The following is a 72,089-nucleotide window of genomic DNA, read 5'->3' as shown; positions in this document are numbered from 1 at the left end:
CTCCAGGCAAGAATACTGGAGTGGGTTGCCCTTTCCTTCTCCAGGGGATCTTCCCGACCCAGGGATCAAACCCAGGTCTGCCGCATTAGAGGCAGATGCTTTGTCTGAGCTACCAGGGAAGCCCAGACTATGACACTATAATACATTGGAGCAAAAACTAAAAAATCTATATGAAGAAATATACTCAAAAATATTATAGAAAAATCAGAATGGAATTCTTAAAAAAATGTTCAAACAATCCATATGAATGTGAGAAAAAGAAAACAGAAATGGAAAAACAGAACAAACAGAAAACAAAAAATGCATGATGTTAACAGATTTAAGCCCTAATATATCAATACCAGGGCTTCCCTCTTGGCTTAGTGATAAAGAACCTGCCTGCTAATGCAGGAGATGCAGGTTTGATCCCTGGGTCAGGAAGATCCCCTGGAGAAGGAAATGGCAACCCACTCCAGTATTCTTGCCTGGGAAATCCCATGGACAGAGGAACCTGGCGGGAAATAGTCCATGGGGCTGCAAACAGTCAGACACAACTTCGCAACTAAACAACAACAATATCAATAATTACACTAAATGCAAATTCAAATGCGTCAATTAAATGACAGACAATAAGGGAAAAACAAAAAATTGAGCTGAATAAAAGTAAATATAGAACTAAATGAAAATGGAAATATTAATAAAAAAAGTATGAAGTACAGCTAAAGCAGTGCTGAGGGAAATTTATATCATTAAATGCTTATTAGAAAAGGAAGATAGGTCTCAACGAAATTACTCAAGATTCCAGTACTGGAGAAAAAGAACAAAATGAACCCAAAACAAAATAATAAAAATAAGAGCAGAAATGGGTTCAATGAAACTAACAAGATAAAACAATTGAGAAAACCATTTTAATAGAGGCTAGTTCTTTGAAAAGATCCATAAAATTGACAAATTTCTATCAAAACTGTGTAAGAAATAATGAGAGAAGAATAAATTACCAATATCAGAAATGAGACAGGAAATATCACTACAGATCCTGCAAATATCAAAAGGATAATAAAGGAAAACTGAACAAATATAAACTGACAACTTATACAAAATGGACCAATTCCTCAAAAAACAAAACTTCCATCCAATATGGAATAGTTAATTACATTGGCTAACTATTGAGTTCAGTTCAGTCACTCAGTCATGTCTGACTCTTTGCGACCCCATGAATCGCAGCATGCCAGGCCTCCCTGTCCATCACCAACTCCTGGAGTTCACCCAAACTCATGTGCATCGAGTCAGTGATGTCATCCAGCCATCTCATTCTCTGTCGTTCCCTTCTCCTCCTGCCCCCAATCCCTCCCAGCATCAGGGTCTTTTCCATTGAGTCAACTCTTCACATGAGGTGGCCAAAGTATTGGAGTTTCAGCCTTAGTACCAGTCCTTCATGAACACCCAGGACTAGTCTCCTTTAGGATAGACTGGTTGGATCTCCTTGCAGTCCAAGGGAATGTCAAGAGTCTTCTCCAACACCACAGTTCAAAAGCATCAATTTTTCAGTGCTCAGCTTTCTTCACAGTCCAACTCTCACATCCATACATGTCCACTGGAAAAACAATACCCTTGACTAGACGGCAAAGTAATGTCTCTGCTTTTCAATATGCTATCTAGATTGGTCGTAACTTTCCTTCCAAGGAGTAAACGTCTTTTAATTTCATGGCTGCAGTCACCATCTGCAGTAATTTTGGAGCCCCAAAAATAAAGTCTGACACTGTTTCCACTGTTTCCCCATCTATTTGCCATGAAGTGATGAGACCAGATGCCATGATCTTCGTTTTCTGAATGTTGAGCTTTAAGCCAACTTTTTCACTCTCCTCTTTTACTTTCATCAAGAGGCTTTTTACTTCCTCTTCACTTTCTGCCATAAGGGTGTTGTCATCTGCATATCTGAGGTTATTGATATTTCTCCCGGCAATCTTGATTCCAGCTTGTGCTTCCTCCAGCCCAGTGTTTCTCATGATGTACTCTGCATAGAAGTTAAATAAGCAGGGTGACAATATACAGCCTTGATGTACTTCCCTACTTTCTTCAATTTAAGTCTGAATTTGGTAATAAGGAGTTCATGATCTGAGCCACAGTCAGCTCCTGGTCTTGTTTTTGCTGACTGTATAGAGCTTCTCCATCTTGGGCTGCATAGAATATAATCAATCTGATTTCAGTGTTGACAATCTGGTGATGTGCATGTGTAGAGTCTTCTCTTGTGTTGTTGGAAGAGGGTGTTTGCTATGACTAGTTCGTTTTCTGGGCAGTACTCTATTAGTCTTTGCCTTTCTTCATTCCGTATTCCAAGGCCAAATAACTATTAAGGAAATAGAATTTGTAATGAAAAGACTCTCCATACAAAAATTTCCAGACCCAGATATTTGCAGTGGAGAATTTTACTTTTAAAGAAGAATTAACATCATAGTCTATAGATTATATTCTATAGATATTATAATATAAATAATTTAATTGTATTATAATATTATAAAATGTTATATTCTATAGACATATTCTATGGATATCTACATTATTTTTTCCAAAAAACAGAAGAGTATGGCTGAATTCCTTCTCTGTTCACCTGAAACTACCACAATATTATTAACTGGTTATATCCTAATACAAAATAAAAAGTTTAAAGTTTGGGAAAAAAAAAAGTAGGGGAAGGAGTGTTTCTTAATTCATTTTAGGAAGCTAGAATTACCCTGCTTCTAAAACTGGACAAAGATGGTGAAAAAAGAAGAAAGCTACTGATGAATGTCCCTTAAGAATATAGAAAGAATACAGATGCAAAAATTCTTAACAGTACATTGACAAGTTGTTGTTGTTCACTCACTCAGCTGTGCCCAACTCTTTGGGACCCCGTGGGCTGCAGCACACCAGGCTTCCCTGTCCTTCACTATCTCTGGGAGTCTGCTCAAATTCATGTCCATTGGGTCGATGATGCCATCCAACTGTCTCGTCCTCTGTCATCCCCTTCTCCTCCTCCCCTCAATCTTCCCCAGCATCAGGATCTTTTCCAATAAGTTGGCTCTTTGCATCAAGTAGCTAAAGGACTGGAGCTTCAGCATCCGTCCTTCCAATGAATATTCAAGGTTGCCTTCTTTTAGGATTGACTGGTTTGATCTCCTTGTTGTCCAAGGGGCTCTCAAGAGTTTTCTCCAGCACCACAGTCCAAAGGCATCAGTTCTTCAGTGCTCAGCCTTCTTTATGGTTCAACACTCACATCTGTACATGACTACTGGAAAAACCATAGATAGCTTTGACTATATGGACCTTTGTTGGCAAAGGGATGTCTCTGCTTTTTAATACACTGTCTAGGTTTGTCATAGCTTTTCTTCCAAGGAGCAAGCATCTTTTAATTTCCTGGCCGAAGCCCAAGTAGAAAAGAATTACATACCATTTCCAGGTTGCACCTATTCCAGGCGTGCAAAATTGTGTTCAGTATTTTAAAAAATCAAGCAGTATCCATCATGTCAACAAGATGAAGGAGAAAAATCTTATATCATCAAATGCAAAAAAGTCATTTGACAAAATTCAACACTCACTAAGGACAAAAATTCTCAGAAAAATAGGACTGGGGGTAATTTCCTCAACTTGTTAAAGAACATCTGTAAAGAAGCTTATAGCTAACGTTATACTCAATGGTGGAAGGCTGAATGCTTTCTTTCAAAGATCAAGGATAAGACAAAGATGTCTGCTGTCACTTGTCTCATTCAACATAGTGACTGAAGCTTTAACCAGTGCAGTGGGGCAAGAAAAAAGTATACATATCAAAAAGGAAGAAATAAAATTGTACCTATTTGCAGATGACATGATTTTCTATGTAGAGAATTTCAAGGAATCTATGAAAAAATATCTGCTAGAACTAATAAGTGAATTCAGCATGGTAGTAGGTACAAGATCAACATATAAAAATAAATTGTATTTCTATATACTAGCCATGAATGTGTGAGCACTAAATTAAAAATACTGTGCTATTTATAATCACTCAAAAACTGAAGGTACAAAACTTACGTAGTACTTGTATTCTAAAACTTATAAAATGCTGATGGAAGTAATCAGAGCAATTAACTATATGGAGTGACATACTATCTTTTTGGATTAGCAGACTCAACAAAAATAAAAATGTCATTCTCTATAAGTTGATATGCAGATTTAATGTATTCCCTATCAAAATCCTAGCAAGATGTTTTTGTAGATATAGACAAGATTATTCTAAAATTTTTACAGAAAAGCAGAAGGACCAGAATAGATAAAATGATTTTGATAAAGGCAAAATAAGTTGAAGAAATCAGTCTTCTTGATTTCAAGACATTGTTTAGATACAGTAATCAAGATTGTGCAGTATTGATGGAGGGATAAGCACAAAATCAATGGAACAGAATTGAGAACCTAGAAATAAATATTCACAAATGTGTCCAGCTTATTTTTGACTATGGTGGAAAATCAATTCAATGGAGGAAACTTACGTTATACAAAAATCACCTCAAAATGGATCATGGAGTTAAATAGAAAATGTAAAACTATAGAGCTTTAAGAAAAAAACACTTTAAGAGAAACATCTTTTGAATTTAAGATGAGATAAAAAGTTCTTAGACTTGATTTTAAACGTACAATCCATAAAAGGACAGTTTGAAAATTGGAATTAATCAAAATTGAAACCTTTTCCTCCATGGAAGACTCAGTTAATATGATGAACAGTCAAGTTTGAGGCTGGGAGAAAACAGTTACAAACCACATATCTAGAATATATATATATAATTAAGAGTTTTAAGAACTCTTAAAATGCAACAATTAAAACAAAATAATTGGAAAAATCTATGAAGAGGCATTTTACTAAAGAGAATATTCAGGTAAGTAAACACATGAAAAGATGCTCAGCATTATTAGCCATAGGGAAATGCAGGTTATAATCACAAAGAGGTATCACTTACATCTATCAGAATGACTAAAACTAAAAAAAAATAACACCACTAAATGCTAGTGAAGATGTAGAGAAGCTGCATAACTCATAACTTGCTGGAATGTGAAATGTCATAGCCTCTGTGGAAAACATTTTGGCAGTTTCTTAAGAGACAAAAACAAACTAAACATATAATGATCTGTGATCCAGCAATTACACTCCTGGATATTTATCCAAAAGAAATGAAAACTTACACTCACACAAAAACCTTTACATAAATATTTTTTAGCAGTTTTATTTGTAATACGAAAAATAAACTTTGAACAACCCACGTGGTTTAAATGGATTGATGGATAAACAGGTACATCCACTCCATGTAATACTATTCAACAGTAATTAGGAGTGAACCACTGATACCCGAGGGCTTCCCTGGTGGCTCAGACTGTGAAGAATCTGCCTGCAATGCGGACAACCTGGGTTCAGTCCCTGGGTTGGGAAGATCCCCTGGAGAAGAAAATGGCTACCCACTCCAGTATTCTAGCCTGGAGAATCCCCATGCACAGAGGAGCCTGGCAGGCTACAGCTCATAGGGTCACAAAGAACTGGACACAACTGAGCAACTAAGCACACACACACACACACACACACACACACACACACACACACTCTGATACATGCCACAGTGTGGATGATTCTCCAAAAAATACAGTGAGTGAAATAAGCCAATCTCAAAAGGTTACAAACTGTATAGTATTAATATCATTATGGTGTATTCTTGAAGTGACAAAATTATAGAAAGGGAGAGTAGCTTAGTGATTGTAAGGGGTTAAGAAAGGCAAAGGGATGAGAGGAAAGTGAGTGTGATTATTATGGGGCTATATGAGGGACCTTTGTGGTGATGGAATTGTGCTCTATTTACTGTCTTGATTGTATCAACATTAGTGTCTTGGTTCTGATATTATACAATAGTTATTCAAGATGTTAGCACTGGGGGAAATTGGGTAGGAGGTACATGGGTTATCTCTGTATTATGTCTTACAACTGCATGTGAATCTATAATTATCTTAAAGTAAAAAGTTTGGTTTAAAAATTAAACTGTTTTTAAGATTGAGTTAGTTGAGAGGCAATAGTAGAGAAGGGCATTCTAGGTAGATGAACAAATGGAACTGAAACTCAGCCAAATAAAGCTGGAGTGCAGGATGCGTGTTGGGTGGTGAATAAGACTGGAGTGGTCAGTCAAGGCCAAATTATAACAGACATCATTTAAAGAATCTGAAATTTCTGAAACTTACAAAGAATCTTTGAAGAATTTTAAGTAGGAGAGCATAGAGTCAGGATTTTGTTTACAGTGATGACTGGAGGATTAAGCAGTAGTTCCCAACCATTTTGGCACCAGGGATCAGTTTCATGGAAGACAGTTTTTCCATAAACTAGAGGGCGGGGGAATGGTTTCAGGATGATTCAAGTGCATACATTATTGTGCCCTTAAATTTCTATTATTATTACATCAGCTTCACCTCAGATTATCAGGCATTAGATCTCAGAGGTTAGGGATCCCTGGATTACAGGAAGTTGGATCAACAGAAAGGGGCAAGCAGGCTGGGAGAAATGTGGAATTAAAATTTTAGAGATATTGATGAGGTGTAAGAATAGGGATACTGAAGATGAAAAGTAAGAAAATGTGGGAAGATGAGATTTAGGGGTAGCTATAAGAAGAGGTGGCAAGAAAACACAAAAGAACTGTACAAAAAAAGATCTTCATGACCCAGATAATCACGATGGTGTCATCACTCACCTAGAGCCAGACATCCCGGAATGTGAAGTCAAGTGGGCCTTAGAAAGCATCACCATGAACAAAGCTAGTGGAGGTGATGGAATTCCAGTTGAGCTATTTCAAATCCTGAAAGATGATGCTGTGAAAGTGCTGCACTCAATATGTCAGCAAATTTGGAAAACTCAGCAGTGGCCACAGGACTGGAAAAGGTCAGTTTTCATTCCAATCCCAAAGAAAGGCAATGCCAAAGAATGCTCAAACTACCACACAATTGCACTCCTCTTCCACGCTAGTAAAGTAACGCTCAAAATTCTCCAAGCCAGGCTTCAGCAATATGTGAACCATAAACTTCCAGATGTTCAAGCTGGTTTTAGAAAAGCCAGAGGAACCAGAGATCAAATTGCCAACATCCTCTGGATCATGGAAAAAGCAAGAGAGTTCCAGAAAAACATCTATTTCTGCTTTATTGACTATGCCAAAGTCTTTGACTGTGTGGATCACAAGAAACTGTGGAAAATTCTGAAAGAGATGGGAATACCAGACCACCTGACCTGCCTCTTGAGAAACCTATATGCAGGTCAGGAAGCAACAATTAGAACTGGACATGGAAAAACAGACTGGTTCCAAACAGGAAAAGGAGTATGTCAAGGCTGTATATTGTCACCCTGCTTATTTAACTTATATGCAGAGTACATCATGAGAAACTCTGGGCTGGAGGAAGCACAAGCTGGAATCAAGATTGCTGGGAGAAATATCAATAACCTCAGATATGCAGATGACACCACCCTTATGGCAGAAAATAAAGAGGAACTAAAAAGTCTCTTGATGAAAGTGCAAAGGAGAGTGAAAAAGTTGGCTTAAAGCTCAACATTCAGAAAACGAAGATCATGGCATCTGGTCCCATCACTTCATGGGAAATAGATGGGGAAACAGTGGAAACAGTGTCAGACTTTATTTTTTGGGCTCCAAAATTACTGCAGATGGTGATTGCAGCCATGAAATTAAAAGACGCTTACTCCTTGGAAGGAAAGTTATGACCAACCTAGACAGCATATTGAAAAGCAGAGACACTATTTGCCAACAAAGGTCCATCTAGTCAAGGCTATGGTTTTTCCATTGGTCATGTATGGATGTGAGAGTTGGACTGTGAAGAAAGCTGAGCACTGAAAAATTGATGCTTTTGAACTGTGGTGTTGGAGAAGACTCTTGAGAGTCCCTTGGACTGCAAGCAGATCCAACCAGTCTATCCTAATGGAGACCAGTCCTGGGTGTTCATTGGAAGGACTGATGCTGAGGCTGAAACTCCAATACTTTGGCCACCTCATGTGAAGAGTTGACTCATTGGCAAAGACCCTCATGCTGGGAAGGATTGGGGGCAGGAGGAGAAGGGGATGACAGAGAATGAGATGGCTGGATGGCATCACCGACTCGATGCACATGAGTTTGGGTGAACTCCTGGACTTGGTGATAGACAGGGAGGCCTGGCATGCTGCAATTCATGGGGTCGCAAAGAGTCAGACACGACTGAGCGACTGAACTGAACTGAACTGATCAAGATTTTAGTCCAAGAAGTGGAAAGATTTTAGTAAATGGCAAAGAACTGGATTTGGAAGAAGAGTAAATTGCTGCAATAGAGTGGAACATTGAGGAACTGTGATGTCAGATATACTGTGCACATGAACATTAGATTCACCTGGGACCTAGAATGGCGACAGCACTAAAGAGTAGAAAGTGATAAGTATCATCCAGATGCTCTGTTCTGCTATGTGAATAGCACCTAGAAAGTCAACAACAAGGGAAACAGTGGGGGTTATAGCAGATGATATAACCCTCCGTGGAAGTAAATTTTGATAAAGGAGGAGGGGTGGGTGTCTGAAGGTGGCAATGTAAAGCAAGAAACGTATGACATGTGTCCCTTCTCTCTTTATGTGAGCAGTGAGACAGTGAGCAACCTAGGACTGGGAGGTGGGGACAAACAAGTAGATGGAGTGTTTGGGAGAAAGGTAGACATAATCAAGGATAGTTTATAAAGAGTGGGAATCCCGGAGATTAACTTGAGAAGGGCTGATTGATATGTCAATAATGGGAGGATGATTAGGTGTAAAGAGTGAGAATCCCAGACAGTGACATGAGAAGGGCTGATGGACATGTCAGTAATGGAAGGATAGTAGGTGGATATTGGGGGCGAGCACCTAGGAACTGAATAGCTGAACGGAGGTGAGCATAGAAGAAAGGACATGTGATCAGAGGGGTTTGCAAGTTGTGTAGTGGTGAAGGATGACGGTCAGTGACAGGCATGGGTGAATTAACTGGCCTCAAGATGCTGACTGGATTTCTGTCGTCAAACGTCCATTAGACTGGCAGAACCATTAGACCCTGGTGGTGTCTGAGACAGGATGACATTTGTTGTTTGTGTTCTGGTCAGTGGACTGTAGCCTCCAGAAAGCAATTGGTTTCTGCTTCAGAAAAGTCCAATCCAAAGGATGGGAAGTGCGGTTAGGCCAACACACGATTGGGAAAAATTTCCAGTGTCTAAAACACTTGGGCTTTGGTAGAGAAAGTTGATATGGTTAAGTTCAGGCTGGCCACTCTTGACCTTTGTGAAACCTGAAGCAAAAAGATGAATTGAGGCCCCCAGCCTGTTTTCCCCCTTGTCCTCTCAGTCCTGGTTTTGCTCTGCACCAGGTAGTGTCCTGGGGAACCCCCAGTCCACACATCTCATCTTTGTCCGTTAAATCCTGACAGCTGCCTTTGGCTGCTATTCTGGCCCCATTTGGGAGGAAACTGCTGGCCCAGTTCTTGCTCAGGAGATCTGTCTTGAGCAGTCCAGGCAGGCCCTGGAATGAGCCCATGGGTTTTCTCAGAGAATTCAAAGGTTCTGGGTACCTAGACTCTAGCCTAATGAGAGGGCATGGGCACCAGACTGTTGTGTCCCTGTGAACTCCTTGCCCTTTAAAAGAGGCACCGCCCCAAAGATGGTCAGAGAGGGGCCATCTGAATGACGGGTGCAGTGCTGGTGGGAACCCATTTTGCATGGGTCTAAGGGTGGCTGCTGCTGCTGCTGCTGCTAAGTCGCTTCAGTTGTGTCCGACTCTGTACAACCCCATAGACAGCAGCCCACCAGGCTCCCGTCCCTGGGAGTCTCCAGGCAAGAACACTGGAGTGGGTTGCCATTTCTTTCTCCAATGCATGAAAGTGAAAAGTGAAAGTGAAGTTGCTCAGTCGTGTCCGACTCTTAGCAGCCCCATGGACTGCAGCCCACCAGGCTCCTCTGTCCATGGGATTTTCCAGGCAAGAGTACTGGAGTGGGGTGCCATTGCTTTCTCCGTACAGCAGCTTAACCTACCCTAATTAGTGCTTTGGGTTTTCTGGGTTGATAATCCTATAATTTGATAGTAGTTTGTTTAATTTTGTAAGAAACTCCCAAACTGTCTTCTGAAATGACTGTACCATTTTGCATTTCCACCAACAGTGAACTAGAGCGCCTGTTGTTTCACATCCCCGTCAGCATTCGGCGTGTCAGTGTTTTAGATTTTGACCATTCTAATAGCTGTGTAGTGATATCTCACTGTTGTTCCCTAATTCCATTTTGATATTCTGCATTCCAGTTGAAAGCTATCTTTGCCTTGAGAATCTTTAAATGCCCTAGAATTACATATTCTACTTTCTCTACTGCCATGTACTAAGAAGCAGAATTATTGCCTATTGTATTATTTAAGGGTGAAAATGAATTAAAATTATGAGACTTAAGAAAAACCCAAGGGTAATCTGGTGGCTCATTTGGACATTTTGGAAACTGGTTACGTAGGTTTTGAGATCCTTTAGTATAAGAAAATACACATGAAGCAAAACCCAGGTAATAGTCAAGAGACTTTAATTGTAGGAAGAGTTGTATGATAGAAAAAATAATGGCCTTCCATAGATACCTACTTTAATCTCTAGAACTTGTGAATATATTACTGTTCATGGCAAGAGATTTTGTGGATATGATTAAATCAAGGATATCCGGGGAGCGAGATAGCCTAGACTATCCTTGTGGGTGCAGTGTAATCACACAGTCCTTGTAAAAGGGAGGCAGGTAGGACATATCAGACAGAAGATGTGAGGACAAGAGCAAGGTCAGGGAGAAAATAACACTACTGGCTTTGAAGGTGGAGGGAGGGGTCAGCAGCCAAGGAATACAGCTCACCTCTAGAAGCCAGAAAAAAGAATGGATATCCCACAGAGGACAGGGAATGAATGCAGCCCAGAAGGTTCCTTTTAGACTTTTGGCCACCAGAACTGTACGTGAGTAAATTTATATTATTTTAAACCACTAAGTTTGTGGTAATTTGTTACAGCCAGTAATGGGCGGTTTTTACCCACAACATTTCTGTCACCAAATGTGTGGGTTTTCTAAGCCAAGCAATTCTCCAATTTTCTGTGGACACCAACTGGGTGTCTCACAGTTCAATTCAGTTCAGTTCAGTTGCTCAGTCGTGTCCGACTCTTTGTGACCCCATGAATTGTAGCTCTCCAGACCTCCCTGTCCATCACCAACTCCCGGAGTTCACCCAAACTCATGTGCATTGAGTCAGTGATGCCATACAGCCATCTCATCCTCTGTTGTCCCCTTCTCCACCTGCCCCCAATCCCTCCCAGCATCAGGGTCTTTTCTAATGAGTCAACTCTTCGCATGAGGTGGCCAAAGTATTGGAGTTTCAGCCTCAGCATCAGTCCTTCCAGTGGACACCCAGGACTGGTCTCCTTCAGAATGGACTGGTTGGATCTCTTTGCAGTCCAAGGGACAAGAGTCTTCTCCAACACCACAGTTCAAAAGCATCAATTTTTCAGTGCTCAGCTTTCTTCACAGTCCAACTCTCACATCCATACATGACCAATGGAAAAACCATAGCCTTGACTAGACGGACCTTTGTTGGCAAATAGTGTCTCTGCTTTTCAATATGCTATCTAGGTTGGTCATAACTTTCCTTCCAAGGAGTAAGCGTCTTTTAATTTCATGGCTGCAATCGCCATCTGCAGTGATTTTAGAGTCTCCAAATATAGTCTGATACTGTTTTCACTGTTTCCCCATTTATTTCCCATGAAGTGATGAGACCAGATGCCATGATCTTCATTTTCTGAATGTTGAGCTTTAAGCCGACTTTTTCACTCTCCTCTTTCACTTTCATCAAGAGGCTTTTTAGTTCCTCTTCACTTTCTGCCATAAGGAAGGTGTCATCTGCATATCTGAGGTTATTGATATTTCTCCCGGCAATCTTGATTCCAGCTTGTGCTTCCTCCAGCCCAGAGTTTCTCATGATGTACTCTGCATATAAGTTAAATAAGCAGGGTGACAATATACAGCCTTGACATACTCCTTTTCCTGTTTGGAACCAGTCTGTTGTTCCATGTCCAGTTCTAACTGTTGCTTCCTGACTTGCATATAGGTTTCTCAAGAGGCAAGTCAGGTGGTCTGATATTCCCATCTCTTTCAGAATTTTCCACAGTTTCTTGTGATCCACACAGTCAAAGGCTTTGGCATAGTCAATAAAGCAGAAATAGATGTTTTTCTTGAGCTCTTTTGCTTTTGAATGATCCAGCAGATGTTGGCAATTTGATCTCTGGTTCCTCTGCCTTTTCTAAAACCAGCTTGAACATCAGGAAGTTCACGGTTCACATATTGCTGAAGCCTGGCTTGGAGAATTTTGAGCGTTACTTTACTAGCGTGGAAGAGGAGTGCAATTGTGTGGTAGTTTGAGCATTCTTTGGCATTGCCTTTCTTTGGGATTGGAATGAAAACTGACCCTTTCCAGTCCTGTGGCCACTGCTGAGTTTTCCAAATTTGCTGACATATTGAGTGCAGCACTTTCACAGCATCATCTTTCAGGATTTGAAATAGCTCAACTGGAATTCCATCACCTCCACTAGCTTTGTTCATAGTGATGCTTTCTAAGGCCCACTTGACTTCACATTCCAGGATGTCTGGCTCTAGGTGAGTGATCTGTGTCATGAAGATCTTTTTTGTACAGTTCTCTGTGTATTCTTGCCATGTCTTCTTAATATCTTCTGCATCTGTTAAGTCCATACCATTTCTGTCCTTTATCGAGCCCATCTTTGCATGAAATGTTCCCTTGATATATAATTTTCTTGAAGAGATTGCTAGTCTTTCCCATTCTGTTTTTTCCTCTGTTTCTTTGCATTGATCACTGAGGAAGGCTTTCTTATCTCTCCTTGGTATTCTTTGGAACTCTGCATTCAAATGGGAATATCTTTCCTTTTCTCTTTTGCTTTTCGCTTCTCTTCTTTTCACAGCTATTTGTAAGGCCTCCCCAGACAGCCATTTTGCTTGTTTGCATTTCTTTACAGTTTAGTTCAATTCTGACACTACTCAGAGTTAGCACAGACCCCACAGGGTAAGGGTTCACACCCACACGACTACTCCAACTCCAGACACCAGTCTCAAGTCTGAGCTACCAGCACTTCAGACAAGCTGACTATAAATTGTGGATTCCTGTGACCCCCTTGCCAGGTTGAATAATTTGATGGAATGGCTCACAGAACTCAAGAAAGCACTTTCCTACCACTATTATTTATTACAGGGGACGTTCTGACACATACAAATGAATAGCCAGATAAAGAGGTCCCCAGAGCAAGGTCTGGAAGGATCCTCAGCTCAGGATCTTCTGTTCCCATGCAGCTGACATGTGTCCCCTTCCTGGCACATGCATGTATTTACCATGTGCAGTAATCATTCTGGGTAGTGAAAGGCCTTAGACCTAGCTGAATCAGTGTTAAGAAAAATAGTGCAGTGAAAGTGATGGGATATCACTTCTGAGATTGGGTTAACAAGGATGTCAACTTCAGCTTCCTCCCTCTCCAACTCTCGCTCGCTCTGATGAAGTCAACTGTGTGTTATGGGCTGCGTTATGGAGAGGCACATGTGAAAAGAACTGAGGGCAGCCTCTCATCATTCAGTGAGAATCTAAGGCTCTCAATCTAGTACCTCACCAGGGACTGAATCCCACTTGGATGTTTCCTTCAGGTCTTAAGATGAGACCATAGCCCACAGCTTGATCATAGCCTCAAAGCATAGACTGTGGCAGATACCTAGTTAAGCTGTTCCCATATTCCACACTCACAGAAACTGTGAAGTAGTAACGTTTATTAAATGGCATTTAATTCATTATTAATTCATTATTAATATATTATTTAGTACATATTGTTTAATAAATAAATAAGCCCCCGAGTTTTGTTACATAGCAGTGGGGAATCAACATAAATAGATAAGAAGTGTTACATTTCTATGGCTGCGCTAACAAGTTACCACCAACTTGGTGGCTTAAAACAACTGAAATTTGTTCTCTCAAAATTCTGGAGGTCCAGAGTCAAAGTCTTTATCCCTGGGCTGAACTCAAGGTGTTAGTAGGGCTGCACTCTCTCTGGAGGCTCTAGAGGCGAATCCTTTCCTGCCTCTTCCGGCTTCTGACAGCTGCGGACATTCTTTGCCTTATGACCACATCACTCCAGTCTTCAAGGCCAGCACCTGTCAGTCTCTCTCCATCTTCATACTGGCTTCTCCTTGTCCCCACTCTGTAGGTGTGTATGTGTGTATGTGTGTATGTGAAATTTCTCTCTGCCTCCTTCTTATAAGGATACCTTTGATTGCATTTAGATAATCTAGATAAACTCCCCATCTCAAGATTTACCACAGAAGGATAATATTTACCGGTTCCAGGTTTTCAGATGTGGATATCTTTTGAGGGAATATTATTTAAAAATTTATTTATTTTAAATTGGAGGATGATTGCTTTACAATGTTGTGTTGGTTTCTGCCATACATCAACATGGATCAGCCATAGGTATACATATATCCCCTCCCTCTTGAAACTCCTTCTCACCTCCCACGCCATCCCACCCCTCTAGGTTGTCAGAGAACACCAGGTTGAACTCCCTGCATTATACAGCAACTGCCCATTAGCTATCTATTAATATTTTACATATGATAATTACATATTTCAATGCTACTTTCTCAATTTGTCTCACCCTTTCCTGCTTGGGGGAACATTTTTCAGCCTGCCACAATAGCTAACATTTTAAAACACTTATTTTGCTCTAGATAACTATGGTAAACACTTTACATGTATTTTCATCTATATGAATTATCACTACTCTTTATATACAAAGAAACTGAGTCTCAGAGAGTTTAGATGACTTGTCTCAGGTCACAGAGCCAGCGAGTGATGAAGCCAGAGTGAACCCATGCCATCTGGCCTCGGAGCTCATCTATCTGACTGCTGTGTTGTATTACCTGTCCATAGTTTCATAGGTATTTCTGTGTGCTCAGTTGCTATCATGTCTGACTCTTTGCGACTCTGTGGACAGTAGCCCACCAGACTCAGACTGTGTCCGGGATTTCCCAGGCAAGGATACTGGAGTGGGTTGCCATTTCTTTAACCTGAATAATTAGAAAAGGGTATATTCATTTCATGGCATATAATATGTTCAGTGAGTTCTTATTAATGGTGTATTTTGTGATATCCTTTTAATTCTCAAGTTAAAAGAATTTTAGTTATTTTGGAATTTTCAGCTATTTTTAAGGCAAGACACTTAAACTGGGAGGACCTTATCTAACATTTAGAATCAAGATCTTTTGCCTATAGAATATAGACCAAATAAATAGCCTTCCTTAGCGAATGGATCCCAGGTGGGGTCTATTCCTCTTTGGTAGCCACATTTACATAAACCCAGTCTCTGATGTGGCAGTTCTGAAGAGCTGGAATAGCCAAGCTGTACCCTACGTGCCAGGGAATTCCCTGGTGGCTCTGGTGGTAAAGACTCTGCCTGCCTACGCAGGAGACACGAGTTGTATTCTGGGTCAGGAAGATCCCCTGGAGAAGGAAATAGCAACAGTATTCTTGCCTGGAGAATCCCATGGACAGAGGGGCCTGCCAGGCTACAGTCCACGGGGTCTCAAGCACGATATGACTTATCGACCAAACAACAACAACAACAACCCTATGTGCCAGGCTTTAGGAGAACTGATTGCTCTGAGTGCTTAGAGGCACTTCTTCATAACCAGTTTTGGATGGATTTATTTTAGCTTTCTTGAGAAAAGTGCGTCTAGAGATGAAATCTAAATGAATGTAGAGAGAAGTGATTCTTGTGTTGATCAAAGTTCAGAATGAGAATGTGTAATGTATACCAAATTAGGTTCTGCTTAGCATTTACTATGCTATGCCTTTAACAATTTACTGATTTTTTGTGTGTGTATTTCTTGTTAGTCTAAAAATTCAAATCACACAGGCACTTTAGCTCTGTGTAGAGTTAAAGTTTAGGCTGTAACTCTTTTCTACAGAGCTCTTCTTGGAAGGAGATTCCACATTTAAGGAAGTAATGCTGTCAGAGGCTTTGAAGCTATTTCTTAAGCTTTTGTTTTTATTGCCACTGCACTAATGATGGCAGGGCCGTCCCTTCTCCTATGTGACATGCTTGAGCAGGTGTGCAGATGGTTAAAGGACTAGGCGGATGGGACTCAGGTGGCAGATGGTGATGCCTTGTCGTGGTTCCAACTACACTTTGAACATTCTGTCCCTCCTCCGACATGCATCACTTCAGGTGGTAACCTCATTTGGAGGTGAATTGTTCTTCGCTGTGTGTGTGTGTGTGTGTGTGTGGGGGGGGGTGTTCGAGTTGACCTCATACCTGGCACTGTTTAAAACGTATTGGCCTAGATTCTGCCCCAGAGATGATAGAGGCCTATTGGTGTTTACTGTGTTCTCTTTCATATTGATTTTTAGAATAGAACCTGAAGAGATCTAGTTTTACCGAGATTACCTAGTCATCGGCACTGTTCTATTTACCTTCATCTGGTTTTCTCTCCAAGGACAGATGCTTCATGAAAAAAAGGAGTTCCCGAGTCAAATTACGGAAGAAAGGGCAAATGCGGTTAGAAAATGTTGATTGCTTTCCTCCCCCCATCACCTCTGTGTTGATACCTACACCTTCTCTTCTGCACCTCTCTGAATATAGCCATGGTGGATGTTTCTGGCATGCTGATAGCTTCTCCCCTTAAGTCAGCTCTCCTCTTGGTCTTAAGTAATTTTTCAGCACTCTGGGAGCTTCCTTGGATTCCCTGCAGGTGGTACTCAGAAGCCATGGGAGTGTTCACATCCTCAGCCCTCCATCTTTGGGAAGTTGGACTTGATAAATGCCTAAAACCACCTCACCCTCTGCAGAATCATTCTGAAGCCACATCATAGTTTCTCAGAGAGTTTCCAGCAGAACTGAGCTCTAAACAGAGCAAATGCTCAGAGCAGTGACCTATTAACATAAGCTGCATGGTGTTTCCCATTTCCCTGTTTCATTTTTCTCTGTCTCATTTGTGTTTCCTATTTCTGTCTCTGACACAAACTACCTGTACTCAAGTTCTTATCTGAGAGTGTGCTTTTGGAAGACTGCATCTCTGGATAGTCCTGTGCATATCCAGTTTGAGAGTTTTTTGAGTAGAGAAATTTATTTAGTCCTGTTCCCTAAACTTGCCATTCCATAATTTTTTTTTTAACTCTAAAATTCTGTGTATCTAATTTTTTTTTCCCAATATCATTCCTGATTTTGGCTGCTGGAGATATCTGAGAGAGGTATTGCTTAATAGTGGCCCATGAAAGAACCCACAGATTCCTTTTTACAGCTTATTTTTGTCTTGAGTCCCCTTGGCAGAAGCCTCAAGGTCACAAGTCTGCAAGGGACCTTAGAGTCTATTTACCTCATTTTATCAATAGAGAAACTAAGACCTAGAGTGATGGGCTGTCATTTGGCTCGGTCATCTGCAATTTCATAGGACATGTGCAAATTATCCAGCCCAAAGTTTAGTAAACTGGCTTATGGGCAAAACTCAGCCTGCAGCCTGTTTTTGTACAGCCCAAGCCAAGAACAGTTATTACGTTTTTAAAGTAGTTGAAAAATTTTTGAAAATACTATTTCATGATAACGAAAATTAATATAAAATTCTAACTTCAATATCTATAAAGTTTTATTGAATATAGGCACACCCATTGGTTTATGTCACTAAACCAACAGCTGTTTTACTGCTACGATGGCAGAGATGAGTTGTTGTGACACAGATGGTCTAACCCACAAGCCTGAGATATTTACTGTCTGATTCTCTGCAGAAAAAGTTTGCCAGCTCCTGTTTTAGCTTCTCAGGACATGATGAAGAGAATTGCAGATGTCAGAGTGCACATAGGCATACATTTATAGAACGTGGTGGAAAGGTCAGAGGTATGAGTTGTGGGTGAGAATCCTGTTCTGTGCAGTGCTCTTAACAAGCCTTGTTGGATTTTGGACAAATGACAACACAGTTAAACATCAATTTCCTCATTTATGAAATGGAGGGACTAGACCGAAGAGTTCTTAAATTCCCTAATAATCTATTTTCTCTTAGTTTGTCTATTCCGGATCCATTAATCACTGTACTAGACTCACGGTCACAGTTGTTGACATCTCCCCTGTGACACAGCTTTCACAGGTGTGCAAAAATCATATTATAAACTTTCTAGTGAATCTCGAGTCCGTTCCCCAGCTACTTCCTTTATCTAAATCTCACACAAATCCAATAATTCTCCTGCCATATTGCCTAAGGCCAGGTACCAGGCAACTAGAGACCATCCCTATAGAGCAGAGGGCACCAATATGATGAAAACTAGCCAATTTTAGACCATTTCTCCCTTCCCTGCCTTGCCTTTCCCATAGAAAACACAATCAAGGCTCTAGGCCATGTTTTCCTCTCCTTTCTGCTTGTACCCGCTGGTGTTTCCCCAGGCGCCTCTCATTCCTGGGGAATTGTAACAGGAAACTCTTCTCAGTGACACGGACCTTTCTGTATCATTCCTCAGTCACCTTTATAAATTAAGACTTGTGCACAAATTGCTTAAGCACAAACAACTTATAATTCTGTGTGGTTATCTCAGAGTTTAATGTATATATAATTCTAGAACATGATTTGTTCCTGATATTCAGCCTAAGCCAGTGTTCCCTGATTGCAGCTCAGTGCCATTGCTCCTCATCCATGAGCTGTAGGAAAGTGAGCACGTAGGCTGCATCCTTGCCACACAGGGAGCCTTTGGCTATTTCTAAAGTTCATATGACTTATTGGTAAGTCTGTGGTTTGCTGCCTCGTAAATCAAAAGCTGAGATTAAGAAACACTTTCTCATCACATTATACGGTTTTTCATTTGTCTTTCCTCCTTACACTGCTCTGAGTCCTGGAAACACTACGCTTTCCTACTTAGCCCAGTATGAGCTGTGCTATATATTTTTTCCTGAGTGTTTACTTTAGCTATGTCAGGTATGATTGACTCTGTTTTTCCAGAAAATTGTCTGTCTTTTGGTAGCTCCTATCGCTGTTGGTATTGTCATCTTTCTTTCAGGGATTCTCTCTTCTGTGTCACCCTCAGAAAGCAAGGTCAGTTAGGACTTAGAGGAGTGTGTGGTGGCACAGATGAGTAAACCAGATCAGGTATGACACAATCGGGGTGATGGGGACTACGGTGACCAAATGGCCACGTGCTGTTGACTCAGCTCTTATTTCTCACCTTTGAGCAATTACTGTCACATGAGAATTCTGTCCAGTGGCGACAAAACTTTTCACTTTTTAAAGAGAAGTCCCAAATCTAGAATTTTAGATGGCATCTCTAGAATTTACAATACATGAAAATGAGAAGGAAAAAAAAAAAAAGTTTGAGTCAAATGAAATGCAACTCAAGTTGAATGGGCCTGTGAGCCATCGCTTTGCTATGTTTGATCTGTGATAAATGGGGAAATCCTTCCAGACTCATTCCAGACTCATTCTTGCTTCGACTAAGTCACTGGACCCAGAACCTATGACTGCTGAACTCTTAGCTTTTGTCAACACTTGTCTCATATGCCGTGAGATCCTAGGATCCAGCTCCTTGCTATTTCAAGGGTAAATCAGGCAATCTAATGACCTCATTCAAACGGACACTTTTGCTAGGATCTTTCCTTCCTTCTCCACTAAGATGTATATTTTATGAATGAAATTATAGGGTAATATTCTTGTAGCTCTTTTCTATAATTGAGGATTTTAAACATGTAAAAGGGTCAGAAGTCCATAGTCAGCCAGAGGGGGATAGATAGGCACAATGGTAAGTGGTACTTTGTGTTACCTCCCTGATCACAGGTATTAGCAAGCTGTCAGTGTCCAGGGCCAGGTCTGAAAATAATCTGGACTTGCATCGTTGTGCCTGTGGTTGCCATTGTTATCACTATCAGCATCAGGTATGGGCTGATTTAGAGAGGACCATTCACCAACTTGGGTCAGTTCTCCCTTAAAGGGTGCTTCTGCTGTTGATAGGCACTGTGCTTTTGAAGGTTGTTCGTGTATGCACCTAGTAACTGGCATCATATACGTTGCCTAAGTGCTATTTTGCATGCTTAATAAGATCCCCCTGAGCTTTTAAAACATTGAAGTGAAGATTTAGATTGCACAAATAGAAGAGGCAGCTGGTGAGACTTGGTCTTATGGCAGGTGGAGGGGATACTTTGAGGTTTAGAAGCCCAAACCAGACTTTCTGTTCTTCTCTGGCCATTTTTCTAGAAGGCACCCACATTAAACCCACCAAGTTTTATTCAGTGAAAGCAGTGAAATGTCTGCTGTTCCCATCTTCTTAGACTGCCAGCAGCACTTAACAAGAATCCAATGAGCGAGCGCCTTAGATGGCTAGTTGACCAGCTCTCTACCCCAGCTCCCTCTCAGGAATAATAAGGTTCTATGCCAGGATTGTACACATCCAACAGCTCAGCATGAGTCATTCTTTTGCCCCAGGGTCGGTTAAGATTGAATCAGTGAGTTGAGGAAAAAAAAACAGAACAGTGATTTGATTTCTTTTATTCCCCCTGGGAAGTAGGTTGAGGATAAGGATGAGGACAAACTCGTTTATTTTACATGCTTATTTGCAGGATTAATATATAGTCTTCTTCCACGAACAATGCTGTGAGCACTGTGTACAGCTCTGTCATTAATGAGAGGGAAGTGGGAACTGTTTCATTTCCTTTTGGGGTAATCCTTTTGAGGCTAGCACCACCGTGTGGATAAAGTGGATACAGACATCTTTGGCTTGCGTAACAGGCCAGCACTTTGCCTCTGGCAACAGGATTTTAGGATCTTCTCTCCCATTTCATCTCTTCTGAGTCATCGCAGAACAGCATAGTGATAGGGATATTTTTTGCAGCAGTGTTATACAGTGCTGGGCTCTCAGGAGTCTGTGCTTCCACAAAGTGACTGAACTTGCAGGAGGATGACAGGAAAGATTCACAGAGCAGATTCGTATCAGGGAGAGTGGGAATTAGACCCCTAGTTTGGGATTAGCCACTGGACTCTAAAGTGGATGGTGCCAATTTGGACTGTGTAAGAAACACCAGGGTCTGTTCTGAGGCAACTTTCTGACCTTTATTACCCAAGAGGGGCAGACTGAATCAGAGGAAAGGAGGAGACATAAAATTTGGTGGTGGGGTACAAAAAATTTTTACCAAACCACAGTGGTTTGCCTCCTGGTTGAGAACATGAAGTGCAGCTCCTCTCCTGACTCTTATGGTGGTAGAATGAAGAGGGGAGAAGAATATAGAGCAGTTCTACTGACTGTGGCTTTAAGTCCTGCAAGCAGGGTGGGAGTGGCTGGCAAAGAGAGGAGAAAGATTTGTACATCCATAGTGGCCTTTCCTGTGTGCTGGCACCAAGATCCCTGGAGAAGGGCAAGCCTGCTCCTCCCTGAGGGGTTTTCTTCATTTCCAAATTGACTTGTATGTGTATGTTGGGATTGGGGTCTAACAGATAAAGGTAGGGAAAGCAGTTGCTTATAAAGAACTAGCCCCATTTAACTCCTAATAGATCACCCTTCCAGTCTTTTTCTTTGTTTATTCTCCCAACTCCAAAGAGAAAAAGTTTTACTAACACTTAAAATGGGGAGTTGTGATTGTAGAAATTTCAGGGAGTCAAGAAAAAAATCAGGATATGCTAACATTCCTCTCTTCGATGAACTATTAAAGTGATAGGAAATGTATTGAACAGTCCTTGCCACCCACCAGTCACCATTGCCTTTATATATCCCCTTTGCATGTATGCACAGTTGTACAGTTGTGTCCAGCTCTTTGCCACCCCATGGACTGTAGCCCACCAGCCTCCTCTGTCCATAGCATTTCTCAGACAGGAATACTGGAGTGGGTTGCCATTTCCTACTCCAGAGGATCTTTGCATCCCAGGGATCGAACCTGAGTTTCTTGCATCTCCTGCATTGGCAGGTGGATTCTTTACCACTGAGCCACCTGGGAAACCCATATCTCTCTTTTACTCTTTTCCATAACTGGCCTGGCTCCTACACCTGTAAACATTAATATATCTGGGATTTCAGATTGAAACAGCTTCTTGTGGCTGAGTATGGATTAATGCCAGTCTGGTGGGGGCTTTCAAGGGACATGTTATGGAACTTTCCTCTGTAGAAAGCCATTTTTCAAACTTCAGTATGACCAGGAAGCTGGGTGGGCCAGCTGATATGTGAAGTGCAGACTCAGGTTCAGATTAAGATTAGAACAGAGATAAATTAATTAGAGAATAGAAAAATAGAGAAAAATCAATGAAATAAAAAGTTAGTTCTTTAGAAAGGTCAATAAAATTGACAAACTTTTAGTTAGATGACTGAAAAAAAAAAAGGAATCAGATAACTACTGATATTACCACTGATGCTACAGAAATAAAAAGTATTATAAGAGGATACTATTAACAATTGTATGTCAACAAATTGGATAGCCTGGATGAAATGGGCAAGTTCTAGAAACATAAAACCTAACAAGACTGAATCATAAAGAAATAAAAAACCTGTTCTTAGAACAGATCTTTAACAAGTAAGGAGACTGAATCAGTAATCAAAAATCTCCCAAAAAGGAAGAGGCCTGGACCTGATGGCTTCACTGTTGAATTTTAACAAATACTTGAAGAAGAATGAATGCTAATCCTTCTCAAACTTTTCCAAAAATTGAAGAGGAGGGAAAAGTCCTAACTCATTCTATGAGGCCAGTTTTTTTCTGATATCAAAAAGCCAGATATCAAATGGCATTATAAAAAAATGCCATTCATAACTTCATTGAAACCCCTAACAAAACCCCAGTGAATGATTTTCTTTTAAGAGTAAAAATATTTAAAGACTCATCCTGAAATTCATGTGGAATTTCAAGGTACAGTGAATAGCCAGAACAGTCTTGAAAAAGAATAACGTACTTGAAGGACTCAACTCAACTGAACATAGTTGAAGGACTCCTGATGTCAAGACTTACTACAAAGTTATGGTATTTAAAACAGTGTGGTACTGGCATGAAGACATGCATATATACCAATGTACCAGAATAGAGATTCCTGAAATAAACCCTTCCATATATACTCAAATGATTTGCAACATGGATGTTAAAACCATTCAGTGGGGAGAGTTCAGTCTTTTCAACAAGTGGTACTGTGAAAACTAGTTATCCACATGGAAAAGAAAGAAGGTGGACCTTTACCTAACACCATAAACAAAATTAAATCAAAATGGATCAAAGACCTAAACATAAAACTATTGAATTCGTAGAAGAAAACACGAAATTATAAAACTCTAAGAAGAAAACATGTGAGAAAATCTCCTTGATATTAATCTCTCTGGAGAGAGCCAAGAGGAAAGAGAGGTAGAAATTTCTTCTACAATCTAGATGTCACCAGGAGCCACCACTATCTTTGATGCTGGCTTAGATTGCTTTTCCTACCATCCTTCACATTTCCTGTTCTATGTTTTAGTTCTTTTTCTGAGGATTTCTGCACATGTTTTCTCCTACTTACTTCTTTATTCTATAACTTACGGCTGTTTCTTTATTTCTGATTCAGCATTGACTCAAACTGAAGAGATAACAGTTTCTTTTCTGCCAAAATTCACTTGTAAGGGTTAACAAAGGGCAACTTGTACAGGCAAATATTTATAACCATATCTGGCAGAGTTTACTGGCCAGTGAAGTAAGCATGTAAGAGCAAATATGGCAGTACCACTTATTAGAAAATGATCTAAAACTGAATATCAGCTTTTCTTCTCTTCTGATAGTCCCTTGGTCCATTTCCACCAGCTTGGATTTCAGTGTCTCATCATTTTGTTCAGCTTTCTCTCCGTCTTCTCTCAGATGTGACAAAAAGTTCGTGTATTTCATTATTTTGAAAAGCATTTCAGGTTTAGCACTTATCACTCCCTCACAATTCACACTTTGCATAACTCAGGGTTTATTAATGTACCCTGCTAAAAAAAGGTTCATGCATACCAAATGTCACCCTTTCTTCTTTCCACTTCCCCTGATAGGAGCAGGGAGAGAAATATGGCAGTTAATTTAGCCAGAGCTAAGAATTATGCTTTTACCTTAGAAAACAGGAGGGTACAGTTGATTTTTATTTTAAACAACAATTGCAGCAGCATCTTCATTATATTATTTCCTGACTATGAAGAGTTGGGAAATGCTAGTTTCCCAGAAGGGCCACTGAGAAATGCTCAAGAGATCTAGTTTTATCCTGATTCTGTCACTAACTAGTTATGTGATTTTCGGTAAAGTGCCTCACTGAGTCGGAATGACTAATTCCTAAATTCCTTGCCAATTTTATAAATCTGTAATTTGTCTGAGAGTCTCCAAAATTCTTCCATAAATGTAGCCATAGCTGGGATTCCCCACGTCACAGGTAGGTGAACATCCCACCATGCTGGACTATGCCTCAGCCTTTCATTGGCCAGCTATAAGGTCAATGTCTGCTGTTAGAAACAACAGAGGTATTGGAGGCCAAACTTTGGGTCCAGACACAGGCGCAGATTCTGGTTCTTTCAACTCAAAACTCTGGTGGTTCTGTTTGCTCTCAAAACTGGCTATTTGTAAACTAGGTAGGTTGTATTTAATACAGTGATGTTCATGAAATACTTAGGAAGGGGCCTTGTACATAATAAGTGTTTAATAACTGGAATTCATGATCATGAACATCATGTCTGTTATAAAGGGGCTGAGTAAATATCATGACAAAGTCTTTCTGAGTCTGTTGAGACATCTTAAGGCTTATGGTAGAATATTTCTCTTCTCAAGGGCAGAAGTTGCAGAAAAGTCTGGAAAGTGCTTGGAAGGGAAGGTATGTACCTTGAAGCCTCCTTTGGAGCATGTCACTGAGCACTTGTGTTTTGAGGGTTGAGTCTTCAGGACAACCTCCTGACCTCCAGATAGGTGGATTTCCTAAGAGTAGGCTGACTTCCCAGACTGTGGGGATCCCTGTGGAAGTAAGGCTGATGGTAGCAGAAACTGGAATCAGTCTTAATCCTCTAGGAACTTAACCTTGGAAGTATGTCTAGATACTTGAAAGGAACAAGAAAGGTACAAAGTATGAAAGGTACAAGATGTGCAGCTTTAGCTCTGGCACCAGGTCCTAAGCATGGTCACCCTTGACACTGAAAAATGAGATGTAACTGCATTAGCAAAATATACCATGTCAACAAGATTTTAGATTATATATATATATATATATAACCATACATCCTAGGCTTCCCTTGTAGCTTAGTGGTAAAGAATCTGCCTGCAATGCGGGAGACCTGGTTTCAATTCCTGGGTCAGGAAGATCCCATGGAGAAGGAAATGGCAACCCATTCCAGTATTCTTGCCTGGAGAATTCCATGGACAAAGGAATCTGGCAGGTTGCAAGAGTTGGGCATGACTGAGAGACTAAGCGCACAACTATACATCCTGGTTTGCTGAGACAGTCCTGTCTGATTTCTCTTGTCCTGACATAATTCTTGAGAGTGTCCTTTCCTATTATCAGATGTGTCTCCATTGAGATGATTAATTACTTATTCAACCTGTGTAGGACACATTTCCAACAGTGACATCGTGTGGCCTCAAGAAGCAATGACTGAACCAAAGAGTTAAAGTTCGTTCCCTGCTGGTATGGAAGTCAGTGACCCCTTTGTGCTCTTGGACTTCAGAGCTGTCAAGGCTCCTGATCATTTAGGAGGGTGGGGAAATTCAAGAGGAAGCTTGAGTATATCCTGTTAATAAGACATGTACATGGTTCAGCAATTAATTGGAAATGGGGGCTCCGTGGTAAAGAATCTGCCTGCAATGCATGAGACAGGAGTTTGATCCCGGGGTTGGGAGATCCCCTGGAGGAGGCTCACTCCCAATACTGGAGTGGCAACCCACTCCAGTATTCTTGCCTGGAAAAATCCCATGGACAGAGAAGTCTGGTGGGCTACAGTCCATAGGGTTGCAAAGAGTCAGACACGACTGAAGCTGCTGAGCACGACCTGACCATATTTAGGTTATCGACGTTTGTGAAGCAGCTAATATGCTATGCGCTATTTACTTTATAGCATCCTTGCTCACTTCAGCTTTGGAGATCTGGGTTTTCACATATTTATATGGAGCTCTTTGCAATAGTTTATCTCAAATTATGATCTTGAAAAGCTATAGTTTTTACTGTTAGGAAGACACATGAAGTGAGCTACAGCTTTGAGTTTAATTGCCAAAATTGTATGTTTATGTGTAAGGCTAAAACTAGTGATTACGTCAATGTCTGCTTTGGCCTCCAGTATGCCTCCAGTATCCTTTTCCCCTTCTCTGAAATTCAGTGCCCCCTTTCCTTTGGGGAACACATTCCATATAGCTTCCATGGGGCTGATTCCTTATCTCTTTCTTGTCCCCTTGCCTACCTTGTTTCTTTCAAGAGGCTAGACACATGGTTCATGGATTCGTGCTTGACTAATCAGAGTATTCCCATCCATTTGGCTATACTGATTGTGTGACAGGGGTAGACAATTGATCCCAACTAAGTTAGTTTATCTGGACTTTTCTGCTGGAGCTATTAGAAAAGGTGGTTTCATTCTGCTAAGGATGCAACTCTCGTAATATGAGGCTTAGGCTGTTGGTACCATCTTCTTGCTAAGATGGTGGCTTCTTGCTTCCCTGGTGGCTCAGAGGTTAAAGCGTCTGCCTGCAATGCAGGAGACCTGGGTTTGATCCCTGGGTAGGGAAGATCCTCTGGAGAAGGAGATGGCAACCCACTCCAGTATTCTTGCCTGGGGAATCCCATGGACAGAGGAGCCTGGTGGGCTGCAGTCCACAGGGTCACAAAGAGTCGGACACGACTGAGTGAGTTCACTTTCACTTTCTTGCTAAATAGAAAATGCGCATTCAATGAGGAGAGAGAGAGGTGAAGCTCCACTGACATTGCTTTCAGACTTTTGGATCCAGCCATGCCTGGAGTCCCAGATTTTCAGTTCCATGAGGCAATACTTTTTTGTGTGCTATCGATTAATACATTAACCTAAACTAAGGCAATTTTTAACCAAAGAGTTCTAATATAAGTAATGAACAATCTTCTGCTTTGCAGGGATCCAGTGTCTTAAATTTTTAAGATTCACCAGAAGAAGTGCTCAACTCTAATTTTGTTCAGCATCTTTGATATTATTCTAAGAATTGTCTACTCTGTTTATGCTCTGGTTCTATTTCACTTATCTATTTCACTTATAGCCACAGGAATCCATTGACAGAGCTCTTTACTGGACAAGGTTAATCTTGGAAAGACAGTGCAAGGTGGAATGGTAATGAAGTAGGCAAACCTCAAGGGAAAAACTTAAGAAAACCTCTTCCCTCCACAAGTTCTGCGTCTCCTAGTCATTCGCTCAGATGCTACTTGTCTTCTTTTGCTCAAGGATATTTCTTGGGATCAGTGGGGTAACATGTCCTCTGTCTCAAGTGTGAGACATGGAAAGAGGAAACATCTTAGCTTCCACAAGACGTTCCTGCTCAGTATCTTGGGCAATATGTTGACAAAGAGATCTGGATTTATAAAACTTAAATGGAACAACAAGTAGCCCAGCAGTCTGATGAAAAACAGCGTGGTGAAAAAGAAATATTGAAAAATCCTGGAAGGAGAAAGCCGAGAAACTGTTAACTAGAGGTTAGAAAACCTGGAACAAAACAGTCATACCTAAATGCATGTCTGATTCTTTGATATTCAAATGTCTCTACTCCTAACAACCCCTTTTAAAGGCAACCTCTTCCCATATGCTGGTCTTCCAGCTACTCTCCCATCACCATGTTTAATTATCTTTCAGCATTATCACTATTTAAAGGTATCTTGTTTTGTTTGTTTTTATTTTGGAAAATTGTTTTTGCTCCAATTTATGCTCTGTTAGCAGGGTGTGTTTCTGCAGCTCCACAGCCTCTTCAACATCTGGTATTGTCAGATTTTAAAGCTTTTGCCAGTCAAATGTGTATAAAGTAATATATCACTATGGTCTTAGCTTGCGTTTCCCTGATGAACGATGGAGCTGGACATTTGTCCATGTGTTTATGGTCTTAAGTGATTCCTCTTGCCCATTTATCTATTATGCTGTTTGGGCCTTTCTTATTAATTTGTAGGAAAACTTTGTATATTCTTGATATCAGTCGTTTGCCATTGTGTATATTTTGAATATTTTCCCTCTGGCTTATAACTTTCACCTACTCTAAGGTGTTGAAGAACAAAAGTTGTTTTTTTCAAAATTTATTTTTAATGAAGTCTAATTTATCAACCTTTCCTTTAATTAGAATGAATGCTTTTTGTATATTGTTTGAAAAGTCATTCTCTACCCCTTGGCCTAAAAGATACTATTTTCTATTAAATCTTTACAGTAGTTTAAAAATATGTCCACAAATTCTCTGTTACTCCTCCTTTAGAGAACTTCCTTTCCATGGGAATATGGAACAGACTTGAATGACTTGCTTCTAAAGAACAGCATATCATGGAAGTGACAGTGTGTGATTTCCTAGGCTATGTACTAAAAGCATTGACGCTTCCTTCTTACTTTTAGGAGGAAGCCAGCTGTGAGTTTGTGAGGACACACAGGCAGCCTGCTGGAGAGGTCCTTGTTATGAGGAACTGAGACCTCCTGCCAACAACCAGCTGTGTGAGTAAGCTCCTTTGGAAATAGATCCTCTGGCCTCAGCCAAGCCTTCTAATGACTGTAATTTCAGCCAACATCTTAACTGCATCCTCATAACAGATCCTGAACTAGAGCCACCCAGCTGAGTAGCTCACAGATTTCTGACGCACAGAAAATGTGAGTTGATAAAATGTTTGCTGTTTGCCGTCACTGAATCTGGGGGCAATTTGTTATGTAGCAATAGATGACTAATACTGTGTTTTATAAGCTTTTAAAAATTGATATTTGCATCTTTAATTATCTGGGCTTGATTTTTGTTATGCTGTATAGTAGTGATTCAATCTTATTTTTTCTCATTTAGATAACCATTTCTTCCCCCGCCATATTTATTGAGCAATCAGTCCTTTCTTTCCCCTCTGACATATAATCAATGCCATATATCAAGTTTCTGTATGTACACTGTTTCTGAGCTCTTTGTTCTATTCCATTGGTTGACTTTTCTATTCCTGTGGTAACATCACACCATCATAATTACTGCAGCTTCCTAGTAAGTCTTGACATCTCAAAGGACACGTTTCTCACTCCTTAACTCTCCTTTAAAATTGCCCAGGTCATTATTTGACCCTTTACTCTCCCATATATGCTATATTTTGTTATCACTTTATTCAATTTCATGAAAAATCTTTGGGGGAGTTTGATTAGAATTGAATTGATTTTATTCATTAGTTGGAGACCATTGATATATTTATGATATTAAGGCCTGCTATCCATGATCTTAGTGTTTTCTTCTTTCATTCATGTTACCTTTAATATTTCCTAATATGTTGCTGTAAATTTCCTTATGGTAGTCTTGATTTCTCTTTTAACTGATTGTTTTGCATTTGTGGTTTTAATATGATTGACATGAGCAAACCTCCCCTGTTTCCTTTGCTATATTACTCTCATCAAGGTGTGGCAGGCTACATTCTGCCCCAGGACAAATTCACTGTTCAACTCCACTCACCAGTCAAAACAGCCCTTCCCCTCCAGTTTTCTGAAGTTTTCCTGTAGCGTTAATCTTGGTGACAAGATCCATTCTAGTACAGGATCTTGGTCAAAATGAGAATCAAAAGCTGTTTACAATCTTCTTCCCACCACTCTCCTTGGATACCGTATTCATGAGAAGGGTCTGGGATGACATTTCTGGAAGGACATGCCTAGGGACAATCTCAGGAACCACCTTGCTTTCTTATCAGCACACATATACCAGTGTCCCAAGGGTGTGGATCAGGACAAGAGGAAAGACATTTAAAGTTTGATGTGATAAGGTAGATTTGCTGGACTTTAGGCTACTAACTTTTCTTTAGGCTACTAACTGTCTTTAAGGCAGACAATTTTTATCCTAGGAGTTCATGTGGGCAATTCCATGCTGGGCACTGGTTTCTGAATTATTGGTGAAGGTGGCCTAGGAGTTCTAGGGAAGATTCTTCTGGTTGTTCTGGGAACATGCATTTAGAGATACTGGAATATGTAATACTTCACTTATCTGGTATGAAGGAGTATCCCTCTTAAGCAAATTTTCCAGACAATTGGAGCTGGACTTTAAGCACCAATAATTTTATGTTAACCATTTTGATGGGACTCTTTCTAAATCACATGTCATACCACTTTAAATTTATCTTTCTCTATGCCTTCTTAAACATATTGAACATAATTTGACCTTTTCTTAAAAATGAAGGAGCTTCAATACTAATTTTACTTTGCAATTATGGTGATTCCCTAAGGGCTAATATCCACTCAGTTGTTTGAACTTTGAGTTCTTATTTGTATTAACAAGATATTTGAGCAGTTATTGTGTGCTGGATACAGTTAGTTGCTATCTCTTTTTCATAATCATTTTCTCTCCCTATTATCTGTTGTTAGGCAGTGGTATCCTTGCCTTCAGAAATTCTCTCCCTACTTTTGTTTTTCACATTAAGAGGTAGTATGCTGATGTAGCAAAGTTTGAGGGAGGCATATCTCATGCAATAGTGTAAAGACCCAACCATCATGCTTATGAACCACAGAAGGATCTCCCCATTTCTAATCTACTGATGTTACTGGAAAACCAGACACATCAAACTAGTTGAAAGTGTTAAAGGGAAAAAGGAGTAAGAAGAGACTTACCACATCTCTTCTAGGTAATGAGATTCCTGTTTCTAATTACTGCTAGGCCACTGGCTTCTAATACTGGAAAGTTGAGATTGGTAATCACCTTCAGACAAGGAAGTTCTAACATTGACTGAGAAATGCAGTCATTGTTGACTTGACTCTGTGTGTGTGTGGTTGTGTGGCTAGACTTTGTTCTCTGCTAGAGGAGCCAAGTAGAACTCTTAGTTTTCTGGGACGTTTACTCAATGATATTTACTTACCTTTTACAGAACCCTGCTTTCTTCTTTTGGAGAGAGTTATCCTAGGAGAAGAAAGGACAGTGATAAACAATATCTGGAGGCTATTATCACTGCCAAATAATATTCACTGAGCTGTTAATTAAATGTTATTTTAGATAAAATTTTACAGATTTTTTTTCATACACATAAGGAGAGGAAATTTTCAAAGCCAAATATATGTGTGTATATATGGATGTATGTATGTACGCTCAGTCCTTCAGTCATGTCTGATTCTTTGTGACCCCATGGACTGCAGCCTGCCAGTTTCTCTGTCCATGGGATTTTTCAGGCAAGGATACAGGAGTGGGTTGCCATTTCCTCCTCCAGGGGATCTTCCCGACTCAGGGATTGAATTCGTGTCTCCTGCATTGGCAGGCAGATTCTTTTCTGCTGAGCCACCTGGGAAACCCATATAAATATATACACATATGCATATATATGCAACTGCATCACCTTTTAATATTCTGATAGGAAAGAAAGAAGACAGAAAGGGAAGGTCATACAGCTAGTAAGTGGCAGGACCAGGCCTGGATCCCAGGTCCTCTGAGTCTACTTCCTGGGCTCTCTCAACTGTACCCTTACCTTTGGATTAGCCAGTGACCCTTTGAGAAGTTTGTAGGCTATACAAACCACACAAACTTATTCTAGAGATAAAACTTGAAAGCTATAAAAATGTAAAGATGAGGATAATATTCTGGATTTCTATGACATTTCTCTTCCAAATGTTTTCTCAGTTATTTTCCTTTTAACTTCCTTGTGAGATAAAAAGGAAGAGAAATTATGATCACATTTTAAAACTGTGGAAATGAGGCTTGCAGAACTGGAATTAGAAAGTAGCTTTCTGGGTTACAAATTTGATTCTATAGCTTGAGTGAAATGAAGTGGCATGCTAGCTGGTCACCTGCTCAGGTAGCCTCTCCACAGGGATTGCTCAAACCTTGTAGGTAATTGAACCATCTCATGGTACTCTCATAATCTTGATGAATACACCCTGTTGCTTCCCTGATAGGTGGCCACAAAGAATAATTAATGAGCCACTGGGATTAGATGATGGGACACACTGGGGAGAATGCCAAGCTTGGTTCTAGAGAGGTGGACTTCATTTATTTCAGGAGTTTCGCTTGCTGAATGGAATATATAAGCTTGAGACCAGAATAACCTGTTCAGAACAGTGAGAACTATAGTCATACAGTCTCATAAATTGTCAAACATCTGGAGGACTTCAAGGATAATAGTCAATTGTTGATATGTGCTTTTAAAGAAGAGATGACTTCTCCTTTCTATGGTTATAAAGACTGTACATCTCAACAATATAAAATTTCTGATGAATGTCAGCCTTGGTTCTAAAGGAAATATAAATTACAACTCAAGTCCAGTAAGATTTATCTATGTACTTGCTGCCATAAGACGCCAAGCAGGCCCAGAGGTCTGGTGCTCTATGTCCACATTGGTTTCCTTCAGACCTTTGCCTATGTGCTCTAACATCATGATGTTAAAGACGTGCAAACATGGAAGCTGTATCATAAAGAAGCAACTGCTTCCTATGTTTTAACTCAGAGGCCAGCTCTGGTTAGATGGTGATAGATGTCCTTGGCATTCTGTGCAGTGAAAGCTTCAGGACCATGCTGGGATCATCAGGAAAGAGTGCTGTGATGGGTGCAGAGCAGTGGTGTATATATTGGCCTTTTCTCCATAGAGTGCGCCTTCAGCTACTGTTCCTTCTTGCTTCCACTCTGAGCTTTCTCTGCTCTTGGACTGGTTTCTTTGAGAACACATCATTTGCATGGCTGTAGGAGGGAAAACCTGGAAAATCCCATGGATGGGGGAGCCTGATGGGCTGCAGTCCATGGGGTCGCAAAGAGTCGAACACGACTGAGCGACTTCACTTTCACTTTTCACTTTCATGCATTGGAGAAGGAAATGGCAACCCACTCCAGTGTTCTTGCCCAGAGAATCCCAGGGATGGGGGAGCCTGGTGGGCTGCCGTCTATGGGGTCGCACAGAGTCGGACACGACTGAAACGACTTAGCAGCAGCAGCAGCAGCAGGAGGGAAAACAGTTGTTCCCAGTGTCCTCTTGGTTTAAGGTTGAAATGCTTTGAAATTACATCTAGTACTGTTCTTGGGAAATGCATATGGGAAGATTGATAGATGTTTGGTGGCTTATAGTAATTTTGGAAACTCCTTTGAAAGGCAGTGATGCTGAAGAAGCTGAAGATGGAGTGGGTACTTACCTTGTTATTTTGGCTGTTATACTCTTTGCTTGTGGAGTTCATGCACATAACTTTTGACCTAGCGGGTAAAAGAACCAAGACAGAGATTGGATAAAGTGCACATGGAGATTCATACTATATGGTGGTTATTTTAAAATAGTTTTATATTCTAACGCTATGTTGTCCACTATTGTAGCCATTTGCTACATGCAGCTATTTAAATTCATTAAAAAATAATTTCCTCAGTCATATTACCTGTTTTTCAAGTACTCAGTAAATGGCTTAGTGGATACTTAACAGATAGCATATAAATTTTTGTTGAATAGTCTTGGTTTAGAAACTTAGCTTAGCAGTCAAGCCATACCTAGTACTCAGGAAGGATTTTGGGAGACTTGAAGGTGTCCTTTAAGGGTGAGAGCCTCCAGGTCCCGGTGCCTTGGACACCAGGCCACCGTGTGTGCCTGCTTAGTTAGAGGCTTTATGCAGTTTGGGTCTCTTTCTCTTCATCCTAAGATTCCAAAATATTTAATAAATAGAGATACTTCTTGATTGAATTAAGATTTAACTTCTAAAGAGGGTCAAGAAATTGAAGTGAAGTTTTTGATTTAAATTAAAGAATTTGAGTGTCTCCCAGGTAGCTCAGTGCTTAAGAATCTGCCTGCCAATGCAGGAGACATAGGTTTAATCCTTGGGCTGGGAAGATTCCTGGAGGAGGAAATGGAAATCCACTTCAGCATTTCTGCCTGGGAAATCCCATGAACAGAGGAACTGGGAGGGCTACAGTCTATAGAATCTCAAAAGAATCGGACACAGAGTTGAACTCTTCTGACAAACTTAAGGAGTCTTTTTTTTGGGGGGGGGGGCTTTTCTTTTATTTAATATAGTATATAGTATAATAGTATACAGTTTGAGTTTCATAATATGATAGCCTTAGCAGGTGTCTGAAGGTTAGTGTCATGCCTATCCCATATGGTTTAATTTCTGTATATTTGGGATAAGTGAGGATGGTATTATTATAAGGCCTTTTCTGTGAAATATTTGTGACCACTAGTCCTTCTTAAGGCACATGTTCCTGGCCTTAATATAAACCCAAATAATTGGTAATATGATAAAGTTAGGAAGGGAAATGCATTTCTAGAGTCTTTTAAGAAAGCTGGGAAAAGGACCTGCATTTTAAATTTGGTTTATTATATTGTGTATACACTTGAAAATGGTGCTGTTTGAAAAAGTTGTGTATTTATACAATAACAGTATATGAATTCATTTATCTTGCCTTAAAAAAAAAATACAGTTGGTGTAGTATAGGTGGAGGTGACCTGATCACTATGGAGGGGAAAGATATGTGGTGTCAGCACTCTTGCAATTCCAAACTGGAATTAGAGATGTTTGCTCTGACCCAGGCTGAGATGGAGTTACCACTAAAACCAGGATGTTCCTTTGTTTGCCAAAGCTCACACTTCTCTCTCAAGGAACCGAGTTTCTAGTTCTTCTTCTATTTTCTTCAAAGTTTCCTGGTACTTCTTCAAAGAGAAATAAAGGAAAGCACAGTTACTAATTAAAGCCCTGTGCTTTTCCTAATCATAACAAACACACATTATTACATTATAACATAAATGTTTGATATTCCCACTGCCACTTTTCCTCCTTCCTAGCCTTCACTCCACCATGACTGATCTCTCACTACATTTCACCATTGGACAGGCCCCTGGGAACAATTGGGATTATAAATAGGAAAAGTGCTCACCATTAAGTTAAAGGCACTAGGGGCTGGGAGACCAGGGAAGTAAAAGAATGATATTGGTGGTAGAGTGTCAAAGACTGTAAAGTCCCTTTGGAGTGACACCTTGAAGAGTTAAAATTATTCCAGATGGTCTTCTCTGAAAAACCTATTTCCATTTCACTGTGTACCTGAACAAACCCTTTACTGTCTCTTTACTGAGAGGCTGTACCTTTATGCAGAGAGCTTGATCTTCACAGAGCTGGGCCACGAATGCATAGTCTTCTATTACCTGGGAAGCAAAATTTATTAGTCTTAAATTTTCTCAGGGAATTTATATAAGAACAATAGTATACTTGTTTCCTCCTGTGTACAAGACCCTAAATGTAGGCTTCTGTTTTTTCTAAATATGTCTTTTGTACATATAAACTCATTTTCTGAGGATATACTTTATAGTCCCATGGGGATTATTTGGGGACAGTTGGGAGAAGAATAGATACTAATGTGTGGAAAATAGACATTATGGAATGTATCCTGTAGAAATGTTAAATAGTAGGTAACCTAGAATACTGTATTCATCTTCCTTTCCTTCTTATCATCCTGATCCCATGTAGTTTTGGAAGAAGAACGTTATTATAACTCAATCATTTGAAGAATGTGTTAGATTGTTGGACCAAGAATCACATTTCCCTTCTTTTGGGAGAAGTAACGTTGAAGTTTGTGGTTACCTTGGCCAGCTCCTTCTCTTGGTCCGCACAGGAGGCTTCCAGTTGTTGTAACTTAACCTATAGACAGGAAAGGAGGCTGGTAACTCAGCAAGGCAAAACCAGAATTTCATTCTGAAATGCTATCACAAAGTTTATCTCACAGGTGGTTGAAGTGCGTCAGGCACATTTCAGATGTCTCTTTGTTGGAGAGCAGTCAAACCATGCTGTGCAGCTGCCTGGTGAATACACTGAGCATTCATCCGTGCTCCCTTCACCCTTAAACTTCAATTCTTAGCTTCCTTCTTCCTTAGCTATTTTTCTTAGAAAATGTCACTATCCCTTTTGCATTTATATATTCATTACTCACTGCTTTCTTTCTCCCTGTATTTCTCTTTTCCTTCCTTGAATATTTGATGAAAGCCATTTTATATCGGCCACTCTACTGGAATGACAGGGAAAGGGCAAAGGGAGGACTGAGGATACAGTGATGAGCAGGACTGACAGGCTGTCGGCCTCACAGAGTTGGCATTCTAGGTGGGGGCACAACAAATAAGTCAACCTGATAACGATAAGTGCTGTGAAAGAAACAAATCACAGAAGTGTGCTGAGAGTGAGTGATGGAGTAAGAGCTATTATAGGTGGTTTGTGAAGGCCTCTCTGATGATACTTGAAGTCTAAATGATAAATATTAGCCAAATGGAGATCTGGAGGAAATATGTTCCATGCAGAGTTTACAACACGGGCCAAGAGTGTGAACTTTGGTGTGGATGAGGAAGTTACGTGGTTGTCCATAGCGTCACAAAGAGTCAGACACAACTGAAGCGACTTAGCACACAATATAATCACCTTCAGTTCAGTTCAGTTCAGTCGCTCAGTCATGTCCGACTCTTTGTGACCCCGTGAATCGTAGCATGCCAGGCCTCCCTGTCCATCACCATCTCCCAGAGTTCACTCAAACTCATGTCCATCAAGTCTGTAATGCCATCCAACCATCTCATCCTCTGTTGTCCCCTTCTCCTCCTGCCCCCAATCCCTCCCAGCATCAGAGTCTTTTCCAATGAGTCAACTCTTTGCATGAGGTGGCCAAAGTACTGGAGTTTCAGCTTTAGCATCATTCCTTCCAAAGAACACCCAGGACTGATCTCCTTTAGAATGGACTGGTTGGATCTCCTTGCAGTCCAAGGGACTCTCTAGAGTCTTCTCCAACACCACAGTTCAAAATCACCTTACTTAGCAGGTAAAACTCACTAGATACTTGTATGACCAATTTAGTGATTTCTTTTTCTAGACTGGATCCATGACAGGATATGTAAATTTCCCAGCATACGGTAGATTTATAGATCCTAGCTCTGTCTCTCGGAGAAGGCAATGGCAACTCACTCCAGTACTCTTGCCTGGAAAATCCCATGGACGGAGGAGCCTGGTGGGCTGCAGTCCATGAGGTCTCTAAACAACTGAGTGACTTCACTTTTACTTTTCACTTTCATGCATTGGAGAAGGAAATGGCAACCCACTCTAGTATTCTTGCCTGGAGAATCCCAGGGACAGAGGAGCCTAGTGGGCTGCCATCTATAGGGTTGCATAGAGTCGGACATGACTGAAGCGACTTAGCAGCAGCAGCAGCAGCAGCTCTGTCTCTATGAATTCATACACATACCTTAGCCAATTTTCAAACTGAGGTTGGGAGGGACTGATTAAATTGCCCTTCATATACCACACTAAGTACTGGGGCCAGGATTTAAATTAGGGACTTCAGCTGCCTCCAGTGTTACATATGTATTTGTGTTTCTGCTCTTCCTCGTGGAAGAAAGAACAAAATATATGGTTTCAGAGCAAAATTCCTGACTAAGAGCAGAGGAAAATTCAGCATCCAATGGCCCAGGCTTATGCCTGACATGGGTAAAACTACAAAGAATTTATCTCAACTTTGACAGTTGTTTCAATTTGAAGGCTTGTTTCCTGTTCACATAGTCCAAACCCATTCCAGATTGCTTTTCCATTTACCTTTGACTCTTCTGGGGTTCCCTTTAGATTGTCTTGTTCACACTTTGTTGCTTTTTGAGATTTCCTTGTAAGCTACAGTTTCAAGTAAAAAAATTTGATTACAAGTAAAAAAATACATCCAAAAAAAAAAAAAAAAGACAAAGATATTCTCTGGTGTGTGTGAGCTGGTAATTTGGCCTTGATAAAAGCTGTCAGGAGATGTATCCATTGTTGGATACTTGGTACCCCTGAAAACATTTTTATTCTGCCTCCAATTTCTTCCCACTAGTCTTGGTCATCAAAGCTAGATCTGCTCAAGACAGGGGTACTTTTCCAAACTCCAAGCTGGGTTACTCAGGGCTGCAGACCTGGGTCAGAAAGCATGATAAACATAGGAAGCCCACTGTATTCTGAGCAGGAGTTAAGATAAAGGGAATGTCTAGATGAAGAAAAGGGAATCCTTAAGAATTAAGTATTTTTAAAAGTCTCTGTTGAAAGTAAAATTAATTCTCACTACAAAGTTGCCAGCCAATCACTTCCAAAATGTCTGTTGGAATCCTTTTCCTTATAACGCAATGAAGAACCCATTGTATCACTGAATATCCTGAATACCCCACCCATTTCTTTCATCTAATACTTGCAGGGAAGATCTGTGGAATTTATTTACGTTATCGGGCTAAGTCTCAGGAGAGCAGTTACCACCCCAGCACAGGCTGGCCTGACATGTGGAACCCCCTGCGATCACTTTTGCTCCCTTGCCTCTCTGATGACTGCGCATGCAGCAGGAACACTGGGGACACAAGAGCCCTATCCCACCTTTTTTTCAAGTTCTGCTATGCTGTGGACCAGGCTCTCATTCTTCCTTTCCTGTTGAGAGAAAGAAGCAGAGTGTAAGTGGCCATGTGCACATCATCATCTTTTTTCTTTTTTTTCAGTTGATTTTTCTCCATTTCACTCCAGTGATTTTTTCTGCAGGAACTCTATCTTACTGCATAATGTCAGGTTAGGTATCTGTGGTTTGATCTCAATACATACATGCCAACTTACTGGGGACAGAGATGCCCACATGCAGGGCTTTCCAGTACTAAATATTACCAAAGAAACCCTAACCTCCACACATTCCTTTCCATACATGGTCACATCCTGCCACAACTTTTGAGTTGACTACACAGGGTATGTAAAAAGGAGAGACTATTTCATTCTTTGGAAGGACTAATGGTGAAACGGAAGCTCCAATACTGTGGCCACCTGATGTTAAGAACTGACTCACTGGAAAAGACCCTGATGCTGGGAAAGATTAAGGGGCGACAGAGGATGTGATGGTTGCGTGGCATCACCAACTCAGTGGACATGAGTTTGAGCAAACTCCTGGAGATAGTGAAGGACAGGGAAGCCTGGTATGCTGCAGTTCATGGAGTCAAAAAGAATCAGACATGACTGAGCAACTCTTATCTGATGGTTGATGAGAGACAGGATGATGAATGTAACCGGTCAATAGCACTTCCCAGCTTCTTGCTTACCAGTCTGGCAGTTTCTTCTTCCACCTCCTGCAAGGCTCTTTCCCTTTCCATCGTGGTGCTGTTCTCCTTTTCCCACTCCTCATCCTCTGCCAGGTCTCTGGTCTGAGTGATCTCATTTTCCAACCTGGACGACACAAGCACGCACTGTGAGGAACTCAGTTTCAGAACTGATAAGACACATAGATCAGTTTCAAGGGTACCTCTGTGACCATAAATATGAATCTCAAGTTGGAAACCCTTCTTTCCTGGATTCTTTGACTCAGAATCACTTTCACGGCAGGAAAAGTAAGATTCCTCTAATTCCCAAGTCAAATACCTCAATGTTCTTTCAACTCAGGTAAATATCACCCAATTTTTTAGGAATCTCCTTGAAACTTGCTGTAGTTCAGGTTTGGGCTGTAGAGAAATGCCAAAGAATGAAGGAGAACCTTTGCTGTACAAGATTTAGATGTCTAGAACAACCTGGAAAATTCAGTTTTGTCTCTTCTTTCCCATCCCATCCTCTGGACTGAGTACTTTCCACATGGAACCCCAACACTCACCTCTGAATCTCATCTTCTTTCTTGTGGATTTTGACGAGAAGGTCCTGATTCGCTTCATCTATTCTCTGCATATCCCTTTCGAGGTCCATATTCAAACTGTTAATGTTCTTCTTTGACTGGGCCAACCTTAAGATTTCCACTTTCTCTGACCTATAGACTCAGTCCCCAAAATGAACAAGGGCCAGTTATTTTAAGGTCAGTAATCTTTGGACTAAAGGGCCTATCTGAAAGGCATTAAATTCATTAACCTGGCTGTTTCTGGGAACATAGTTTTCCATTTTCATTCTTAGGAAATTATATTTTTTAATCATGCTCTACAGTTTGTTTCAGTAAGTCTCAACTTGGTTGGCAAGGGAGGTTTTTCTCGGCTTTCTCAGCCAAAGTGCTTGATATACTAGTGCATCTCTATTTTGGTTCCAGGAGAAGTCTTACTTCCTTAAACAGCTCTCTGCACTGGTTTCTCAGACAAATTGTTCACAGAATCTGCTCATGCCATCCACTTTTATTGAGTACTTTTATCCAGGTAGCTGGCACATTCCTAATGATTGGGCCCGGCTTCATGCAGAGGCACAAGTGATTTCCACTGGCAGGGAGGGCTTTAGTCTTTCCCTTCCTTCTTATCTCAAAACTTCTGTTCCAGTGCCTGCTACCAAGCTTGAAAATGTACCATGACAATCACTCCATTAAGTTAACAGATGTGATCCATGCATATGCTTTCAAGAATGCAAGCATCTTTTTGAAGTAAATTTGAATAAATGAAAGGTTCACACTAGAGTGGTCTAGAAAGGGTACCTGGCACATGGGAAGCTCTCAGTAAACTTTTCTTTTTCTTGTATCAGTTAAGTAGTTTGCTTTTTAAATAATTAGCCACAAACAAGTTAGTGAGGCAGAGAGATTTTTGAGTAAGAATGAGGGATGATTTTGGAAAAGGAAGTCCTACCTTGGAAGGACTTAATAATAGCTATCACCTAGAAGGGAAAGTTTATAAACACTATCCCTTCAGGAGGGCCAAGTGCTTGGGGTGGAATGCAGTGGGGGATGGATAGATAGTAGATGGAGAGAGAGGAAGACTAGGACATGAAGGAATACATCAACAGCAGCCCTTCTTCATACCTTGGTCCTTGGATGGCTTTGCATAATTATGATTACTTACTCATAATCTAGTTGATCTTCCTTTTGTTCTTCCATTGTCGATTTCCCTAAAATATCACAGAGATGCATCTAATGAATTGGGGAAATGGATCCATTTATGAAATAGAGTAACTAGCCTAGAGCCACCAAGTACAGAAACAAAATTAACTGGTTTCTCCCCACCAACTTCACATTTTGGCTATGACAAAGTTCAGCCTTTTGGTTTTCTGCTCATGATCTGATTATGCCTCAGTAAGGATGCAGTGAGAATACAGTATATACTAGATATTTCAGCATATATCCTGCTACAGATATATTCGGAGATAGTTCACCTACACAAAATCCTTTGGAATTTATATGCTACAATAAGAATCAATAGTTATCAATTGTTCTTAAGTCCCTTTCTGCTCCAGGCCCAGTTGCTTTCCTAAAGAGCTTATGGACATGGGTGTAGGTGTGTAACTTCTCTGAAAAGTAATCTCTGCTCTCTCTAGCCTGGTGTCTGTAAGAATCTCCAGATATTAAGATCTTAGTATTAAATAGGTCTCAGAAAAACCAAGTAGAAGTAAACAATTTGGCTTGCTGTGCCTCCTGGGTTTCCCCTTAATCTCCATTTCTTCCATAAACTCCACCTCCCTTCTGTTGTGTGTGATCTTCCTGATTCTGCCCTAGGCAGTTAGCTGCTTGAAGCGTCCAATCTTTCCCCAGTGAAACTGTGCAATAGATTCTCAGAACCTTCATGACTTTGCTGTTGACACGGGGAGGGCGGAGCAGCATGTCACAGTGGTTTGGGTGGCAACAGTTTCTCACCATCTATGGAGACTTAAGAGCCTAGCCGGGTATGTGTGCCTCATGGCCACGTCTTCCCTTTGGCAGCAGTAGTTGAATGGATCTGATTTCTGGGCCGTATGAATGGGGTAGCCCCTGTTTTTGACTTCTCTGGTAGATTGTGCTCTCTCACTGCCCAAGTGTAACTAATATAGAAAGTCTGAGTCCTAAGGCCAGCAGTCTAATCCCATCATGTAGCCAGCTAACTACTCATTCATTTGACAAACACTGAAGCTGTTGAAGGAGCCCGTTTGTATTCCAGGCACTGTTCTAAGCATTAGAGAGACAGAGTACACTAAACAGTCAAGACATTTGCCCTCATGGAGTTTCCATTCTAGGGCAGTGGTCCCCAACCTCTGGGATGTAATGCCTGATGATCTGAGGTAGAGCTGATGTAATAATAATAGGAATAAAGTGCACAATAAATGTAATGCCTTGAATCATCCCGAAACCATTTGCCCCACCCTTGTCCGCAGAAAAATTGTCTTCCATGAAACTAGTTCCTGGTGTCAGAAGTTTTGGGGGACTGCTGTTCTAGGAGGGGTGTTGGCAGGGGGGTAGTAATAACACAAACAACAACATAAATGAGTAAAGTAATTTAATTTGGTATGACAAAAGAGAAGAGTGCTGGAAGGAAACATAAACGGGTGACGGGGATGAAGGAGATGTAGTGTGTTTATGTGTGTGGGAGGGAAGTGGTTACAGTTGTAAGCAGGGTGGTGCAGCTTAGCACCCCCAGACCTGGAAGTGTGGACGTAGCTCCATTAAGAGGGCTAGTGAATGGGAGGCCTTAGGTTGTGCTGGAGTGGACACAGAACCCGGAGACCCGACATGGGCAATAGCAAAGGTCATGGTCATCAGGAGCATGGGCCAGCATGCATCCTGAAAGGCCAGCAGACCCAAGAGCAACAAGCAGAGGTATGAAGACCCAAAGCTCCTCCTTCAATCCACCTCAAGGATACACAGCTTTCCCCTGCACCTGCCACTCTCCAGGGAAAGGAGAGAGCTTTAGAGAAGGAGAATCTCCCAAGACTGAGAAATTACCTGAAAGAGATGTTTAACCAGGAAAAGTCTATGGTATCTTGAATTGGTCCCAGTGAGTCTTTTCTGCCAACTCAAGGAGTCAGAGCTAAAGGGGAAGATAAGATCATTTGCAGAATATAAAGAATATACTTCTGCACACCTGGGTATGTATGTTTTGGCCAGATTCTGCACCATTTGTAACTGTGTGTGTGTGAATCATGGAAACCTAGGAAGTTTTGGATCTCGACTTAATAAGGACCACACTGAGTTGATTTGTGGGCCAGAGTGACTTCTTAACATACTGTAGTTTCTAATAAACTCTTTGTAAAATTAATGGCCTCTGATGACCCCCATTACCATCTCCCTTCTTCCTGAAAGAAGGCATTTCGTTGCTTTATGAAGCTGTACACAGAAGAGTAATTAAGTAACAATTCAGGCCAATGGCCTCTGCCAGGAATTAATGGTAGAGAGAGTTCATTAACCCCAGCTAGTTATGGCTTCTCCAGGAAATGCCCTGGACCAAGGTTATTGTAACTATTAATGGATTGGATAGAGACTTTGACTGAGATAAAAATAAAGCTCTATCTCCTTCCTGGGGAGCTTTTTTCCTTGAGGGGTTACCAAAGGCAAGCCTGTAGGAGCAACAGAACCCTAAGCTTGGGGCCTGTGTGGGATGAGAACAACAGATTGCTATAGGGAGAACTGCTAAATCAAGGTAAAAACAGGGCCTTGGGGGCAAATCAAGGCCTTTGATAGAATCCTTCTTGCTTTTCAGGAGATGGCTTGATTAATGCCTCGAGCAGCTTTGGGGCAGCAGTTATCACCTTGCTAACGTTCCTGTGCTGTGCCCTGCCTCGTGCAGAAGAGCTGCTGAGAGACATGTGAGGTTTGCTGCATTGCTGGCAGAAATGCAGCGGCCTTTGTGCGGAAGTCTGTTGTGAAAGCACGTGTTCTTTTCCCTTCTGGTCGCTCAGGCTCTTTGTGCTGGGTCTCCCGCTTCTGCCACAGGGAGTCTGACCAGCTGCTAACAGTCAGCCCTGCCCGGGCTCTCCCTGGCCCTTCCTGCTGCCTCACAGGGATGGAGAGCTTTACCTTCTGTTCACCTCACTTGTCCTCACCTTTACTATGGCAAAATCTTTAGATATTTTTTATAAATGAGCTTGGTTTTGAAGCTCATACCAGGCAAGGCTCTAAAATCTCATTTTAGATTATTCATTAATTTTTGAATACAGGATCAAGTATGTTATTTTCCCTAAGTCCTTACTTACTTTTAATGGCTATTTCCACTAACAGGGCTAATATCCAAAATATACAAAGAACTCAGTATCAACCCCCTTCCCAAACAATCCAATTAAAAATGGGCAGAAGATCTGAATAACTTGAATAAACATTTTTTTCCAAAGACGGAGGCATACAGATAGATGCCCAGAAGTCACATGAAAAGATGCTCAACATCATTAATCATCAGGGAAATGCAAATCAAAACCATAATGAGATACAATCTCACACCTGTCAGGATGGCTATTAACAAAAAGACAAGAAGTAACAAGTGTCGGTGAGGATGTAGAGAAAAAGGAACCCTAGTGTACTGTTTGGAGAAGGCAATGGCACCCCACTCCAGTACTCTTGCCTGGAAAATCCCATAGACGGAGGAGCCTGATAGGCTGCAGTCCACGGGGTCAGACACGACTGAGCAACTTCACTTTCACTTTTCACTTTCATGCATTGGAGAAGGAAATGGCAACCTACTCCAGTGTTCTTGCCTGGAGAATCCCAGGGATGGCGGAGCCTGGTGGGCTGCCATCTACTGGGTCGCACAAGAGTCGGACACGACTGGAACGACTTAGCAGCAGCAGTGCACTGTTGGTGAGAATGTAAATTGGTGCAGCCACTATGGAAAATGGCATGGAGATTCCTCAGAAACTTAATAGAGCTATCATATGATCTAGCAATTCCACTTCTGGATATTTATCTGAAGGAAACAAAAATACGAATTCAAAAAGATACATACATCTCTGTGTTCTATATAATCTTTAGGTTCCTAAAATATTTTTGAATTTTCTTTCAGAATAACTTTCTCAAAAGTGGAAACTTGAACTTGAATATGAAGGCAAAGGAAAAAAAAAAAGGAGAGAGAATGTACCATTAAAATTAAATATTTAGAAATTGATTGCATCATTGCCATTATAATGGCAATAAAGAAATAAAAAGTGAAAAGTTAATCAAGGATTCACATCAGCAAAAACTCTGGTTTTCCAAGTTTTCTTCCTTTTTTTTTTGACTATCAGTGAACCATCTCTTATAGTAATCATAGAGTAGCTGTATTGCAGTGTTTTGCCTTTTCAGTTAATATTTTTTGTAGACATTTTCCCAGGTTGTTACATACTCTCTATAATTGTCATTTTAATCACTGCGTAAAATTCTGCTGAGTTGATAACATGCAAAATTTACTTCACCATGCCCTTTTCGCCAAACTGTTTGTTTATTTGTCTCCTCTCGAGGGCCAGGAGAATGCCTGTATTTCCTCTGTATTTTCTAGGGTTTCCATATAACAGAGTAGTACAGACTGGGTGGCTTAAACAAGAAAAATTAATTTTCTCCCAATTCTGGAGGCTGTGTCCCAATCAAGGTTGGTGGAGCTGATTCCTCCTGAGGCCTCTCCCCTTGGCTTACAGAAGGCTGTGTCGTCTGTGTCTTCACACAGTCATTCTTCCGTGTGCCGGTGTCCCAGCTGCCTCTCATAAGGACACAATTCACAGAGGACTGCGGCCCACCCTAATGACCTGATTTTAAATGAATTACTTCTTTAAAGATCCTATCTATAAATAAAGCCACATTCTCAGGTACTAGGAATTAGGGTTTCCGCATGTGAGTTTTGGGGGAACACAATTTGTATGAGATACTCAGTAAGTGTTTACTTGTGACCAAATTTATGAAACATTCAGATTGTTTCTCACCTTCAATAAAAAAGCAATTCAAAGAATACCTGTGTAGTTATTATATTTTTCAGGTCTAAGCAAAATATTAAAAATATATACTTCTATTTTTTTTTTTTACCATTTTTGAATTCCTAATTGTTAGCATATGAGTCAACTGCTTTATATTTTACAGATAAGAAGACAAGGACAAGAGGGATTAAACATTTTACTGGGATTAAAAGAATAAAAAAACCTCCCATATCTGTGCCCATATCCCTCAATATTTTCTGGTTCATTCTACAGTGAGCCTGGGAAAGGACAGTAGAAAGAGAGTATTTCCTCAGCTATAATATGGAACTGGTATTATGGAGTATTGATTCAGTGTAATCAACATCTTAGTGGCATCATTTTTGTTTTCAGTGAAGTCATTTCTTTTAAGGTAACCAATGCTTGGTCTCTGATCACCCTGCATTTTATTTTAAATTTGCTTCTCTAGTACTCTTGCCTGGAAAATCCCATGGACAGAAGAGCCTGGTAGGCTGCAGTCCATGGGGTCGCTAGGAGTTCAGCACTACTGAGCAACTTCACTTTCACTTTTCACTTTCATGCAATGGAGACGAAAATGGCCGCCCACTCCAGTGTTCTTGCCTGGAGAATCCCAGGGACGAGGGAGCCTGGTGGGCTGCTGTCTATGGGGTCGCACAGAGTTGGACATGACTGAAGCGACCTAGCAGCAGCAGCAGCAGCAGCAGCAGTAGCAGCAGTAGCAGCAGCAGCAGCAGCAGCAGCTTTAATTAAAAGTTTACAATTAGAAAGTGATCATTAAGTGGAGGATTCCTAAAAAGGGTAACTAGCACTCAAACTTTCATAAACATTTTACACTGAAATTTGGTGTATCTTTTTTTGCTTTTTTTTTTTTGGTCATGCCACACATCTCGTCAGATTTAGTTCCCCAACCAGGGATCAAACGCATGCTCCTTGCAGTGGGGACACAGAGTCCAGGGAACCATTGGGCCGCCGGAGAATTCCCTGGTGTAGTTTTACTGTGTACACGTGTTCGCTTGCTCAGTCGTGTCTGACTCTTTGAGACCCCATGGATAGTCCGCCAGGCTCCTCTGTCCATGGAACTTTTCAGGCAAGAGTCGTTTTATAATCCCTTCTTAATTCTTCTAACTTTGTGTTCTTTCTGTCTTAGACTAGAAACACAGTCTGAAGTTGAATGTTTTCTTAGGCCAATTTTAGTTTTGAACAAAACATCTCTGAGAGGTCAAACTCCAGATAATTTCAGAATTCTAAACAGGTTTTATAACCTCTATTGGCAAGTGATGTATATTTGCAGAATCCATAAAGCTTTTAAGGTATAGTTGATATTGAAACAATAATGACCCTGGAACAGGATATTTCCTGGAGATTAATGACCAGCTGGGAGGGGTTGATGGCCTGAGGTGTAGTTGAGGGCCATTAACCTCAGACAGTCATTCAAGTCCAGGAAATGTCCTATGTCTAGGTCGTTATTGTTATTATAAATTGAAAATGGAAAAAAGAAACAGGCATACAGATGATCTGAAGGGTGACTCCACTTCCAATGGTTTGAACAGGGAGCGTTCTGGGAGAATTTATTCCCCTGTCCATTAGCCAACCAATCTCCCTGAATCCTCTGTCATATCACCCTTCAACTGATGGGTCTTTGTGCTGGAAACCTCTAGATTCCCCAGATGCTGAGTAGAGAGTACAGCTCCTCATTGCAGCTACCTTTGCTCAGAGTGACTGAATTAAGCGCATAGTAATGGGGAATGACTTTGCCACTGCTCTTAATTGCATCCTACATTGCCATCTACTTGCTTCCCCTGGGATCAGCTATTTTCTTCTCTATTTAGCTGCAGTAAATTTCCCACAGCTAAAATTTAAGCTCTTAGATATTTTGTTTGTGCTTATTTCCAGGTCATTGGGGGTGAAAGTGCACATTATTTGCTTTGCAGTTGTGCTGTTTCTAGTCAAGCTAGATATGGCATCCCTGTCCAATTTCTTCTTCAATTTCCAAAAATACCATGACTCAGAGATATTTTGAATGCTCAACTAATAAGTAATGCTGCGTTTTGAATGCTGTAAGTTTCAACTTCATATTACTCCTATAGCAGCAGATTCACTTTCCTTTTGTTCCCAAGCAAAACATTCAAAGTGGAGAAGTAATCACTTTGGGTTTCCATTATCACTTCAGGGCTTCATAACAAATAGTTGGATATGAAATATTCAGCTGTTCTAGTCAGAAACAGCACTTGCCAATTTGTTTTATTCATTGGCTATAGGAAGTTAAATGTAGTATGAAGAAAAAAAAAGCAGAACAATATCAGCATCATGAGTATACAGTTTCATTGACTCGGTGGTCACAAGGAAGTTTGATCCATGTATTAGATCAGCTCAAGTTCATCACCAGTTACTATAAAAAACAGGAAAAATGCCAAAACATTTCCCTGATAACCTTGGTCAGAAACATCAGCTTTGTAGAACAGCACATCAATGTACAGTTACAGGCTGCCAATATTGTTAGGAATTTTATAAATTAGAAGTCTATCCTCAAAAGGCTCCTCTCCTCCCTGTAGTGCTACCTGACATTTCCATGTTACAGATGAGTTTGGTCTAAGATATTGAAAGGCCCACTTAAAATACAAATGCTAAGATTTTAACCATTGATACTTATCTTCATTTTAGGTTATTAAATTTTCCAGATCACAATTAGCCTGGGGATTCAATATAAGCAAAATATTAAGATTAATAGGGATTAAAGGGAAGTATTATGAAAGTACTCTTTTTTTTTTCAAATCCTTATCAGTATAATCTGCAAAATCCCTTTTATTGGCAGAATCTTCAAAGTAGTTCGTATTCTCTAGGCTTCCTAAAAGTCCTTGTATTTCATCATTTATTCTCATTTTAGTAACTATTTATTAAAAATGTTTTTGATGCCGCTCTGTGCTGTTTCCTTCTAGCTCTCTTCTTTAGGCTGGCATTCCTGGTGAGGTGGGTGAACTTTCATGCAGGCCACAGGATTTGTCATGGCCTTATGGTGGCACAAGTCTTGAAATTAATGTTACCCTTTTGGGCTGTGTTACTCTGATTATGCCAGCTATGTAATTTTTGTACAATAATCTGATTTTGAGTTTAATTTCCTTTGTGTGCTTATTGATTATCATTCATTTTACTTTACTAATTCCCCTCCCCACCCCTTTGACTTCATCACCTCTTCTAGTGGAATTTGGTGTGAGTTATTATGGGGATGGGGTTGGGAGATAGTACAAATAATGTTGCTTGTGGTGACCTGTAAAACTAACCACTGGTGTTCTGCAGAAATAGGCATCTTGAATCTCCTATTGAGATGAATTCCCTCCATATTTCACACAGCCATGGAATGCCAAGGCCCTTTTGCAGAAGGTTTATGTGACCATCTTCACTCCATGTGGTCATTTCTCACTGACAAAGGCTCTGTAATCATCCGGCATAGTCCACAAATAAGCCCACTGGCATATTTGAACTCTTGCATTGAACTGGTAGAATAGAAACCCTTTGAGAACTCTCATTTTAGATTTTTTTTTGAGTCATTGTTGTTGCGCTTTGTAAGAGATATCAAATGGAGAAGGAAATGGAAACCCACTCTGGTATTCTTGCCTGGGAAAAAACCATAGACAGAGGAGCCTGGTGGGCTACAGTCCATGGGGTTGCAGAGAGACAGGCACAACTGAACACACACATAAGAGATACCAAAAGGCATAAGTATCCTAAATGTCCAAGCAGAATGTAATCCCGACAAGGTAGCAAAACGGAGAGAACAGCAAATGGCAATCTGCTGTCCTCTTTCTGAAGGAGGATGAGAGCATGGGATGATATAACTAAATACATTTGTTGAAGAGTTTCAGTTCCCTTGAGTTTAACTCCCAATTACTGCTCTTTTTTTTTTGGACGATGCCACCTGATGCGAAGAGCTGACTCACTGGAAAAGACCCTGATGCTGGGAGGGATTGGGGGCAGGAGGAGAAGGGGATGACAGAGGATGAGATGGCTGGATGGCATCACCGACTCGATGGATATGAGTTTGAGTGAACTCCGGGAGTTGGTGATGGACAGGGAGGCCTGGCGTGCTGCGATTTATGGGGTCACAAAAAGTTGGACACGACTGAGTGACTCAACTGAACTGAACTGATGGTACAGTTAAGTACCACGCTACCTCATTGTAGGCAGTCAGTTAATAACAGGTACCCTAATCCTCCAATCCATTCTGAAGATCAGCCCTGGGATTTCTTTGGAAGGAATGATGCTAAAGCTGAAGCTCCAGTACTTTGGCCACCTCATGCGAAGAGTTGACTCATTGGAAAAGACTCTGATGCTGGGAGAGATTGGGGGCAGGAGGAGAAAGGGACAACCCAGGATGAGATGGCTGGATGGCATCACTGACTCGATGGATGTGAGTCTGAGTGAACTCCGGGAGTTGGTAATGGACAGGGAGGCCTGGCGTGCTGCGATTCATGGGGTCACAAAGAGTCAGACATGACTGAGTGACTGAACTGAACTGAACTGAATAATGTGTTGGCTAGATTTCAGAATGTTCCAGTCACTTTTAATTATTAGAATAGTCTTGTATTATTGTTTTAAGTTTTAAATTAAACTCAAGTTCTTTTCCTCTCTTCATTCTACAAAAAACTGACTCCCTCCTCCGTCCTCTTATCTTTTATCATGTTCATGCAACATAGAAGAAGAGGGATGGAGCAAACACCTTATTGAGCTGCCCATGGTGAGGTTGAGTTCTCTGTTTGGCTGCTGCTGCTAAGTCGCTTCAGTCGTGTCCGACTCTGTGTGACCCCATAGACGGCAGCCCACCAGACTCTGCTGTCCCTGGGATTCTCCAGGCAAGAACACTGTAGTGGGCTGCCATTTCCTTCTCCAATCTGTTTGGCTAGCTGTTCTCATTGGTTTAGCTCAAGGTAATCATTAATATCTTCTGTGTGGCAGAGATGTAGTTGCTGGTCCTCTCACCTGTGAGTTCTGTTGACTATCCCCAGTTGTCCTTCCCTTCCTAATGCATATTTCCTGACTTTACATCCTCCACTCCCTTAGTCCCTCCAAAAGGTGCCCACCCCAAGATTGAGATCCCTTTTCCTAGTGATCAGTCCTCTTGGTGAAGTCTGGGAAGACAGAATTCAGAAAATTGTCTCCTCATTTATTAACCCTCAGGAAATTAATCCACCCATGACATGTCAAATAATGGGGTAGATAGCTTCTTGGCTACCTCTTTGCTCAGCCTCACCTTGTTCTTTAATTCCCTTTTCCTTGGCTTAGATAACTGAGGTGTGTTGTCCAGATTGCCAAAATTGGAAAATGAACTGCCCATATTCCTTTCAAGTAATCACTCCGTGTTCTCAACATGAATTCCCTTTGAACCCTCTTCCCTTAATTTTTGGTAACAAGATAATCCATTTTCTTTCTCCTTCATGGAATAATGTCACTTAAAACAGCTCCCTTCCTCACTGCCCTCTAAGTTATTATATTGCCCAGGGAGAAATGGTAATTATTGGTAGTAAGGCTTGTTCTAAACATGCCTGAAATTCTCTCAGTCATGTCCAACTCTTTGTGACCCCATGGACTATAGCTCATCGGGCTCCTCTGTCCATGGAATTCTCCAGGCAAGAATACTGGAGTGGGTTGCCATGCCCTTCTCCAGGGGATCTTCCTGACCCAGGGATCGAACCGAACCATCTCCTGAATTGCAGGCAGATTCTTTACCATCTGAGCTACCAAGAAAGTCCGTTAGTAAATTCCCATATATTAGAGTATCAGGATCTTAGCATACCTTAGTTTTCAGCTTTGATTTTCATGTAATACTGGGTAAATTGAAAATTTCCACTTGATATCTTGCTTTAATCCAGAGACAGAAAGCCACTTGAAATTAGCCTAGCAAAAATGGGAATGTACTGGCTCACTGAAGGCTTCAGAGAACTTCCTTTGGGTAGAGCTCAGTCCAGGGAGACTTAATAGCATCATCCAGACTCAGAACCTCTGCATCTCTCAGCTCAGATTTCCTCTGGGTTGACTTAATTCAGATTGGTTTTCCCTTGGTGATGAAGTGACCATGTAGCGCTTCAGCCCTTTCAGTCACCCCAGTGAAGGAAAATTCTCTTTCCCACACATTCTAAAGCTGTCTTTTGACATGATTTTTGTATCTCCCAGTCAGGCTATTGATACTGCCTGTGCATCAGAGAGCAAGATCAGTTAGATGTTAGTACTGTTCTTCATGAGCTTGCTGGTCCCAGGGTCATTCTTCTAGGGGAGAGGGCAACGACTAACACTGAGAATTAATTGCCCCTCTAATGGTCACATTTGAGCCTGCCATGAAGGCTGTTGGAGATGTGCAGTGAAAGAAGGGGCCCTCTGTTCTTCCCAGATAACATCACCTAAGTGATGTCCATTTTATCCCAGGGTGAGGCTTATTCTGTATCATCTACAGTTCACAGAATCTTAGAAGGGACATCATACCTCTGTTTAGCCATCAAATGTTTGTTAGACTCTTAGTATTTTCTAGGCATTGTGCTTCGTACTGGAAATTCTAATGTAAATAAAATATCCACTTCTTTAAGGAGTTCACTGTCAGGTCCAATAGTTCTGAGTTCTTGACATTCACTTCCCCAAAGTTCAGGCTCCCCCTCTGAGAACCTGAAGTACTTGACATTGTTCCAAGTGGTCCATTTAGAGGTCAGAATAAATTGCCTTCCATATTTAAAGAGATTCTGTAGGTTTTAGGATTACACCTATGCGCACTTTGTGGCAAGGACTTCCACCTCTCCTCCCAACACTTACCTCATCCCTCACCCCACGCCTGGCTTTGTTTTTGTCAAATATTGCTAAATGTGCAAGATTATTATGGCACCCCACTCCAGTACTCTTGCCTTGAAAATCCCATGGATGGAGGAGCCTGGAAGGCTGCAGTCCATGGGGTCGCTGAGGGTCGGACACGACTGAGTGACTTCACTTTCACTTTTCACTTTCACGCATTGGAGAAGGAAATGGCAACCCACTCCAGTGTTCTTGCCTGGAGAATCCCAGGGACGGCGGAGCCTGGTGGGCTGCTGTCTATGGAGTCGCACAGAGTCGGACACGACTAAAGTGACTTAGCAGTAGCAGTAGCAGAGAGTTTTATTTTTTACTTTCTGTTTGTGACAGGATACTTTATTTAGTTTTTAAAACTCTGCATGCCCCTTTTGCTAATGATGGTGTTACAAGATTTTTCTACCCTGGATATCACAAATTTGTGCTCTTCAAACCCTGAGCTTTAACTTCCATACCTCTATTGTTGCATTTTCAGAGTTTGGTTTACTTAATGATTACATTTTATTCTCTTACTAGAAGAAATTTTCTTGTTAACAAAGATCTTCTGGTAGGTCAGAAGATGAGCTTGTAGCTGTGCCAAACCATCTTCTCTCAACAAGGCAGAGATGCTGCAGCTGTGGGTGCATCTCTGTGGCCAGGAATATGCTTCTTTCTTCATTGATCCTGTTAAGTGACAAGATCCTGTCTTCTGGGGTGAAAAATATCCATGTGGTTAAATGCTTTAATTTATAATGCAATGATCATATTAGCTCTGTCGTCTTCTTGCATTCTGTCATCTGGGCCCCTCTGAAAGGTGAGGCTATTACCCTTCTCAGGAAGGCACTGACTTTCTCATCAAGAGGGGGCTACTTCCTGTCCATACTGCTGTGTCTCCCTGGAAGCCTTCCAAAGGGACATCCATCGTTTACAAATTGATTTGCACTGCCTTGGCCAATGTGCAATTCCAATTTCAATTTCTTCCCATGCAGGCCTTCTACAAGATTCCAACTATTCCCTTTGGAGTTTCCCTTTCTTGTTGTCCAGCAGTTGTTCTTAAGTTGTATTTGTTTATTTGCTGATTCTGACACAACCTACCTTTATCAAGCTTATTTATCCTTTAAGACCCTATTTATTTTGCAGCCGTCTGAACTACTTTAACTTACTTCAAAGTCACAATATCAGTTATACACTACTAGCTTAGTATTTAATTATTGAACACCTTGCATCATAGCATAGCAGTTAAGGTTATAGGTCTTAGAGACAGATTTTCTGGATTTTTAAGCTGTTTTAACTTGGGCAAGTTATTTAAGTTATTTACCATCTGTTGCCTTCAGTTTCTTCATCTGTAAAATGGGGCCAAGAACGACCTGTCTTGACATCGCTACAGGGTCCATCTAGTGTTTCACAGTAGGTGCTTAAGAAAGGAGGAGAAAGTATTTGCAGTTTCTTTTTTTCCAATGATGGGTTTATTTTAGAAAGTATTTCCTTGCTATTTTAGGATCAAGTTTCTTATAAATGTTGGTTGAGTGGTCTGTGGGCAAAATTTTATTGAGTTTATGGATTAAGGATTGTGGACTAATGAATTACAGCTTCAAAATTTCTGAATTAACAGTATAATGAGAGACTCATTCAGTTACTTTCATTGGAGCTCAAATGAGGGTAATAGCATTTGTTATATACTTACCTGACAGATATCAAAAGAATGAATAGCACATTGACAAAAGAATGTGGCCACACATAAGTTGTTTATTGAAACATTCAGAGTGACTGACTTTTTTCATGAATAATATTGAAATAAGTCTAAATAGACTTTTAGGAAGTGTTCCTTATGCTTTAGTTTCTCTTAGATTTTCCCTGCAATCTTGTTGATTGTGTTTAGTCATAGTTGTATAAGTGACTGTTGACCTAAGAGCAGGAATTTTTCCAGAGAACTGGTTCTAATGTTGTTTAAGGAGAATTCCTGGCAGGTCCTAATCTGACCTATCTTTTAGGTCAAAGCCTGTTGTTTCATGCTCTTCCGTTCTCCCTTTCACATCTGCCTGCTTAGGTCACAATTTTATTTTGAATTCTGTTGCAAGTGAGCTGTGGGACCTTAGGATTTTAGTTTTTAAAACAAAGGGATGAATTGGGTGCTTCTGAAAGTTATAATATTTCCTATATCATGTTAATTTTTTAAAAATTAAATTTATCAATATATTAACTGTGCATAAGCTTTGTGTTTGATTTTTTAATAATCAATGATGCATAAAATTTCAGGCCGTTTTCATAACTTTCACAAGTGAAATCTGTATTTAAGCCTTTTATACTCCAGCATTCAAAGTTTGGAGTTAGCCATTGGCCTTTGTAAATGGCATGGCATGGCGCACTGCTTTTTTCTTGTAACCTCATCCATTTTAGAGCCTAGAGCAAAATCTTGTCAAGAGGTCCAGGGTTTAGTTTGTATTTCCATTTCATTTTTGGTTAAATTCATACATATTAAAAAATTATATGTAATATATATTCAATATAGATTATATTAAATGTATAATTCAATTCAGGGAAATTTTATATGTATGTCAATTATATTTCAATACATACATTTCCCTTATTGAATGATATGTTCAGTGTAAAATATATTGAATATATATTTACTGTAACATGTGTTGAACATATATTGATTATAATGTATATTGAAATTAATATATTGAATATATAATTTAGTGAGTATAATATATAATGACTATATATAATTGAACTGTGTATTGAAAGTTAATTGGAGGGTTTTGCCAGGTAGATGTACCAGCTTGAGTGTCAATCTCCATGACACATGTGCTGATCATTCCAACCTCTATTAGCTCTATTAGCTTTGAGTTATTTTGTGTGGTTCAGCAATATCTATTGTCTCTGATCACACTGTCTCTGTAAAACAAATTTTTGCAAACTGAACAAATAAAAAAGTGCTACATTACAATGTAATAGGTTGAGGATATTTTAAGCCAAAACTGAGAATCCAAATTTAAGTTAAAAATTCAGCCATGTTGGCTCATACAGTAGAAATAACACAACTGAGGTTATTGGATAAATGTTTACTTTCAAATATTCACCAGTTTGCACATGTGCAGGCAATGATGACTATTGGCACTTCACAATTTATTCTGCTGCCTGGAGATTGTCAGATACTTTTAAAGAATCTATTCTATGAATCTCAGTTTTAGAAGTATTGTAATAGAAAATTTTTTATCTCATAAACAAGAAAGTGTAGGGTATAACTTTTTAAATCAGGTGTAATTACTTCCCTGCTTCCAAAGGCATGATGGTATTATTTAGGTGGTTTGTCATACATAAAGCTGAAACTCCAATACTCTGGCCACCTGATGCAAAGAACTGACTCATTGGAAAAGACCCTGATGCTGGGAAAGATTGAAGGTGGGAGGAGAAGGGGACGACAGAGGATGAGATGGTTGGATGGCATCACTAACTTGATGGACGTGAGTTTGAGTAAGCTCTGGGGGTTGGTGATAGACAGGGAAGCCTGGCATGCTGCAGTCCATGGGGTGGCAAAGAGTTGGACACGACTGAGCTACTGAACTGAACTATCATACATATGGCCTTTAAATTATTTAAGGGTTTGAGAGCCACAAATTCTGACGTTATTTGAGTAATGGCCAAAATAAGGGCCATCAAACTGGTTGAAAAGCTTGGTAAGGGTCTTGGTATCCTCTCATTCTTCAGGGGAGGCTTCCTGTTAGGGTATCAGAAACTTACCCATTGCTTCAAGAAGTCTGTTATCCTGCCCAGGAGAGAAATTCAATTGGCGGGGCACCTTATGGATCTATCTAGTTCCTCCAGGGCAGAGCAGGGAAAGCCCAACATCTGACACTTGGAGAGCTTGAGTCTCTGAATGAAAAACTGCCATGAATTTGAGTGAAGATAAGAGAGAAGGGGAGTGTGAAAGATGCTCCAGCGGTGAGGGATCGTCGGTGTTGGCAGCCGCCCATCCCTCTTATCTCACCTAATAGCGGGTGCCTGCCAATGTTTATTTGGCCATTGCCATTCACCAGCTGCTCCTCTACCATGTTGTTTTTCTTCCCAGATGGCAACACGATGTTTCACGATAAAACTGACACAAAAAACAATGCAAAATTTGTCTAAGAGAGGTTCAGCAAGCATGAGAAAAACATCTGATATCTCTCAGAGCCCGCCAAGTTCGCAGTGTACAGTGCCAGAGTAATTATGGGATGATTTGAGCAGAGGCAGTGCATGGGGAATCCACTTCCAAATGTATCAGGTAGGTTTCCAGAAGAGGCAAAACATTCGGCTCTCTTGCTTCTCTGGCGCCCTGACAGAATCGATGAGTGCAGCCTGAAGCCTCCCAGAAGCCTCATACATTACTGAATCTGTGCTTTACCCCATGCCGCCTAATTAATGGCTCAGTATTTTAAAAACTCTCTTATTCAATTAGACTCTGCTTTCAATAAGATAAACACTCCTGCTATCAAAATTCTGGGAAACCAACATTTATAGTCTGCCTTCTCGCCAAAGCATCTGTTTTTCTCTTGCCCTTGGTCTCTTATTCTGTCCAGTCTTCATTTGGCTGTTTGATTCTGTAATGATTGGCTGGTATCTGGGGGAATAACATGAAAGGCGAGGGTGTCCCTGCCATCTTGTTACTCTGAAGACTATTTCCCCCTAAACCTCTACATAAGAACACAAACTAAAGAGAATCATTTTACTATTATTGGTTACAAAGAGCCACAGATGTTATTTAAAATGGAGCTTTGACAGGATTTCAAATTCATCCCTGTGGCTCACAGTACTGCCTTTTATGTGGGTTACCATTACTGCATTGTTTGTCAGGTCAGATTTTTAGGTGAAATGGTAGAGAGCTCTTTCTCCTTTAACTCTTGTGCCTTTTCATTTGACTCAGAATTGTCTCCTAGAGATAATTGCATTCATGTCTGTTTGGTTAGGTTTTTCATAATTATTACACTTTATATAACTTACATGAGAGCTAAATATTGGAAAAAAAAAAGTTTTGAAAAAGTATTCTATCTAGCACTTAGGGACTCTGCCCCAAAATGGCCCTATGATGAAACAGTTGGTTTTAAATCACTGTTAATGAGAATATAAAATTGAAAAATTCCCAGTAATCTTTGATGAAAAATACTATTTTAATGAATGAATTTATCCTTTCTGACTGTTGGGTGGCATAATATATTAATAAAATTTAAAACAGATTTTGCATTTACTTGTTCTGGGAAGGAAGTTTTTATTTTGGGTAGTGTGTAACAGGAAAATGGGTTAAGAAATGTTGACACATTCCCATATATAGAGAAAGACAGTTGGAAGGACTCAAGGTTTCCTGAATAAGACCTAAATTTATTCTGTCCTGTTAACTTTATACAGGTCACTTAACTGCTTGTAATTTCTATTTATATAAAATAGAAACATGAGAATGGTCATCAAATACAACTGTTATGAGGATCAAATCAATTGACAGATGCAAAAGAGTTTTGTAAGTTGTATAACATGGCATAACTATTAAGTATTGACATGGAATTGATGATATGTTTCTCTGTTTAGCTGCAACTTCATGAAGTTGTACTTTTTCTTAGGTTATAACTTTCCTTTAATAGGGGATTTCTTTTTCTTTTTTTTATAATGTGTTACTGCAGCTTCAGAAATCATGGGAGGATAGGGCAGTGTGGATTTTATGACTGTTGTGAATATTTGACCTTCTAAGGGTAGAGGAAAGATCTGAATATATTAACATTTGAGGTCATGCTCTAATTCAGTTTTGTAGGAAGCAACGTCACTTGACATTTCACCCGTTTTGTAGGACAGATTGTTGGGCATTTTCCAAGGTAGCAAGAGCTGAACTTTTCCTTCCAGCGTTGAAATCACTTGACTGTCTATATACAGGTGGAATTAATATAATGTACATATTCTGGTTCATATTCATGCTGGAACAAAATGATTCCATGGAGTAGAACAGGGTCAAGTTGGGGATTCTCAAAATATTGAGAGAGAAGTTTATTTTACTAACCTATGCCTTCTGGAGTTCACACTCATCTAGAATAGAGCAATGGTTCTCAACCATGGCTGAAAAGCACCTGTATAGCATTTGTGTTTGGTTTTGATTCTCCATAGCTACTGTAGCATACATATGGTGAAATAAGGAAATTAACACTGATACCCAGAGAACCCACATACAAACATTCTGACTAAAATGCTTTAGGGCGGCATTTGGTGATCAAAGGGGCTTCCCTTGTGGCTCATACAGTAAACAGTTTGCCTGCAGTGCAGGAGACCAGGGTTTGATCCCTGGGTTGGGAAGATCCTCTGGAGAAGGAAATGGCAACCCACTCCAGTATTCTTGACTGGAGAACTCCATGGACAGAGGAGCCTTGTGGGCTACAGTCCATGAGTTGCAAAGAATCAGACACACTTTCACTTTTAGTCATCAAAAAATTTTAAGTTTCCCAAGTGAATCTTAAGTGCAGTGAGGAGTGAAACCACAGATTCAGATATAAGTGGCAATAAATTACTACCAAAAGGGACACACTGCTTAGGTATTTGGCTGGGTGTGGTTCAGCTAGGCATGATTTTTGGGTGATCACTTGAGCCAACTTTCCATGATAGTGTAAAAATCATGTGTTTTGAGTTATAAATGTTGGTAACTAAAATTTTCCTTTTTGAGTGCTGCTTTATTTAGTATCTTTAAATATTAAACTTGGTGTTTCCGTATGAAACATTAAATACATGTTACTAAGTTTTGAACTTGGAACAATGCATATATGAAAACAGGGAGTTGCCATGAGTAAACAGCACAATGCACAGAAAGAGTACTCATCTGGGAAGCTCAGGACTTGGAATGTCAAATATTCAATCTCTAGTTCAGTTTAAAGATCCTCTCCTCATCTCTACCCCATAACTCCCAGCCTGAAACAGGCTCAGAAACCTGCACCGGGAAGAGGATATATGCTGTATTTTTGCTTTCTATATTCCATCTTGTCCTACTCACTTCTTAGGGTCACAGTGAGGTGAGGGAGAGGAAGAGAAGGAGCAAAGTTAATTACTAAAGTGGTCATATGACTTTGTGGCCCTCTGAGTGGCACATGAGATGTATTTTTTGTAGCACTGTTCCCTGGCAAAGGAGATGCACCCTCTGGCTGACCCTGGTTCTGATCCTTGCTGTTGGAGTCACCTGACTCTGGAGGGTGACCACCTGGACATGGCACTTTGGTGGCAGCTCAAGTCCTGCTACTTTCCTTGGCATCCATTCTGGTTCAAAGGAATGGCTCTTTTGTCCCATAAACTTCTTGAAGTGCAGGCTGCTCCCACCATAGCCCTCCCTTCTTCTTGGCCAAAAAAGGCAGCAGTCCCTGCAAACTTCATATATTTGGACTCTTTCCACACTAGGGTCAGCCACCAGGCTCTGTGTCCTTCAGACTCCCCAGGTTGCATGTCAAGCCCTCTGAGAGACTTTACTGAAGCTTCACTCATTTGACCTAATGGTTATGGTGGGAATATCCTGATGCACTGGGAATTTGTAATAAGTTTCATAATACCATTATTGATCAAATCTTGCTAGGGATGTTATTATGACTAGAATGCCACAAATACTGGGTATAATATAAATTTCTAGTGTTCTAATCCGTATATCCCTCATTTTTTCTTTATTTTTATATTTTTTATTTTTTGGGTGTGCCACTTGACATGCAGGATCTTAGTTCCCCAACCAGGGATTGAACCTGTGTTTCCTGCAATGGAAGCACAGAGTCTTAACCACAGAACCACCAGAGAAGTCATATATATCCCTTGTTTTAAACATTTCAATTATTTTAAGCAATTAAACTTCTCTTACTGAATAGCCACTATATGCCAGTACTGCTTGGGGACAAGAGAGCCCCAAAGTCCTCAATTTATGTTCAACAAATTACTTCAGATAGTAGCTGGGCATGCTTATGAGTGGACCTTGGTGAAGACTAGACAAAGGGCAGAGCACCAGGTAGAGAGATTCAGTGTGTGTGTATTCACAAGGTCATGCTCTCAGCCGAGACGAATACCAGTGTGCCAGGCACTGGACTTAGTACAGGTCTAAGTGCAGAGAGGCCAGCCAGACTAGGCATTCCGTACTTACATATGAAAATTTGAAGGGTTCATACTGCAGCTGGAAGTACAGCTTTGTATAAGTGATCACAATACAAGGTGACATTTTATACTAGATTAGTGTTTTGTACAATGCATTGAACTAGCTTGGCTGGTGTGTCACAGAAAAGAAGAACGGGCTGGTAGACAAAGCATGGATCATATCATCTCTGTATGCATCTCAGCTCTGTAATTAGTGAGGTATGTGGCCCTGGACATACTCACTTAAACTCTCTGAGTTTCAGTTTCCATAGTTGCAAAATACGGATGATGAAACCTTGCACTAACACATTCTCTATATTTACCTTGTTTGATCTTTGTAACTTGCTCCATATATGATTTAAAGATAAAAAAATAGATGAAATTCATGATCAGGGAGAATACAAATACAGTGGGTAATAAAGCTTGGGAGAGGGTAAAATATAGACATGTAGTCCATGTGCTTCAAAATTATACATTAATATGACTTGTGAATAGTAAAATTCTATTCAATATTAGTTAATACAATTTATAAAATACATTCTCGGTTCTAGGTGCCACCTATTTTTAGCACACTTTCACCAAGTCTGGATCATAAAGATGTCTGAAATTTACAGAGAATTTCTGAAATGAATAGTATGAAACATTGTGGAACTGATTTTTAGAATGAGAATTATACCCCAAGTTCCAAAGACTCAGAAGGACAACTTCTGAGTTCCAGACAGTAGCTTCTGTCCTTCCTGGAGATTTTTCAAATTCATATCCCAGTTTTGGCAAAAGTGTTCATACCTCTTTATTCTGGTTTCTCAGTAACCAAATAATTTGGTGCCCACCAGTCATGTGTTTACCAATCTTTAGATCTGAAGGACATTGCATACTAAGTTGCTTTAGTAGTGTCTGACTCTTTGTGACCCTATGGACTATAGCCTTCTAAGCTCCTGTGTCCGTGGGATTCTCCAGGCAAGAATACTGGAGTGGGTTGCCATGCTTTTCTCCAGGGGATCTTCCCGACCCAGGGATCAAACCTGCGTCTCCTCCACATCCTGCATTGGCAGGTGGATTCTTTATTCACTGAGCCACCTGGGAAGCCACTGCTTTCACGATACTGTGACTTGGATTAGAACCCAGGTTGCTGCCTGAAGGACATTAGTCTGTCTCCAAATACATGTCTCTTTTGTCCCCTTTCCTGTGTGTATATGTGTGTACAAACACACATACCCCTCCTCCAATGCGCAATCTGAGAATTTGGTATGCTTAGTAAATTCCAATGATCAAGTAGGGAGTTTTCTTCAGTTAGTAAGACAATTGTCTAATTTTTCTCTGAAAGAAAAATATCTTTATTACCTTTTTGAGAATTTGTTTAGTTTTAAATGATTTTAGAGTGTGGATAAAGTTTTCCTTTAGGTAGGTGCAAGGCTTAATATATTAACAACCTATTAAGAGTAGTATGTTTTGTTCATTTATTCCTTAGTTTATTCAACAAATATTTACTTGGTACCAACTAACTGTTAGTTAATATTCTAGGTACTAGGACTGTATCAGTGATTAAAAAAAAAGGAGAAATCCCTAATTGAACTAGCATTTTATTTGGACATTAGACTGTAAACAAAACAATTAAGTAAAATTCAGTGCTAGGAAATAAAAGAATTTAAAAGAACAGTCAGGGCAAATGAACCACAGGGGAAGGGGAGTTCAGTTTCTATAGGTATGTGACTTTTGAACTAGTCTATGGCCAGGCTTTTCCTTTTCCCAGAAGAGCAAGTTCAAAGGCGTTGAAGTAGTGTGGGTCTGGATTAGAGAGGCTAGCGAAGAGGCTAGTGTGGCCAGAACTGAGTGAGTGAGGATGTTAGTGAAGATGAGGTTAGAGGTAACAGGGAGTGAGGGGTGATCTTATGAGCCTTGTTCAGTTCAGTTCAGTTCAGTTGCTCAGTCATCTCCGACTCTTTGTGACCCCATGAATCGCAGCATGCCAGGCCTTCCTGTCCATCACCAACTCCTGGAGTTCACTCAAACTCACGTCCATCGAGTCGGTGATGCCTTGTAGGTCACAGTAAAAACATCGACTCTTATTTTGAGGCCAAAGGAGAGCCACTGCAGTGCTTTGAGCAGAGAAATGATGTGATCTCACCAGCATTTTAGCAGCGTTACCCTGATGGCTATGCTGAGAACAGACTGCAAAGGCAGAAGTAGGGACCATTTAGGTGAATATTGCAAGAGTCCAGACAAGAGATGACAGTGGAGGTGGTGAGAAATGGTCAAATTCTGGCTATATGTTGAAGGTAGAGCCAAAGGGATGTGCTGATGAGGAGGTGAGGAAATGAGGTAAGAAAAAAAAGAGTAAGAGATGACCCCAAGGCTTTTCGTCTGAGCTTGGTTTAGAGCTTTCAGCTCCTACCAGCATATTGCTTCTTCTGCCTTCAGCTCTTTATAGCTTGTTTACTGATATCTTTCACCTTCAAGTTCAGAACTGTCCCAGTTTTTCCTGTGACATAGTATTTGCCGTATTGTTTAGTTTTTCATTTATTTTTAATTTGAAAGTTACTAAAAAACAAACCAAACCAGGAAAACACAAACTGCCCCATCCTGAGCTAAATTCAATATGGTGAGATTTGGAGAAGGAAATGGCAACCCACTCCAGTGTTCTTGCCTGGAGAATCCCAGGGACGGCAGAGCTTGGTGGGCTGCCGTCTATGGGGTTGCCCAGAGTCGGACACAACTGAAGCGACTTAGCAGCAGCAGCAGCAGCATGGCCTTTTAAATCAGAGCTCCTGTTGTCTTCTTTATATCATAGGGTAAAGCCAAAAGATTGGTGGACTGGATGTGGAAATTCACATTATTTTTTTTTATGCCCTGTGATATTCAATAATAAGCAAAATTTTTCTGGACTTTAATTTTGTCATCATTAAACCCCAGCAAAGTAGTATATTAGAGAAGGAAATGGTGACCCACTCCAGTATTCTTACCTGAAAAATACCATGGACAGAGGTAACTGGCGGGCTACCGTCCATAGGATTGCAGAGTCAGACATGACTGAGTGATTAGACAATAACAAAAGTAGTGTGTGGCCGGTGAAGTCATTTCTGAAGCTGGTATCTAATGGGTAAACAATTACGTCTTCATTCTGAGCATTTCTACTGGTCAGGAGCAGCATGACTCCATGAATGGTACAGACTTGTTGAATTTGGTTCTTGCTGATATACCTGATAATTACATTTACTAAATACCTATTCTAATCCAATCATGGTAGTAAATGCTATGGAAAACATCAGACATGAGGAGCTTACAATCTTTTGCCATAAACTGGTCTTTCTGACCAGTCATTTACAGAACTAACCCAGTGAAGGACATGATGTGGTATAGTAGAATGATGAAAGAAAGACCCAAGTAGAGATGAATTTTAACTAGAGGGTTCATATGAAAAGATTTCAAGGTATTGACATTTGAGCTTAATCTTGAAGAATGAGTGAGATTTTTACTAGAGATGAAAAGAGCACTAACAAAGATGTGGAATGTTGATGAGAAAGTGCACTAACAAGCTTAGAGAACAGTGAATAGTTTAGCTTCGAGGTCGGGAGTATACTGCAGAGTCTCAGATGCCACTCAGAGGAGAATAGATTTGGTGAGAATGGGAAACCTCAAGTTTGTTTCAGATTTTCAAACCTTATTTCTTCTTGCACTTAACTCCACTCCTTACTATCATCATCCTGTCCCTATTTCACTCCCTAATTCTTTTTTCAAGCCAGGCTCCTTGCACTGCTTTCTCTCTATTCTATTTAATATTTATTTCAGTTAGTGTTTTCAAGCCCTATCTACATCTAGCTCTGTAGTGCATGCTCTTCAATCCCAACACTGCAGCCTTAGAAGAACTTTTGGGAGCAGTGTTAATGAACACCTTTGATATGAAATCTCCAAACCCTCACTTAATGCCCATTGAGTTTAAGCTTTCACTCATCTATTTAAAAACCCAGATACCTTTGATCTCCATTTTTTTTTACCTCTTTGTCTTTTAATTCTCTAATATTCTCCCTCTGTATCATGAGATCTAAAAACTGTTCAGTGATTTACTGATTTGTTTGTGTTCAGTCACTCAGTTGTGTCTGACTCTTTGTGACCTCATGGGCTGCAGCACGCCAGGCTTTCCTGTCCTTCACCATCTTCTGGAGCTTGCTCAAACTCGTGTACATTGATGTACATGATGAGATGCCATCTAACCATCTTGTCCTCTCTTGTCCCCTTCTCCTCCTGCTTTCAATCTTTCCCAGCATTAACGAGTTGGCTCTTTGCATCAGGTGGCCAAAGTATTGGAGCTTCAGCTTCAGCATCAGTCCTTCCAATGAATGAATATTCAGGGTCGATTTCCTTTAGGATTGACTGGTTTGATCTCCTTGTAGTCCAAGGGACTCTTAAGAGTCTTCTCCAACACACAGCTCAAAAGCTTCAATTCTTTGGCACTCAGCCTTCTTTATAGTCCAACTCTCACATCCATACATGACTATGGAAAAAACCATAGCTTTGATTAGACAGACCTTTGTCAGCAAAGTCATGTCTCTGCTTTTTAACACGCTGTCTAGGTTTGTCATATATAGCTTTTCTTCCAAGGAGCAAGCATCTTTTAATTTCATGGCTGCAGACACCATCTGCAGTGATTTTGGAGCCCAAGAAAATAAAGTCTGTCACTGTTTCCATTGTTTCTCCATCTATTTGCCATGAAGTGATGGGGCCGGATGCCATGCTCTTCGTTTTCTGAATGTTGAGCTTTAAGCCAGCTTTTTCACTCTCTTCTTTCACCTTCATCAGGAGGTTCTTAGTTCCTCTTTGCTTTCTGCCATAAGGGTGGTGTCATCGCATATCTTGACAATTCCATTAATAATCTTAAAGTGTTTAACATCAAGTGTAACTTTTTCTAAGTTCAGCGTTATTGAGATTTATGTAAGTTGTATCAATAACATAGGGGGAATATAGACACACATTTCACTCCTAAATAAAATTATGTATTACTATTGCTTTACCCAAATCAGACATTAAAGATCTGAGTGTAAGTACTGTAAGCCTACCTTGGGTGATTTTTTAAGATACTGGAGTCTCTAAGCATAGATAGGAAAAAAAATTACATCTTTCTTTTCACTGATGTCTCCCAGAGACAGCATTTCTCTAAATTATCAATGTAAGCGATAAAGCATGTTAGTTTTTATCAACACTTGTGAACTTGTCACCAAGAGATAGCACAGATATTATAGCATACTAGAGTTGTTGTGGATATCTCAAAATGTCATTTGTATATCACTATATGAAATTATGTGTGTGTGTGCTTATGTTCAGTTATATCTGACTCTTTGCAAGCCATAGTAGTTATTAAATCTACCACTAGATATTGATGTTTAATAAGTTAAAGAAACACATATATTACTTAATTATAACTTTAAATTTTAAAACATTTTAATATACTTAAATATAATTGGTTTCTTTGTTATAAAGTATATTTTGTTATACACATTTAAAAATATTATTTCCAAAGGTATCCACAGATCTCACCAGGTCATCAAAGGAACCCAAAAAAGTTATGAACCTCTGGACTAGGTAATGTTCTGAATTAGATCTAGAATGGTAGCTATAAGGATGGTAGATACCACCACCACAAGGTCCTTATGAAGCAGTGGGTGATCCAGCAGCAAGGATGCTCTTAACTGGTCGCCAAGTAGCTCTAGGACCGAACATATTTTTCAAAAAACCTCTTTTTCTGCTTAACTAAATGGTTATACATGATAATCATATACAGAATGCTTCAGCCCAGAGAGAAAATTTATAAAACTGGAACAAAATTGGAAATGTTACTAAATATATCATATATCATATTTTCTTTGTTGAATATATGTTTAAGGGAAATGCTAGCAAATAGTTTCTGCATAAGAAATTTATGAGTTTGTACCTTGATTTGAATATTTCCTTCAAGCAACTGTGTTTTGTGATTGTGTGTGTGTGTGTGTGTATACACATTTATACATATAGGTGTGTATTTATGTGCACATACATGGGTATAGGTAGGTATCAAAGTTTTATCAACTGTGCAAAGTTGTTTCTATTAGTGGTATATTCTAGAGCTAAGACTTAAAAATGGAAATGCCTCATTGCCTTAAAGACTAGTAATCTCTATTTACAAATCTCTCTACTTATCTATTGAGGTTTTAGAAACAAATTTATGAAATTTATAAAAATCTTCACTAATTACTTTGTCCCATTAGATTGTATTACTATGTCACATTTCCTCAAAAATGTCATGAGTTCCTTAAATATTAGTTTAAAAAAGAGGTACAATTTTAGATTTTAAATTTACTTGTCAGATTGTTTATTTCTGGCAAAGATATTTGTTCTCTTTGTATCCTACACTATTTTTTTTTAAGATCCATTGACACTGTAGTCTTGATCCTTTGCCACAGCTTTTAATTGAAAGTAATGCTTCTATTTTATTTACTTTATAAAGCCTTCTTGGACTAAGGAAAGGCAGGGGTGATATATACCTTCTTTATACCCCTTCTAACAAATAATCATTCAAAAGATTCACTGTTTTGTTATATATTTTTTCTTTGCAGATATCAAGTAGACTTGAGCGTGCCATCTATTACCATCTTGCTCTAATGTGTTTTATTCCATTTATTATATTGAGTGTCTCTAATTGGGTTTGTGTTTCAACTACTTTCTGTAAATGTCAGCCACTCAGCCAGTTAAGTGGACTGAGTCCTCTTTGTTGGGGACCATGGTCCTTGGCGGATTATGTGGCCGTTCTAGCCAAGTAGCTGCCAAGTTGTCCTGGATCTGGTAGGTACTCAGTAAATTCTAGTTCATAATGAAAATGACACTCTGACCAAACTGCACCTAGTACATCTTCAAATCTCTTTTGAGGTCAGTCAGTTCAGTTCAGTAAGCCTCTCAGTCATGTCTGACTCTTTGTGACCCCATGGACTGCAGCATGCCAGGCCTCCCTGTCTATCACCAACTCCTGAAGCTTGCTCAAACTCATGTCCATTGAGTCGATGATGCCATCCAACCATCTCCTCCTCTGTCATCCCCTTCGCCTCCTGTCTTCAATCTTTCCCAGCCTCAGGATCTTTTCCATTGAGTCAGTTCATCACATTAGGTGGCCAAAGTATTGGAGCTTCAGTTTCAGTATCAGTCCTTCCAGTGAATATTCAGGACTGATTTCCTTTAGGATTGACTGGTTTGATCTCCTTTCAGTCCAAGGGACTCTTAAGAGTCTTCTCTAACATCATAGTTCAAAAACATTTTTTGAGGTAACTGGTAATAAAACTTAATTTGGTCATATAGGTGATTATTATGGACTTATGCTGTGATTTAGGCTGTATATGGAATATAGACAACTTCGTCTTTTGGAATTTCAGAAAGCCCATATTTAGTAAATATGTGACATAACATCTGATATATATGTCACATTAAAAACTTTCACTGTAACCTATTAAGTAGGCATCTCCAAACATCCACTTTACTTAGCTATAGCACTATTCATGCTATAGTTGGAGAAATTGATGGTTATATTGTTTGAGAAAATATTTAGTTTAAGGATATTGCTCAAGATATCTTAAGATTTACTCAAGGATATCTTTCAAACAAAGGATGCTTTCTGTGACAATATGTTGTAAGATTTAATGTTGACCTGATAGGTTTTGAATTTGTTACCTGTGAACAACCAACTGTATATCTCTTTGGCAAGGCAGAATACTCAGTGTTGCAACTGACATCACATTACATTTTCAGCAGCTTTTTAAAGGCAGAGACCTAGGAAGGGACCATAAAACTTTGAATATCTCTTCTTGCTTTTGAAACACTTAGGCCATCTAATAGCATTGGGTCCTTATTGCTGTGTTCAAGTTCCAAAAGTCCTAGAAGAAAGTTCAGTTCATTCGCTCAGTCGTGTGAAAGCTACTCACAAATTTACTTTTCCTCATGGAATTGACAAGCTATTTTGTAAATAACTCACTGTAGTGTAGGACAGGATGAAAGACGTGCTGAATGGAGAGAAAAAGAGGACAGATAACTGATGGCCACAAACTGTCCTCAGAGGCAGCTTATAAAACAGAGAACCATGTGTTCCCTGACAAATTGCTGTTAAAATATAGTATTCAACTGAGGGTTAAGAATGAGCAGTGTTTGCCAACCAGGGTTGAGAGGAGTGTATAATGAAACTCATTTAATGAGGTTTTCAGAAAGCAGAAATGCTTTGACTAGAGGCAACTTCCACTTGTCTAGTCATCATTGTGGTTTGCTCATAAGTAAAGGGTTTTGCTGTAAACACATTCTTTTTCCAAAGAGTTCTTTTGACAATAGAAGGGGACTGCAATTCTCTCTTCAGGCCATAAGAGGGCACTTGGAGCACTCTGAATGCATTATAGTTGCATCAGGACAGGCATTTGACTTAAATTTGTCTGGATGTTTTCTGACTCTCATAGAGTAAATCTAATTAAAATATGGTTTGGGAACCTGGAAGGGATGTGAAAGACAGAGTTGGTTAAGATCTGACCTGGTCTTTTTAAGCTGAAGATACACCTTTATTTAGGTGTGTATAATATTCAGTTCAGTTCAGTTCAGTCTCTCAGTTGTGTCCGACTCTTTGCGACCCCAGGAATTGCAGCACGCCAGGCCTGTATTCCCCTTGTATTCATGGTGGTTTAGTTGCTAAGTTATGTCTGACTTTTTGCAGTCCCATGGCCTATCAGGCTCCTCTGTCCATGGGTTTTCCAGGCAAGAATGCTGGAGTGGGTTGCCATTTCCTTCTCCAGGGGATCTTCCCCACCCAGGGATTGAACCTGGGTCTCCTGCTTTGCAGGTGGATTCTTTACCAACTGAGCCACCAGGGAAGCCCTGGTTTAGTCATAGTATAGTAATATATACTTTGCATTCATAGTATAGTAATATAGTAGTATCCAAAGGAGCTTCTATTTTGATAGTTGCAGCATATAGCAGAAAAAGACTAATATTTATATTTAGCCCCAAAACTTACCTTCGTAGATCCTTTGCCAAAAATGCCCAGTTGTGATTTGCTTGGACTTTTAATTATGGAAGACTTCCCTTCTTCCTTTTATTTCCCTTCAAAGTCCTCCATTTCTTAACCAAGAATGTTAGACTGTTTTGAGATCTATAGGACTGTAGCACCTCATAAAGTTCTGAAGATGAGGCCATAAAGCTTGAAAATAACATCCTGAAGATTGGTTTGTGGAGTCAGTATAAGCATGACTGACCAAGTTTGTTCACAGTTGCAAGGATTAGCCTTATTTTTGTTTTCCCTTTAACGGCAATCCTGCCTAGAGGCCAAGATGAACTAGGAGATCTCTTGAGGTAAGATCAAGGACACTATAGGAATTTCCATTAATCCTTTAAAAACAAAGTAACGATAACCATATATGGGAGACAGCAAAAGAGACACAGATATATAGAACAGTCTTTTGGACTCTGTGGGAGAGGGAGAAGGTGGGATGATTTGGGCGAATGGCATTGAAACATGTATAATATCATATAGGAAATGCATCGCCAGTCCAGGCTTGATACATGATACTGGATGTTTGGGGCTGGTGCACTGGGACGACCCAGAGGGATGGTACGGGGAGGGAGGAGGGTAGGGGGTTCAGGATGGGGAACACGTATATACCTGTGGCGGATTCATGTTGATGTATGGCAAAACCAATACAATATTGTAAAGTAATTAACCTCCAATTAAAAGAAATAAATTTATATTAAAAAATAATAAAAATTAATAATAATAAAAAAGCAATGAGCTAACTAGAGCATGGATGTGAACTAGGATGCTTGAATTTTAGCTTCTGTCCAAAAATGGACTGAGTTGCAGAGTGATCTGAAAAGTTTGCCTTTTCCAAATTAGTTGTCTCCCCAATTAATTGGAAAAAATAGATTTTCCTTAATTCATTTGGATTTTTCCAACAATTAATTTTTACAGAGGTATTAATATAAAATCTATGGACAAGTGAACCTGTGTTTTTTTAATTGACCTAGTTGATTTACAATATTGTGTTTCAGGTGTACTGCAAAGTCATATATATATATATATATAAAACATATTTTCAGATTATTTTCCATTATACATTGTTATAAGATATTGATTATAGTTCCTTGAGTTACACAATAAATCCTTGTTGCTTATTGATTTTACGTATAGTAGTTTGTATTGGTTAATCCCATACTCTTAATTTATGTACCCCCTTTCCTCTTTGGTAACCCTAAGTCTGTCTTCTCTGTCTATGAATCTGTTTCTGTTTCATAGATAGATTCATTTGTATTATTTTTTATATTGCTCATATAAGTGATGTCATATATTTGTTTTTATCTGACTTACTTAGTATGATATTCTCTAGGTCTATCCATGTTGCTGCAAATGGCAGTGTTTCATTCTTTTTATAACTAAGTAATATTCCATTGTATATATATCTCAATCACATATATCACATTTTCTTAAACCAGTTTTCTGTTGATGGGCATTTGGGGGTCATTTCCGTCTCTTGGCTATTGTAAATAGCGCTGCTGTGAACATTCGATTGCATGTATCTTTTTGAATTAGAGTTTTCGTCTTTTCCAGGAGTGGGATTACTGGATCATATAGTAACTCTAGTTTTGTAAGGAACCTCCATTCTGTTTTCCATAGTGGCTGCACCAATTTACATTCCCGCTAACAGAGTAAGAGGGTTCCCTTTTCTCCACACCCTCTCGGCATTTATTCAGTTCAGTTCAGTCACTCAGTCGTGTCCGACTCTTTGTGACCCCAGGGACTGCAGCACGGCAGGCTTCCCTGTCCATCACCAGCTCCTGGAGCTTGCTCAAACTCGTGTCCGTCGAGTTGGTGATGCCATCCAACCATCTCATCCTTTGCATCCTCTGCATCTCATCCTCAATGTTTATTATTTGCGTACATTTTGATGATTGCCATTCTGACTGATGTAGGGTGATAACCTCATTACAGTTTTGATTTGTGTTTCCCTGATGTTTACTGATGAGCATCTTTTCATGTGCCTGTTGGCCATCTATATGTCTTTGGAGAAATGTCTATTTAGTCTTCTGACCAGTTTTAGACTGAATTTTTCTTTCATATTGAGTTATATGAGCCATTTGTGTATTTTGGAAATTAACCCCCTATTGGTTACATCCTTTGCAAATATTTTCTCTCATTCTGTAGATTGTCTTTTTGTTTTGTTTATGTTTACACTTTCCTTTGCCACAAAATCTTTTAAGTTTAATTAGGTCTCATCTGTTTAGTTTTGCTTTTATTTCTTTTGCCTTGGCAGACTGTTCTAAGAAAATATCGCTACAATTTTTGTCTGAGAATGTTTTGCTTATATTTTCTTCTAGGATGTTTATGGTACCATACCATGTATTTAAGTCTTTAAACCATTTTGAGCTTATAATTTTGTGTATGATGAGAAAGACTGTTGTGTTCTAAATTCCTTGAATTACATGAGACTGTCCAGCTTTCCCAATGTTGCTG

General features: G+C 40.1%; 1 protein-coding gene and 1 non-coding gene across 2 annotated transcripts; both read right to left on the bottom strand.

The window, feature by feature from the left end:
- Nucleotides 1-27,254: 27,254 nt before the first annotated feature.
- TMCO5A (transmembrane and coiled-coil domains 5A) lies at nt 27,255-40,919 on the bottom strand. The gene is made up of 11 exons (XM_069596009.1): nt 40,885-40,919; nt 39,732-39,881; nt 39,190-39,313; nt 38,486-38,536; nt 37,691-37,762; nt 35,708-35,764; nt 35,212-35,271; nt 34,718-34,782; nt 33,284-33,341; nt 31,033-31,073; nt 27,255-27,640 (listed from the first exon to the last, which is right to left on the bottom strand). The coding sequence occupies exons 1-11, from the start codon at nt 40,917-40,919 to the stop codon at nt 27,442-27,444; spliced, it is 912 nt and encodes a 303-aa protein (XP_069452110.1). The 3' UTR covers nt 27,255-27,441.
- On the bottom strand, nt 30,589-30,693 carry LOC138444487 (small nucleolar RNA U13). The gene has a single exon (XR_011258510.1). It is a non-coding gene; the product is annotated as a small nucleolar RNA U13 (small nucleolar RNA).
- Nucleotides 40,920-72,089: the final 31,170 nt, after the last annotated feature.

This window comes from Ovis canadensis, chromosome 7, assembly GCF_042477335.2.
Source record: "Ovis canadensis isolate MfBH-ARS-UI-01 breed Bighorn chromosome 7, ARS-UI_OviCan_v2, whole genome shotgun sequence".
Classification (NCBI taxonomy): domain Eukaryota; kingdom Metazoa; phylum Chordata; class Mammalia; order Artiodactyla; family Bovidae; genus Ovis; species Ovis canadensis.
The sequence above is the reverse complement of the archived record's forward strand: the minus strand, read 5'-3'. Positions and strand labels throughout refer to the sequence as shown.

Coding starts and splice junctions, on each gene's coding strand:
- TMCO5A (XM_069596009.1), bottom strand. CDS start 40,919: ATGGAAGAACAAAAGGAAGATCAACTAGATTATGA. Junction 37,763..38,485: donor TAGCAGAACTTGAAAAAAAG/GTGGGATAGGGC, acceptor TTGAAACTGTAG/CTTACAAGGAAATCTCAAAA. Junction 27,641..31,032: donor AAAGCAGGGTTCTGTAAAAG/GTAAGTAAATAT, acceptor TTCTCCTTCCAG/GATTTTTCAATATTTCTTTT.